This window comes from Hibiscus syriacus, unplaced genomic scaffold (genome assembly GCF_006381635.1).
Source record: "Hibiscus syriacus cultivar Baekdansim isolate YM2019G1 unplaced genomic scaffold, ASM638163v2 tig00110317_pilon, whole genome shotgun sequence".
Lineage (NCBI taxonomy): Eukaryota > Viridiplantae > Streptophyta > Magnoliopsida > Malvales > Malvaceae > Hibiscus > Hibiscus syriacus.
Window position 1 is genome coordinate 191,136 of NW_024062676.1, and position 72,089 is coordinate 263,224.

Below are 72,089 nucleotides of genomic sequence, written 5' to 3' on the forward strand. Positions count from 1 at the left end.
ATCTCTTCCATACAAATTAAGAATGTTTTATATGTGAATGAATTAAAGCATAATCTATTGAGTATTAGTCAATTATGTGATAAGGGATTCAATGTCATGTTTGAATCTAATAGTTGTAAAGTTATTGACATTGTATCTAATCGGATTATGCTTATTGGTCATAGAATAAGAAACATATACATGGTGCATTTAGACTCTATTGATATGACTAATTTATGCCTAGTTGCTAAGGATGAACATGATAGTTGGTTATGGCATAGGAGACTATGACATGCTAGTATGAGTGTTTTGCAACGGTTAATTCAAGGAGATTTAGTAAGAGGGTTGCCTAAACTAAAATTTGATAATGATAAAATATGTGATGCTTGTGCTAAAGGAAAACAAAAGCGAGTTTCTTTTAAATCCATTAATGATGTATCAACTAGTAGAGTATTACAATTGATCCATATAGATCTTTTTGGGCCAACTAGGACTACTAGCTTGGGTGGAAAAAATATGCATTTGTCTTGGTAGATGACTATTCTATATATACTTGGGTTTTATTTTTAAGTACTAAAGATGAAGCATTAGAACATTTTATCACATTTTCAAAAATAATCCAAAACGAAAAAGGTTACTCTATCACTAGTGTTAGAAGTGATCATGGCACTGAATTTGAAAATCTTGGATTTACTGAGTGTTGTAATTCTAATGGTATTAGCCACAATTTTTCAGCACCTAGAACCCCTCAACAAAATGGAGTTTTTGATAGGAAAAATCGAACTTTGGAGAATCATCATCAAAAGAAGAAACAAAAGATGAGAAAACTCACGATCCTCTCGATAATCCAACTATTGAAGAAAGGGAAGTATCTTATCCAAGATAGTACAACTATGTCAAGAATGGTGAAATTATAGGTGATCCATCCAAATGGGTAACTACTCGATCTTCTCTATGAAATATTTGTAATTATGTTGCATTTATTTCATGCATAGAGCCTAAGAACATCAAAGAAACATTAAAAGATGGACATTGGATTATGGCTATACAATAAGAGTTAAATCAATTTGAGAGAAGTAAAGTATGAACATTAGTTGAAATGCCTAGTAATAAATCTACTGTAGGTACTAGATGGGTATTTAGAAATAAGCTTGATGAAAGTGGTAATATAGTGAGAAACAAGGCTAGACTTGTTGCTCAAGGGTATGATCAAGAAGAAGGCATAGACTATGATGATACATACGCTCCCGTAGCTAGGATGGAAGTAATTAGAATGTTATTAACATTTACATGTTTTCATGAATTTAAATTATATCAAATGGATATTAAAAGTGCATTTTTAAATGGTTTTATAAAAGAAGAAGTGTATGTGGAACAACCTCCTGGTTTTGAAGATTCAAAATTTCCAAATCATGTTCTTAAATTGACAAAAGCTCTTTATGGTTTAAAACAAGCTCCTACAGCTTGGTATGGAAAATTGCCAAATTTTTTATTTGAAAAAGGTTTTTCAAAAGGAAAGGTTGGCACTACATTGTTTTTAAAGCATAAAGGTAAAGATTTATTAGTAGTTCAAATTTATGTTGATGATATAATTTTTGGTTCTACTAATGATGTTCTTTGCCAAGAATTTTCTAAGCTAATGCAAAGTGAATTCGAAATGAGAATGATGGGGGGGCTCTCATTTTTCTAGGGACTCCAAATCAAGCAAAGAAAAGATGGCATCTTCATCAATCAAGCTAAGTACATCAAAGATATGCTCAAGAAGTTTGGATTGGAAAATGGGAAACCTCATAACACTCCAATGAGCTCATCAACAAAGCTTGACATAGATGAAGGAGGTAAATGTGTGGATGTTAAATTATATAGGTCAATGATTGGCTCTTTGCTTTATCTAACTGCAAGTATACCGGACATTATGTTTAGTGTTTTCTTATGTGCTAGATTTCAATCATGTCCTAAGGAATCACATTTACTAGCTGTTAAGAGAATCTTTAGATACCTTAAGGACACTCCTAGTTTAGGACTTTGATATCCTAGAGACTCTAGCTTTTGCTTGCATACCTTCTCTGATGCGGATTATGGAGGTTGCAAATTAGATAGGAAAAGCACCTCCGGTACTTGCCAATTCCTTGGAAATATGTTGATTTCTTGGTTTTCAAAGAATCAAAATTGTGCTGCATTATCTACCACTGAAGCGGAATACATTTCAACCGGTAGTTGTTGTGCACATGTTTTATGGATGAAACAACAACTTTTGGATTATGGAATTGAAGTAGGTACCATTCCTATCAAGTGTGACATACTAGTGCTATTTGTCTCACTAAAAATCCCATCCAACACTCTAGAACTAAGCATATTGAAATTAGACATCACTTCATTAGAGACCATGTCGCTAAGGAAGATGTAGTTCTAGAATTTGTTGATACTTTGCACCAATTAGCGGACATCTTTACAAAACTTTTAGACAAAGAAAGATTTTGGAAACTTAGAAGAGAATTAGGTTTAACCGACCTATCTTCCCTTAGTGTTTAAATTAATTTTAGCACTTTTAAGAATAAATAAAAAATGCTTATATTAATAATAATTTTTATTGCATTCTTTGGTTTTAGTTAGAGGGAGTTTATAATTTTTAGTTAAAATTGATTATATGTTCAAATGAAGTTCAAGGATAAAATTAATTGATTGAACATGATTAATTTTCAATATATGAGTTACCAATACCACTAGAGCTAATTAATTTAGCATTTTGAGTATTTAAAACGTATTTTTGACATTTTTTGTGCTTAATGCATCGATACAATTAACAGTGCATCGATGCACCCCTTTGTATGTGCATCGATACATCATGAAGATGCACCGATGCACTCCTTGAATGTGCATCGATGCACAAAGCCATGCATCGATGCATCCGTCGGTTTTGGGTTTAAAGGCTTATTTTCTTATTTATTTCAAACCCTAAAACTAAACCCTCTCAAGTTGTTCACCTCTCTCCCTCTTTAAACTCTCATTTTGCTCAAAATCAACAAAAAAATAGTCGGAATCTTCGAGCTTTTCATCTCCATATCCTGCTAACATCATTAAATCGTGCAAAACAACTTCTCATTCTCATCAATCCGAAAATTTCAAGGTATTTTTCTAAAAAAACCTCTATTTTATCATATTTTGATTTTAGAACTAGTTTAGATTAGTTCTAGGATGAACATTATATCGGGCATTGATTGCTTGGTGATTAGAAACAAGACTTTACAACAAATTTTGTCAAAAACACACAATATTTCAAAATTTTCTTTGAAATTCGAAATAAAACAAAAAATCGAAAATCTTTTGATTTATTTAGATGTTTTTGACTCAATTATGTTGTTTTTCATGAAAACTATACATATTATGATTTTTCAAAAATTATTTTCAAATAGTTTTCAAAACCTTGCCCATTAGGATTTAGTTTAGAGAACCTTGAATTATTGCGGACTCAATTGAGTTTTGGGATTGATTTACATTCCTAATTCCGTTTCCTAAATCATATGAAACCCAAAACGCCCTAGGTTCTCTTCGAGTTGTTCTAACCGACCCCCTAATCCTATTCCTCCTCAACCTCAAAATCCAAACCTGAATGACCAAAACATTATAAGTTCATGTTTTAATATACCTTTGTTCAAGCCATGGTATATATCAACTTTCAATATCTACCGACTCTCAAGTCCTGGAAGTTTGATAAACTATTTCACCTTAAACCAACTGTCTATCATCAATTAGTCCGTATTTTCTACTCTAATGCGGTATGTATTCAAAACGAAACTCAATGTGGAACTATAGGAATTAGATCCTACCTTATAGGACAATATATTCATATTAACTCTGAGTCTATCGCTAGGAAATTTGGGCTAGATGAAAATGGTCTATACAATGAAAAAGAAACTGTGGCATATCCCTATATTCCTAATGCTAGTGTTAGTACCTTATGTACACATCACGATCGATTTCTCTATTTGATGATCTCTTGGTGGTTTAGATCATCTGGAGGTAGGTACTCCACTCTTCGTATTAGGGATTTATGGTGGATGTATTGTATCCAACATAATAGAAAAATCAATTTACCACAAATCATTTTCAGTGAACTAGTAGATACCATAAATGTTGTCCCTTCTAAACATGTCGAAACTTTAGTTTATGGGTGTCTACTTAGTAATCTTTTTATCAAACTCAGTCTTAACGTCTCTCTTGACAATCCCATTCCTCTTCAAAACCAAATCAATCTCACCTCCTTAAAGAAAGTTGATTGGAAACAGGATGAGAAAACTGGTCAATGGGTTTATCGACCCTCTAAGCAAACTCCGGGTGTGAGTTCTTCACGAGCACCTCCAGCTCCTAGCTCCTCTCGTACTCAACCTCCACCGGCACCGGCTGCAGACGATGATCCCAAGCTTCAAGGGCTATTTCAAGATATTGACGATCCTGACAATGCGCCAGCACAACAAGAGGATCAAGTGCCTCCATACTTTCGTTCATTTTTGGAGACATTTTATCTACGGTTTGCTTCCATCGAATCCCATTTAACTGCAAACAACGAAGCGGTGAATCATCGCTTAAACACTTTGGAAGCTCAACAAATGGAGTTTCAAAGAGAGATGCTTGCACGCATGAATGCTCTTTCTCTTGAGATGCAAGCACGAGTTCCTCCTCCTCCCGATCCTTCTATGGACGAGTAGACATTGCTTTGTTAAAACATTTTGAATGCTTTGGAATTGTTTTACTTTGATTGTTGGATGTTTGAATTTATTTGGAATTATATTTTGGTTAATTTGGATATTAGATCTTAATATATATATATGTTTGGTTTAAATTTTCTTTTTGATATTAATACTTATTTTTACATCATTAGACATATATGACCAATTATCCATTACATGTTTATGAATATTGATTATGAAAACTAATGGCTAATCTCTCTTTTGTTTATAATCTTAGCAGCTTAAGCTTTAATTTTATAAAGAACAATTGGCTTATTTCTTTTTAGAGTCTTTTTAATTTAACAAAAAGGGGGAGAATATAGTAAGGGGAGTAAAGTAAATTAAATTTTCAAAATCATTTCCAAAAATTATTTTCAAAGAAAATCTTAAAATTACTCAAATGTTTTGTTATATCAAAAAGAGGGAGATTGTTGAAAACATTTTGATGTTTCGATATAACAAATTAAGTATAAATGAATTTTAAGATTTTACAAATGATTTTCTAAAGTATATTCGATTTAATTACTCGAATATCAAAATATTACTCCAAGTCTTTCAAATATCAATTTCAATCCTTACTAAAGTGTAAAATTGTGTTATAATCTTAAAACATTTTTGAAACAATTTTCACAAAGTATTTCGAACAAAAAACGAGCCTAAAATCAATTTTTCAAAAGAGTGTACCGCTGCACCAATCCATGCATCGATGAACTCAGGTTTTTATGAAAACATCGAATGCATTTGATGCATCGATGCACAAGACATGCATCGATGCACTATGGATTGTTTAAAACATCGAATGCATTTCATGCATCGATGCACTCTTAGTGCAACGATGCACTGAGGGTCCAACGATCAAAATATTTGAATTTTACACATAGTGTACCGATGAACTAGCCTTATGCATCGATGTACCAGACGCTCCCAACTGTTTTATTAATTGTTTTCACACTTAAACGGCTCTATTGACTTCACTAATCACCCCCAACGTTCAGAATCAATTGAAAGAGTATTTAAACAAGCTTAGAAGCCATTGATCAATAACAATAAACAATACGAATCAAGAATTAAGAGAGAATCAAAGAGAAAGCATCAAACCTCAAGTTTGAGCATTTCAAGCCTATTTTTCATTCAATATTCATTTTGCTTTCAAGAACACTTATTGTGCTCAATTGTATTCATTCTTAAGTGTTCTTTTCTTTATTCTAGAATTGTGCAAACAATCTACCTTGTGAGGATTTCCTTGTAAGTTTACAAATTTATATTGTTCTCTTTGAGAGAGAGTGTTCTCAAGAATTTGGGGTATAATTCTTGAGGGTTTGTAAGGTTACTCTTTTCCTCAAAAGAAAGACAAATTAGTGAATTTGTGGAAAATCCTTAGTGTGGATAGCTAAGGTAGTAGACGTAGACTTTGGTTGAGAAAGTCGAACCACTCTAAATCGCTGTGCAATTTTTTTCAATTTTCTGCAAAAGCTTCCACCAAAATTTTTATTGCCAATTCACCCCCTCTTGTCCGATTCCGTCAATCGATTAACTCAACAAATTGGCAATTAAAATTTTAGTGGAAGCTTTTGCAGAAAATTGAAAGTAATTGCACAGCGATTTAGAGTGGTTCGACTTTCTCAATCAAAGTCTACGTCCACTACCTTAGCTATCCACACTAAGGATTTTCCAACAAATTCAATAATTTGTTCTTTCTTTTGAGGCCAAAGAGATAACCTTACAACTCCCTCAAGAATATACCCTAATTCTTGAGAACACTCTTTCTGAAAGAGAATATTACAAATTTGCAAACTTACAATGAAATCCTCACAATCTAGATTATTTGCACAATTCTAGAACAAAGAAAAGAACACTAAAAAATGAATACAATTGAGTACAAGTAGTTTTCTTGAAAGAAAAATGAATATTGAATGAAAAATAGGCTTGAAATGCTCAAACTTGAGGTTTGATGTTTTTTCTTTGATTCTCTTGTTGTTGATCAATGGCTTCTAAGCTTGCTTAAATACACCTTGAATCACTTCTGAACGTTGGGGATCATTAATGAAGATAATATAGCTGTTTTAGTGTGAAATCAATTAATAAAACAGTTTGGAGCGTGGGAGGAATCGGTACCCCCTTAAGGGGAATCAGTTCCCTAAGTGTAAAATTCAAATATTTCGACCGTTAAACAGGGGGGAATCGGTACCCCCTGGGGGGGAATCGGTTCCCTCCGAGCATACTGGAATTCTCGGAGCCAAACCATTCAGGGGGGAATCGGTTCCCTCTGAGCAATCTGGAATTTTTGGCTTTGAGATGGTTCGAAATATTTTCTAAAATCGTTTTGAAATTATTTTAAGATTAAAACTTAATTTTACACTTGAGTAAGGATTAAAAATGACATTTGAAAGATTTGGAGTATTATTTTGATATTCGAATAATTATATCGAATATACTTAGGAAATCTTTTTGGAAAATCTTAAAATTCATTTAACTTAATTTGTTATATCAAAATATCAAAATGTTTTCAACAATCTCCCCTTTTTTGATATAACAAAATATTTTAGTAATTTTAAGATTTTGAAATCAAGTTTTGAAATTACTCCCCCTTACTTTAACACTTCTCCCATTTAAAACACTTAACACTTCTCCCCTTTTTTGTTAAATCAAAAAGACAATTTAAAATAATTTAAACAAGGTTATCAAATTATTTAGCCAATTATATATAGTTTAAGCTGCTAAGATCACAAGCAAGAGAAACGTTAGCCATTAGTTTCATAATCAATATTCATAATTAATGTGACATGGCAAAATTGGTCATATATCTAACATGATGTAAATAATGCAATAATGAATAAATTTAACCACACAATATATAAGTTCAAACATCCAAACAAATCCAAAGTCTAACAATCCACAAAATCAAACATTCCAAAATATTCAAAATGTTGAAACAATAATCTTTTAGTTCAAAGTTCTAAAGCTAAACGCAGAATCAAACATCCGGATCGGGAGGAGGAAAACGAGCTCGCATAGCAGCCATCTCATGTGAGAGTGCATCAATACGTTCATTCATCGAAGCGTTGTTTGTGCGCATCTCTCAGAGAATTTATAATTGTTGAGCTCCCATTGTGGATAAATGGGACTCTATAGAAGTAAAGCGCGAGTCCATGGTAGCATATCGGAAATCGAATGTCTCCATAAAAGATTAAAAATATGGAGGTATTTGATGCGTTTGTTGTGCTTGCTCCTCGGGCTGCTCAGGCTCATCTTTGGCTTCATCGATGTCTCGTATTAATTGTTGAAGCTCGGGATCATCGTCACCATCTGGTGGAGCTCGTGAAGAACTAGCTCCCAGAGTATTTTTAGACGATCGAACCCATTCACTGGTTTCCTTATCCTTTATCCATCCCGCTCTCGTTAAGGAAAGAAGATTAATTTGTTTCTTTAGAGGAAATGAGGCATCTAGACCAACTCTAAGCCCGGCTTTAGTAAAAAGATTACTCAAAATACAACCGTAAACTAGAGATGAACAGAGTTTCTTGTTAGGAACAAGATTTACGGTTTCAACAATTTCAGCAAAAATGATTTGAGCTAGGTTTATTTTAATATTGTTTTCGAAACAATGTAACCACCAAAGATCCAAGGCTCTAAGAGTAGAATAATGACTTCCGGATGGTCGAAACCACCAAGAAATCATTAGGTGAAGAAAACGTTCATGAAGGTCTAAGACACTCGCACTATCCCTTCTTTTATAACGAGAACCTAAAATTTGTTTTTCATTTGAAATACCATCGTTATCTAATCCTAATGCCTTGTCTATGTAAGCCGAGTTAATATGTAAGAATTGTCCTAGGAGGTAGGAACGAACTTCTATGGTCTCAGTTTGAGCTCGGTTTTTGACACAAACGGCATTAGAATAAAAGATTCGAACAAGTTGATGGTAAACAATAGGTTCAAGGTCACAAAGTTTATCGAATTTCCACTCTTTTAAAAGAGGAAGATATTTAAAATTAATATCTAACATAGCTTGACGAGAAGAGATACGTTCTTCTCTAATTTTGTAAGAGTCGAAATATTGATAATACCAAAAACGATGATTTATGGGACCAGGATGATTGAAGCATGAATTTTGGATAGTTAAATTAGGATCAACTGGATTAGGATTAGGAATTGGAATTTCAGGAATAGGAGGAGTATTTGGAGGTGGATTTGGTTGACGGTGTGAGAGACTAGATGATGACCTAGCACGTTTAGGATTGGACATGATTTAGGAAATCAAAATTGAATGCATAACCTGCAATTTAGAAAACACATGTATGCAATTCAATCAATCCCAAAACTCAATTGAGTCCTCAATATTTCAAGGTTCACTAAATCAATCCTAATGGGCAAAGTTTTTAAAAAACTATTGAAAAATAAGATTTTGAAAAACAATATATGTATAGTTTTCATAACAACAACATAATTCAATTAAAACACAATAATTTGAAGAAAAAAATTATTTCGAAAATTTCTAAATTTTTGGAAAATTCTTGTGTTTTTGAAGAAATTAGTTGTAATATCTAGTTTCTAATCACTAACCAATCAATGCTCGATCACTATTTCTATCTAGAACTAATTAGAACTATTTCTATGTTCAAAATCAATGAAATAGAGAGTTCAGAAAAATTTACCTTGAAAGATGAGATTGAGTGGATTTTGATGTTGTTTGCACGATTTTAATGATGCTAGCATATTTAAAAGATGATATTTGAAGTGAATTTCGATTAAAAATGTTGATTTGTGGCAAAATGGAGATTTGAGAGAGTAGAGGGGAAGAACGGCGGAAGAGAATAGAGGTTTTGAGCCAAAACCAAGGGTTCTGCCCGATAAAACCAAAACCCAAGGGGGTATCGATTCCTCTGTGGGGGGAATTGGTTCCCCTTCAAAGGGGGAATCGGTTCCCTCATTGGGGTATCGATTCCCTCTTCACCAAAATGCTAAAATCCGATTTTAAACACACAAAATGCTAAATTAATTTTCTCTAGTGGTATTGACAACTCATATATTGAAAATTAATCACGTTCAAACAATCAAATTAATCTTTAAACTATATTTGAACATAAAATTAATTTTCATCAAGAATCATAAACTCCCCCTAACTAATAGCAATGAATGCAATAAAAAATTAAGCATTTTTCATTTAGTCTTAAAAGTGCTAAAATTATTTTAAACACTAAGTAAAGATCAAAATCTTTCCTTGTCTAAAGGTTTTGTAAAGATATCCGCTAATTGGTGCAAAGTATTAACAAATTCTAGAACTACATCTTCTTAGTGACATGGTCTCTAATGAAGTGATGTCTTATTTCGATGTGCTTAGTTCTAGAGTGTTGGATGGGATTTTTAGTGAGACAAATAGCACTAGTATTGTCACACTTGATAGGAATGGTACCTACTTCAATTCCATAATCAAAAAGTTGTTGTTTCATCCATAAAACTTGTGCACAACAACTACCAGCTGAAATGTATTCGGCTTCAGTGGTAGATAATGCAACACAATTTTGTTTCTTTGAAAACCAAGAAATTATCATATTTCCAAGGAATTGGCAAGTACCGGAGGTGCTTTTCCTATCTAATTTGCATCCTCCATAATCCGCATCAGAAAATGCATGCAAGCTAAAGCTAGAGTCTCTAGGATACCAAAGTCCTAAACTAGGAGTGTCCTTAAGGTATCTAAAGATTCTCTTAACAGCTAGTAAATGTGATTCCTTAGGACATAAATTTGTCAATCTTTCATACCAAGCTCTAGGAGCTTGTTTTAAACCATAAAGAGCTTTTGTCAATTTAAGAACATGATCCGAAAATTTTGAATCTTCAAAACCTGGAGGTTGTTCCACATACACTTCTTCCTTTATAAAACCATTTAAAAATGCACTTTTAACATCCATTTGACATAATTTAAATTCATGAAAACATACAAATGCTAATAACATTCTAATTGCTTCCATCCTAGCTACGGGAGCATATGTTTCATCATAGTCTATGCCCTTTTCTTGAGTATACCCTTGAGCAACAAGTCTAGCCTTGTTTCTCACTATATTACCACTCTCATCAAGCTTATTCCTAAATACCCATCTAGTACCTACAGTAGATTTATTACTAGGCCTTTCAACTAATGTCCATACTTTACTTCTCTCAAATTGATTTAATTCTTCTTGCATAGCCATAATCCAATGTTCATCTTTTAATGCTTCTTTAATATTCTTAGGCTCTATGTATGAAATAAATGCAACATAATTACAAATATTTCTAATAGAAGATCGAGTTGTTACCCCTTTGGATGGATCACCTATTATATCTCACCATCCTTGACATAGTTGTACTCTCTTGGATAAGATACTTCCCTTTCTTCAATGGTTGGATTCTCGAGGGGATCATGAGTTTCCTCATCTTTCGTTTCTTCCTTTGATGATGATTCTCCAACGTCATGTCTAACGTCATTTATATTTATAATCCCTACATCATCATTAACACAAGAATCCTTCCTCGGAAGGGGATTATCATCAAAAACAACATGTATAAACTCTTCTACAATTAAAGTTCTTTTATTAAATACTCGATAAGCTTTAGAATTTAAGGAATAACCCAGAAAAATTCCTTCATCACTTTTAGCATCAAATTTGCCAAGGTTTTCTTTACCATTGTTCAAAACAAAACATTTACATCCAAAAGGATGAAAATAGCTAATGTTAGGCTTTTTATTTTTGAAAATTTCATATGGAGTTTTCTTTAAAATTGGCCTAATCATTACTCGATTTACAACATAACAAGCGGTATTTGTGGCTTCCGCCCAAAAATATTTTGGCAATTTATTTTCACAAAGCATGGTTCTAGCCATTTCTTCTAAAGTTCGATTTTTCCTCTCAACAACTCCATTTTGTTGAGGGGTTCTAGGTGCTGAAAAATTGTGACTAATACCATTAGAATTACAAAACTCAGTAAATCCAAGATTTTCAAATTCAGTGCCATGATCACTCCTAACACTAATTATAGAGTAACCTTTATCGTTTTGGATTACTTTTGAAAATGTGATGAATTTTTCTAATGCTTCATCTTTAGTACTTAAGAATAGAACCCAAGTATATCTAGAATAATCATCTACCAAGATAAATGCATATTGTTTTCCACCCAAGCTAGTAGTCCTAGTTGGCACAAAAAGATCTATATGGATCAATTGTAATACTCTACTAGTTGATACGTCATTAATGGATTTAAAAGAAACTCGCTTTTGTTTTCCTTTAGCACAAGCATCACAGATTTTATCATTATCAAATTTAAGCTTAGGCAACCCTCGAACTAAATCACCTTGAATTAGCCGTTGCAAAACACTCATACTAGCATGTCCTAGTCTCCTATGCCATAACCAACTATCATGTTCATCCTTAGCAACTAGGCACAAATTAGTCATATCAATAGAATCTAAGTGCACCATGTATATGTTTCCTATTCTATGACCAACAAGCATAATCTGATTAGATGCAATGTCAATGACTTTACAACCATTAATATCAAATATGACATTGAATCCTTTATCACAAAATTGACTAATACTCAATAGATTATGCTTTAATCCATTCACATATAAAACATTCTTAATTTATATGGAAGAGGTATTACAATAGTACCAATACCTTCAATGTGACATTTTGAATCATCACCAAAAGTCACTTCTCCTCCATTTTTGGCGTTAAGCTCAATGAACCGGTTTTTGTCTCCGGTCATGTGTCTGAGCATCCACTATCAAGGTACCATGAATTTGGATTTGTTTCTCGTGCCTTGTAGCAATGCTCCTTTTCCTACAAACATAGATTAATTTCTAATTTTTGGTGCTCAAATTCTTTTGGGTCCATATTCATTAGTTTCCAAAATCCTAGTCCCCTTAGGTATCCATTTGTGTAGGATATCCTTATCTTTAGTAGTAATGAGCTCTTTAGGAACCCATATACTTCTAACGATTTTTCTATTATAGGTTCTTTGGGGACCTCTATGATTATAGTTTTTAAAACTTTTTCTAACAAAGTTGGATTTTGAATTTTCTCCATTTTCAAAACGTTTTGTTCCAACTTTATCAAAAGAAGTTTTAAGATCATCAATTTTCTTTTGATGATCATCATTGACCTTTGAAAGTAAATTTTGTAAATCCAAATTTTCTTTTCAAACTCTTCTAGTTTGATTTGCAAATCTTTGATTTTACTTTCAAGATCGTTGTTGGTTTTGGATATGAGTTTATTTTCATTTTTCAATTTTGAAACATTATTTTTATATTTTTAAAACAATTTCTCATAATCCGTAGGCAACCCATTATATTCCTCTAATAACTCATCATACGATAAATCATCAAAATCAGATGAGTTAGAGGTTACCTTAGAATCTTCCCCGAATGCCATCAAGCACAAGTTTGTTACTTCTTGTTCCTCTTCATCGGAACCTTCTTCATCGCTCCATGTAGCCACATGAGCCTTGTGCTTATTCTTTGATTGACCATTTCTCTTCAGTTGTGGGCAATCATATTTGACATGCCTCGACTTTTTGCATTCATAGCAAATGATCGGGTCCTTCTCTTTTGGTTCATTTTTTAGGCCTTCATTTCGTTTGAATTTTCTTCCTCGGTAAGGTCTTATCATTTTTCTGAACCGTTTGGCAAACAATGCCATTTCCTCGTCATCGTCATCTTCATCCGAATCACTCTCATTTTTTGTGGATTTGAGAGCAACTCCAATGTTTTTCTTCTTCTCATTCTCCTTTGGCGTCTCTTAAATCTTATCAAGGTCCACCTCATCTTCAAGCATCATTTCATGAGTGAGGAGTGAACCGATTAGCTCTTCAAGAGTTAAGGATGTTAGATCCTTAGACTCGGTGATTGTCGTCTTCTTTGATTGCCATGATTTTGGGAGGGAGTAGACTAACTTCCTCACAAGCTTTTCATTTGAAATGATCTATCCATATGATTTGAGACCATTGACAATCGTTGAGAATCTATCCGTCATAACTTTGATATCTTCATTTGGTTTCATCCTGAAATTTTCATAGCTATGTGTTATAATACTAATTTTAGATTTCTTTACCTCATCGGTACCTTCATGAGTGACTTGAAGTTTGTCCCATATTTCTTTGGCGGTTGTACAAGATGAAACTCTTCTATATTCATCTGGTCCAATAGCACAAAATATGATATGGATGGCTTTGGAGTTGAGTTGGAACATTTTTGTCTCTCCTTCACTCCATAATCTTGGATGAGTGAGAGGCTTAAAGTATCCTTCTTATACGACATTCCATGCTCCCATGTCACTTGCTTGAATGAAGTACATCATCCTATTTTTTCAATAGGCATAATTAGCCCCATTGAAGAAAGGAGGCTTGTTGACGGGCATCGAATCGAGACCGGACTCGAAGTTTGAAGTAGAGGCCATTGATGACTTTGATTATCGATATAACTCTTCCCGAATCGACTCAAGAGGCGATTAAACCTTCAAATGAGTTAGGCTCTGATACCAATTGTTGAGTTAATCGATTGAGGGAATTGGCCAAGAGGGGGTGAATTGGCAATAAAAAATTTGGTGGAAGCTTTTGCAGAAAATTGAAAGAAATTGCACAGCGATTTAGAGTGGTTCGACTTTCTCAACCAAAGTCTACGTCCATTACCTTAGCTATCCACACTAAGGATTTTCCACAAATTCACTAATTTGTCTTTCTTTTGAGGACAAAGAGTAACCTTACAAACCCTCAAGAATTATACCCCAAATTCTTGAGAACACTCTCTCCCAAAGAGAACAATACAAATTTGCAAACATACAAGGAAATCCTCACAAGGTAGATTGTTTGCACAATTCTAGAACAAATAAAAGAACACTCAAGAATGAATACAATTGAGCACAATAAGTGTTCTTGAAAGCAAAATGAATATTGAATGAAAAATAGGCTTGAAATGCTCAAACTTGAGGTTTGATGCTTTTTCTTTGATTCTCTCTTGATTCTAGTTGTTTGATGTTTCTTGTTGTTGATCAATGGCTTATAAGCTTGCTTAAATACACCTTGAATCACTTATGAACGTTGGGGATCATTAATGAAGATAATATAGCCGTTTTAGTGTGAAATCAATTAATAAAACAGTTTAGAGCGTGGGGGGAATCGGTACCCCTTAAGGTGAATCGGTTCCCTCCGAGTATACTGGAATTCTTGGAGCCAAACCATTCGGGGGGAATCGGTTCCCTCTGAGCAATCTAGAATTTTTGGCTTTGAGATGGTTCGAAATATTTTGTAAAATCGTTTTGAAATTATTTTAAGATTAAAACTTAATTTTACACTTGAGTAAGGATTAAAAATGACATTTGAAAGATTTGGAGTATTATTTTGATATTCGAATAATTATATCGAATATACTTAGAAAATCTTTTTGGAAAATCTTAAAATTCATTTAACTTAATTTGTTATATCGAAATATCAAAATGTTTTCAACACAATTCACCCCCTCTTGGTCGATTCCATCGATCGATTAACTCAACAGGTACAAATTGGACTACAAGGCAATAACATAGATCCGAAATCCCTTCGATGCTACATATCATAACTGATATTATTGCTAAACCACCATTCAAAATTTTAACATACCTAAAGTCTACTCCACAACTAAAGGTCACACAAGAACTATGAAAACAAAAGTTCATTGTCAAAGTGTATTTTCTACTTATTAATGGGTTCTTCTTGGAAAACCCATTACTTCCGCTATTACACTCTTTTTCAGAAATTGCATAGAAACCTTTGTTTTGTTTTCTGGCAAATTCTATTATATTTTTCTCTTTACTAATGCTCATATACTTTCGATTGTTACCTTTATCTTCCCATCTATTTCTAGAAAGAAGTATGATATTTTCAGGAGTTTTAGATGTGAAGATACCCGCAATAACTTTACATATCAACTATTAAGCCAAATAAAATAGAGAAAGAGATGAAAACAGACCTGTAAACTTCAGATTGCACTATAATATAACTTGTTTTGAAGCTTTCAATGGTCGTTTTCACTCTCCAGTGAATATTAGGGTTTGGGGAAAAGTGGGAAAATGAATACAGGTGCGAGGTGCCTCATGGGTTAACATATTGGATTTAATTTCAAATAAAATTGGGTTAATTATGGAGTTGGTCATCAGAATATCATATTAATTAATATTTTTAAGATACTTACAAATTGGTCACCAAAATTGATTTAAGAAGATTGAGTTAAACATAAATGAATGAACATAAACGAACATAACCGAACGAACATAAACGAACGAACATAAACGAACATAACCGAACGAACATAAACGAACATAACGAACGTTCACGAACCTAGATAAACGAACGAGACCTATGTTCATGTTTGTTCATTTAATAAATAAACGCACATAAACGAACTTCCCGCTACACGGTTCATGAACGGTTCGCTGAACGTTTAGTTCATTTACAGGCGTACTAAAAAGACCTAAAAAGCAATTGAGCCTAAAAAATTTAGAGGAGCCAAGGCTTAGTTTATCTAACTTTAAAACTACAAGGGACCAAAGAAGAAATTGAACCTGAAATAATAGCCCCTGCCACCATACATGCGTTTCCGTTCCTGCTTATTGGGACAAGGTTTTATTTAGATATTTCATCTTATTTATTAAAATTTATGCTCCTCCAAATACACAAATGAATGCTATAAAATGTAGAAAACCATTAATATTATAAACTAATTAATCAATAATTTGTCTAGTATTTTGACACGAGTTTTCTTGTAAATAATATTATCTAGTATATACAAAATGACACTTTAATCAGGTTATTATTGAAATTTCACAGTACATATGTGCATATTATGCCTTCACCAGTCAACACCATTTTAAGCCTTTTAAAGTGGCAAAATGGTCGGATGTCCCCAGAAGGGACAGAGTGAAGTTGAATGTCGAAGCGAAATGGCAGCGGTGCATGGAATGTGCAACTTTAGAGGCTCCTCAATATATAATATATATGTAATAATATAAATATAAGTATATTGTAAATTTTGAGATTAGTATAGCTTAATTAATTATACTTTATACAAGTATATATGTTATTTTAAATTAGATATAAATCAATTCATCATAAGCATTAGATTTTGTTATATCTAGAATATAAAAATAAAGTTTTTTTATTAGATTTTATTAATTAAATAAATTATGATAGAAAATAGTAAAAAAGTATCTATTCCATATTAGATTCTTAAATAATTGTTTTTAACCTGTTATCATACCAACTGTGAAAAGATTATTAATATTCTTAATATTATGCTTAACTAAGCAGCCATTCGAGAAGGCAAAGTAGAGGAAAAAGCGTCTTTTGCAGTCTCAAAAGATCAAAATTTTCTTTCTAAACCCCAACTCCCTTCCTTTAAATCCTAATTCAAGAGAAGACAAGTGAAAAGAAAATCAAAGCAAAGATCTCCCTGATTTGGCTCTCCTCTGAAAGCTTTTTCTTTCATTTCTACTTCATGGCTCATTCTACTGTATCCCAGGTCTTTCTTTTTCAGTTTTCCTGTTCTGTTTGATTCATGGGATAAAGTAAAAATATATAAAGGATAACCCAAGAAATTATTAAGGGATGAAGTTATTGTTGTCGTTTCATTAGCTGTTCTCGAATTTATCGAAATGGGTTTTTTTTTTGGCAAGACTGATTTTTTGGGTTTATCTTCCAGGTTTCTGTAGCTGTTCCTACTGGAAACGACATTTCTATAAGGAGATCTGTATTTAAGGTACTCACTAATTATTACTCTTGATTTTTTGCTATAAGGTCGGCGCTGTTTGGTTTAGTTTTATCAATGGGTGTTTAGATCATTGAAAAGTTGAAAGACTAGAGTTAGAACATAGTATATGATATGCTACATGTTTAAATTCCTACCCGAAATGTTGATAAACTCTTTTGAATATTGAATCTAGATTGCACTGTTGGAGTCAGAATAATGTATGATCGTTTAGTTTCTATGAAGTTTATGTTTCTGGGTGGGTTATGGTGACGAGGGTGCTGGACTTCATTTGGCAGCGCAAATTTTCTCTTGCTTAATTTACATTGAAGAGTGTTCATTTTTTAGAAAGATGTGCTTGTGTGCGTGCATCTTTGAATGTTGATAATTGCGAAAGTGTGTATGCTTGTCAGATGCAGCATTGTGTTCATTGATTTGCCCTCATGGTAGACGACATTATTCGGCAGTTTTCTTATGGAGCTGTTTCTTATTAATATTTCATGTGCAAGAACTGAACTATAATTGCAGTATTTTCCAGAATGAAGTTTCAGGCCTATTTTTCTTTGCACTGTAAGTTAATCAGTTCGTGATACTGAATCACTTGGCTTTTATTGCAGAGGAACATTATAAACTTTGGTAAAAAGTCATGGGCTTCCAACTTATCTTTCAATCTGAAATCAAGAAATGCACAGAAGAGCAATCAGTACATAGTATGCATGTCAGTGCAACAAGCCAGCAAATCCAAGGTTGGAGTTCTACCTTCAGAGTTGGAAACTGCTAAAGAGCCTCCACTAAATTTATTCAAGCCCAAGGAACCTTACACAGCTACCATTGTTTCTGTTGAGAGACTTGTCGGTCCAAAAGCTCCCGGTGAGACTTGCCATATTGTGATTGACCATGGTGGTAATGTTCCATACTGGGAAGGACAGAGCTATGGTGTTATCCCTCCTGTAAGTTTGTCACCTCTATAAGTTGCTGTTATCTAATTTTTATTGTTTTCAGATAGTTTGGTGCAGTAGAATATTTGAACTTTTGAATGACCTATCATGTTTGGAGCGTAGGAACAATGGTTTTGGCTTTTGAATATGAGGATTACAATGCTTATCGTGGCTAATTGTCATGTTGTATACTTTAATGCCTGTCATTCTCATAGAATGAAGTCATATGTATTTTTAGAACTTGTTTTATTCTTTCCTTCATTGATTTCTCATCTAAAGTTTCCCATTTACTCTGTTCCAGTTCTCATTTTTTCTTGTATCATAGGGTGAAAATCCAAAGAAACCAGGTTCTCCCCACAATGTTCGCCTGTATTCCATTGCGTCAACCAGGTATGGAGATTCTTTTGATGGCAAAACAGCCAGTTTGTGTGTCCGCCGTGCTGTCTATTATGACCCTGAGACTGGAAAGGAGGATCCTTCAAAAAGTGGTATTTGTAGCAATTTCCTATGCAACTCCAAGCCCGGAGATAAAGTTCAGATCACTGGTATGATCCTTCAATAAAGTGGAACATCTGTACCTCTTGTTAATGTTAATCTTTACTGTAGAGCCATGGCTGACGGCTAGATATCCCACCATGCATTTGTCAGCTAGAACTCACTACTCGTATTAATTGGAATGAATGAAATTGCATTAGAGAAAGCTATTCTTCAGAAAACAAAAAGACTGTTTCTGCTCTACCGCTAGCTGTTACTGTCCTGATAGCTTTGTAAGCTGTATCTTAACATCCAACCAGATGATTACTGAAGTGCTTATGTTCCAGCCAATTTTGCATTATTCACTTCATTTGTTTCAACTAAGGTTGTTTTCCCATTGTCTTATCAAATACTGATTCTTATTTTAGTAATTTTTCTTAGTTAAGATTATTTATGTTTTTTTTTTCTTTCTTTTTCACTTGTTGGCACTGGTTAATTATAGATTTTACAGGTTATTTGGTGGTTGGATCATACTAATTATTTAATATTAACTTAAGTAGAATATTGTGGCAGGCCCCTCTGGCAAGGTAATGCTTTTGCCTGAAGATAACCCAAATGCCAACCACATAATGATAGCCACTGGAACTGGTGTAGCTCCCTTTAGAGGCTACCTCCGCCGCATGTTCATGGAAGATGTCACGCTCAAGTTCCGAGGCCTTGCATGGCTTTTCCTTGGGGTTGCCAACAGTGACAGTCTCCTCTATGATGATGAGTTTACCAAATACCTAGGGGAGTACCCTGATCAGTTCCGATATGATCGAGCTCTTAGCAGGGAGCAGAAGAACAAGAGTGGAGGCAAGATGTATGTTCAGGACAAGATCGAGGAATACAGTGATGAAATTTTCAAGCTCTTGGATGAGGGAGCCCATATATATTTCTGCGGGCTCAGGGGAATGATGCCTGGGATCCAAGAGACGCTGAAGAGAGTTGCGGAGCAGAGAGGAGAGAATTGGGATGAGAAGCTTTCACAGCTGAAGAAGAACAAACAATGGCATGTGGAAGTTTATTAGCTTTGCTTCGCATGATTTTAACCCAAACTAATGCCCTGTTTAAAGACAAATATTTATTTATGGGGTTCACATGGAAACCTTGGTTTAGCTGTCTGCATACCTTTCGGGGATTGAATAATTGAGAGCTAGGCTTCATATTTAGTGCAGTAAACTTGAAAACCTTTCCGGACAAAGGCTTGTCTTCTTTCGATATTTCCATTTGATTTAAATTCAATCGAATTTGCCCAATTGTTCACAGTTCTAACAAAGGACTAGGTTTTTCTTTTCAAAAAAAAATAATAATAACAATAACAAAGCTTTAGGTTTTTCTTTATGATATAACATTACACAATAACATATATCATATTTTTATTTATGATCGACTAATATGTAAAAAACAACATTAATTCATGAAAACCAAAATTTAAAATTCATATTTATTTTATTTATTTGGTCAAAGGTAGGAAACTTGAATCAAAGTTTTGATCATACCCCTCCCCACTCCCATTATAAGCTTTTGTTTTTAACAAAAAATCATAACCTACAAAAGAAAAATTTATTACCTAAAATCCCTAGAGTTTATACTTCTCTCTCTTACCCAAATCTGACTGTGTTCTCCTTGGATTTTCAATTTCAATTAAGTGGTAAGTTCCCAAACTCCTCTTTCAGATCTTGCATTTCATTCTCTATTGTTTCATTGGCTTCTGTCAATGATCCACGAACTTCTCTATCTCATATTATATATTTTTTAACACATTCAAAAGTCTACATCCTTTACCTGATTTATTCGAAATTAATAATTGGGTTATATCTGTTTCTGGGAAAATGAATATAATTTGCAATTTTCTTTTTCTAAAAAAAAACTTTTATTGGTTTCTATCTATCCCCCACTTGTAGTTTTAGTATTAGTTTAGTTTATCTATTTATTCTTTAAACTTTTATGTCTGACAATAATTTTTATTTTATGGTTATTATATTACTCTGGCATTTCCTTCAATGAAGAATGCAGTAATTGATTTTGAGGCCGTGAAGGGAAAAAATAAGTTAGATATTTTTCTCTTCAGTTTTCAAGCTTCCTTGTTGGATGATTGTGGGTTGGTAGCAAAGAAATGAGTGGAGTAAAAAGGGCTACCTCAGGTATGCTAATATTGCTTCAATCCGTGATGCTCATATTCAATCAATTCAATTGAATGATTTCGAATATAGATTATATTCATGTTCTTCCTGAAAATAGTAAGGGTCGAAGGGATCAGATAGCTTTGGAAGTTTTGAGTAAATGTTAATAATTTTTGGTTAAGCTTCCCTTCAAAAACTTGCTAATGACATTTTTGCGAATGTACAATCATATGCAGAATTTTTAATTAGTAGGTATGCATCATATATGGGACATATGCGTGCACATTTCTCAAAGTTATTGCTTGAGGTCTTACTGTCTTGGTCAAAATATTTTATGCTTGGCCTGTGCATCCCGAGTCAAATAAAATAAGGTGAAACTAATGTAATGCTTGTCTTAAAGAGAAGCTATCTTTTGGCTTTGTAGAATTCAGTTGTCAACTTGTTTAATTCACTGCAAAGGGTAAAACTTGTTTTTTATGAAGTTCTAAGAATTGCAATCATGTTCAAGAATAAAGGGATAAATTACTATCCTTGATGCCACTCATTTCTTTTGTTTTCTACCTTGAAGAAATTGGATTTGCCACAAAAGGTGAACACTTATAACCTGGTTTTGTGCTGTCAAACACTAAAAACTTAATGGTTCACTTTTGGATTTACATCGAGTATAAGAGGCCAGATAATCTCCATTTTTGTAAATTGAACCTTTATAAGTAAAATCACGTTTCTTTTTAATATTGATGTATCTTTGGTATCCCTTGCATTTTACTGAATTTCGTGGAAAATGCATTTCCTCTGCAGCTAAAGTAAGATTGAGGAGCTTATTGAATCAAACTGATAACCGCACTTGTGCTGATTGTGGTGCTTCAGATCCAAAGTGGGCGTAAGTTTTGATTTTAAAGCATATTTAGAATTTGCCTATTCATTTCTTATCCTATGAATACGAGATAAGAGCACCTGATGAATACATGTCTCTTTGGAAAATTGACGCATGCGTATGTGCATATGTTTGTTTGTAGCACAAGAAAGGATTAAGAAAATCCCTTGGAAATTGTATTTTCAGATCAGCAAATATTGGAGTCTTTTTATGCTTGAAATGTTGCGGTGTGCACAGAAGCCTTGGTACACACATCTCCAAGGTATTAATATGTTTGCATGTAATGTAATATTTTTTTCTCATGAAATGATCCCTGATTGGGAAACATATGAGGATTTTTTGTTAGCTATTTATTGTATACATCGTTAATTGGTTGCCTAATTGCTGATAGGCAATTTATTATCTGAGGTTTAGCATTGAATGTGCAATAAATTTGATAAATCAGTAAAAGTAGATGATTCGAGTATGTAGTAATAGGTGTGTGCCTTGATAATAGAACCAGCAGCATGCCTGTGAATTTTATACAGTTGATAGATAAAATGTTTTAGGATATAAATGGGGGAAAAACAAATCTAATAATTAAAATGCTAACTAATTAGTCTACCGCTAGCCTATTTGAGATAACTGCTTTGTTATTTCACATACTTGTATTTCTTGAAAGCATTCCTGGGCTTAGTCTGGTTGATTATTGGAAGAACATTCATGAACCAATATGAAAATTAATTATCTTGAGGATTAATCATTTCAGCTGAGGTTTGTGTGTGACAGTTTATTTTCATATGTTTAACTGAAGTGTTTCACATGTTTATGTTATCTTTGTAGAATCTTTTAACAGTGGGATATCGTGACAAAAGTTTCAATTAAGGTCTTAACTTAGGACATTATACTTGTAGAATCTATTTACTGTGGTAAATCGGGATGAAATTTCCCATTTTTTGGCTTAACTTAGAGTACTATGTTTTTCTTTTTTCTTTTAATGTTATATCATCGTTATGACCTCATTGATGTCTATATATCATGCTTACGGTTCATCTTACATCATAATATGTGATACTTCAAACTTTATTTTAGTGTCTTTTGGTTTGCTTAGAGTTTCATTTGTATATTTGTAGTGCTTTTTTTTCTACTTTCCAACGATTTCAGGTTCTATCTGTGGCATTGGATGAATGGTCTGATGAAGAAATTGAGGCCATGATTGAAGTTGGAGGAAATTCTGCTGCTAATTCAATCTACGAGGCTCATATAACTGAAGGTTATACAAAGCCTGGTCCAAATGCTAGTAATGATGAACGGAGGAGATTCATTAGGTTATATTTCAGACAATTTACAATCTCACAATTTGAGTATTTCTTTCTCACTTATAGCCGGTGATGTATGTGTTCAAAAACTACTTTTCATGTACCCGCCTTTTGTGGGCACCACTTTACTTGGTTAAGATAGAAAGCCAGTGTCATAAACTGCAGTGACCTTATCATGGCCTACCGTTTAACCTAGTTTCCATTATAGCAGATTTGATAGATTATCATCACTTAAATGTTACTAGTAATTACTTATTTCAAATTTTTCTGCAGGGCCAAGTATGAACAACAAGAATTTGTGAAAGCTAGCTTGCGGATCACATCAGGGAGGGATTCTTCTTCTTCTTCTAATCAATTGAACCTTTCTGGAAAGATTCTCGATACTATCCTGTCAAATTCATCACAGAATTCGGTAAATTCTTTTGTTCTTTGTTTCTTCCAATCTGGTCTTGGGAGCAAGGAAGATCATGTTGCTACTGATTTTAAGAGATAATACAGTCACTTGTTGAGTAGCATGAGCTGAACATTTACATGGGATTCTTTTATATCATCATGTTTGTAGGAGACCTGCACTCAATTTATTTGTCTAGGTCTATAATTATTTTATAAAAATCTACCAGTAAAACGTGGCAAAGGCTCGTGTGAAATGTTGCCAGTTGAGACTATATTTTTGTGAGAGAAGTCAAGTCAGTATTAACACCAATAATTTGAATACCACAAGATGTACTTAACATGGTGCCGCACTTCATAATTTCAATCCGTTTGACCTGAAAGTGATAACAGGGAGGGGTTGAACTTATTGGGATACTAAAGGTCACAGTCGAAAAAGGCACAAATTTAGCCATCCGGGATATGATGACAAGTGATCCTTATGTTCTCCTAACTCTTGGGCAGCAGGTTAGTTGCTTCCTTTCGTTTTTTTATTCTCATGAAGTTTGTCAGGGCTATACATTGTGTTCTTGCTTTCTTTTGTCAATCTCAATCTGTGGATCCCTTTATAAATTATGTCGTTTCTTTTGTCTCTCTTCTCGTGGATCTCCTTAATTTTTTATTTTATATATTAAAATTATTTATATATTTCTACAAATCTAATGATATCCGTATTTCATATTTTTATATGATTTGTTTTTTATATCATTAATTTTCTTTTATAATTATTTTTTGAACTCATAAAACTCTAATAGCTTATTTTTAAAAAATAATTATCTATCCAAATAAAACATCATAAATGATAGCATTTTAAAAATCTCCAAAATTTAAATTTTTTTCATTCAGACACACCCTAAAGGTGTATTTAGATCACGAAATATAAGATTACCTCTGAGAATAGTATTCTTGGAATGTTATATTACCTAATATATTACTGGGAAAGTTACATTACCTTATTTGATTTATTTGGCAATAATATAAGATTGCAATGTTTGGTTGTGTGAATATAAGATTACCTGAAATCAAAATTTACCAATTCGTCATTGTGATTTCGTTGCACTATTTAAATTTTACCAAAAAGATAATATATTATTAATAAATTAGTAAATTAAGCAATGTTTAAAAAATTAAATGAGAAAATATTTTGTATTTAGTTTTATAATAGTATATAATTGAACTTTAAGTTGATTTTTTAGTGATAAAAAATAATTGTTTAAGTTATTAAAAAATATTTTAGAGCTGGAAACTCACCCTTAGATGATGATCAAGCTTTCTAGCTCTTGCCAATAACAATATTGTTTTTCTAGTTCTTAAAGAACCCAAAAGTGTGGCAATCCCGAAATTTTGAGTTTTAACACATTCATTATCGAACCAAATTCGAGTGACTTTGATTAATTTATGACAGCTTCATTGTCATGAGCTTGCAAACCAAATTCTCATATAAAAAAATAAAGTTCAAATTCGAATCAGGTTTACATTATCTCATTCTAATTTACATTATGAACTAGATATTTAGTTCATATGTTTAAAAAATAATTTTAGATACATCTTAAACACAATATTCTTTGATAAAAAACTACACAATATTAATAAAAATACATTATATTTTAAAACATTATTTAAATATGTGTAACGCTATTTAAATGTGTAATGCTATTTAAATATTAAACTAATATGAAATACAAATGGACCAATATAAAGAAAACTTGGTTTTTTGGAGGATTTTTTTTGTCTAAAATGGTAGGAATTGACAAATACCTAAGGAATGTGTGAGAATGACATTCCCACCACGTTGCTAAAAAAACGCTACTCTTGGTAATATTCTTTTCCCTCCTAATGGGGACAAACCAAATATGGGAATAAGATTTCAGCAAAGATCATTTGTGGATTTGTGGTTCAAATCACAAAATTATTGGCCAACTTTTAGTACCACTTGGTAGTATTGTGGTTTTGTGGTTCAAATCAGACCTCTATTAAAGCTTTTGCTGTACTGCATATATTTGTCCTCTTAATTGCTACTTATGTTACCTGAACTTCCTGTATTTGATATGGGTGGGTATGCGTCCATCATGGTTATGTTAAAAAAAAAAATCCAAGTTTTTTCATGTATTTGGTTGGAGCAATATTTGAAAGGTTATATTTCTATGCTTATTTCCAGTTACATATCAGACACAAGTACTTAAAGAAAAATAAAGAAAGAGTCGTAGATTGGTACTGCATACATGTACCTTTTGAGATGCTTTACATGTCTAATGTCTTCTTATGTTTTTGTTTTCCTACCAAAATTAGATTCATTTGCTTTGAATGGTTCCTTTTTTTTAGCTCATGGTAATAATGGGTGACTTCTGATCTTATTAGACTGTTCGGACGACTGTAAAATCAAGCAACCTGAATCCTGTTTGGAATGAGGAACTCATGCTATCCGTTCCTACCAACTACAGGCCTGTGAAGTTGGTAAGTGTAGTTCTTTTCCTATTAATCTCAGTTATTCAGAAACTATGTAGCTCGTTTACTTAATAAAAGAAATTTTGTAGTGAAAAAAGTACTATTTTTTAGCACTACTATTACACTCTTTATGTATTAAATATGATGGTTGTGGTTCTACCTAGTCATGTAGATCTGTTCGTGGTGATTAGGCTGATTGAGTTGGATTTAGGTCAAGTCATACGAGTTCTATTATTTGGCTCTGTTAAGGATTTCTTGGGTTTGGGGTTTTTTTGGCTACATGTTGGCTGGGTTTTTGTCTTCCAGGTTTTGGATTGTTCCAATTCAAAGATATTTAGATAAAATGGCAGTCGTAAGAGCCTACAGTAGAACAGGCCGGTGTTATTATTATACTAGTTTAATCATTTTGTTATTTACGATGACAAGATATGTGATTGATCTGCCGATGCTTGCATTATTCATTCATTCATCCAAGATTTCCTGTCATCTTAAGCATAGTTACGATTGAGTTTCTCTAATCTTTTGAGCTTCTAATGTAGCAAGTATATGACCACGACACGTTCTCAGCTGATGATATAATGGGAGAAGCAGAGATCGATATCCAGCCCTTGATAACGTCTGCAATGTCGTATGGTGACCCGCAAATGTTCGGGGATATGCAGATCGGAAAATGGCTGAAGTCAAATGATAATGCCCTTATTGAGGATAGCATCATCAACATTGTCGATGGGAGGGTGAAACAAGAAGTATCACTCCGGCTCCAAAAAGTTGAATCTGGAGAAATTGATGTAGAACTAGAGTGGCTGCCTCTCGATCAGTAAGCATGTGTAGTGTAATTGTATTGGCTTCAATTTGCTCTGTTGGTGTTAATTTTGAATATAGGCAATAATTTTTTCTGAAGTGCACATTTTATTTGGAGTCGAGGACTGGATCTCATTAAATTAAACTATTGATTCAAGTCGTGTTTGAATAAATTAAGGAATGTTTCATGACACGTACAGGGGCATAATGATTTGATGTTGCCTTATATTGTCTTTTTCCATCCTTGATTTCTTTTTAAGCTGCTAATCACTTGGGCTAAACCTTGTTAATGTGTATCTTAAGCCTAATCACATGTAAAACCATAATTAAAGATATTACATGGAGAAATACTTGTATAATCGTTTCTCTATTTTGAATTTAGATGAGATAACAAATGCAGGATATATATATATCAAATGGTAATATTAAATTATCAATTAAAGAAATTAATAATTTATTATGTAGATATAGCTTTATGACATTATTTTTTTTAATTATACTAATCATTTAATAGTCAAGCCAAACGACAGAAATGCAACATTCGGATTGATAAGTGGCAGTCGTTGATGTCCAATGAAAAGAGCCTGTGAAATGCCAAACCATCACAGCAGGCGTAGAGGGAACCGTTCATTTTCTTCAATTTTCATAAGATAAGCAGGGTTTTCAACCTCTCGTTGTTCATTATCATTCAAATCTCGCAAACAGCTTTCGTTATTTTTCAGCAAAGTGTGGTCTCTACTCTCTAGTCATGGGAATTTTCTCGGAGGCCCATGTTTGCCAGTGCTTAACCCGCTTGGCCACCCAAAAACGTAACTCTCTCGTTACTATCAGCAGCGGCCGCCAGAAAACCGGCCAGCAGTTCGTCGAGAGCGTCCTGAGTCTGGCTCGTGGCCTGCTCCAACTTGGCCTCCGAAACGGCGATGTTGTTGCAATCTCTGCTTTCAACAGGTTCTTACCGGAAAATTTCAGTTTCAAACTCCAATTGCATTTTTCAATAACATAAACTGTCCGGCAATTTTTTTCCTTCTTGCCAAACGCAGTTTGCTTTATCTTTTGTTGACCGTGTTTGGGTGTGAGATGCTATTTTTTTTTCATGACGAAGGCATTCATTGACATTAGCTTAAGAATTAAATTATAATGCGTTAACCTATGACGACATTACACGCATTGTTTCTCACTGACTCATTTAATTAATTGATATTGTTCGAAATTTATAAATTAAATATCGTTTATCAGGTTTAAGCATGCAAATTATTCTATGCGAGGGCGATGGTTTTGTTTTTTTTTTTATATTATTAATTTGTTATATAAATATTTATAAAACTTGAATTAAATAAAAGTCTCAAACTTAGAATTTCAGACCGTTACTTAAACATAATTTATGTATTACATGATGTAGACATCATTTTCTTATCGTGTAGCAAGTAAAACAAATAATAATATTTTAATTCGTGGATGCAAGAATAAACATTGGTTATTCAAATAGCTAATAGAATAATTCTTCTAATCATTAATTTTACTAGATAATCTCTTTGTACTCAAAAATCAAAACCAATGAAAAGATTTACTACTATTCTAATATTTATCATATGTAATCTTTCAGTTGGGAGCTCATCATGCAAGCAAATCTGTTTAGCGGCAACAATCTATTTGTGTTTCCATAACAGTATGTGTCATTTTTTTGTTTGGATAAATTCGTGCACACAATACAAATAATATTACTCAAACTCTAATCATCTAATGGAATACGTTACTTTTTGTCACTGAAATAACTTCTTGAGTTACTGAATTGCTATTTGTAAATTTATTTGACTAAATAATTATAATTTTTGGCAAAATTCAAACCTGAAAATCGCTTGAAGTCACTTTTTTTTTCAAACTTTTATTTATATTGAAGACATTATAAAAACTATAGTTTGACTGGGTTAAGAGCACAGTGAAGTCGAGGCATGGTGCATATGCGTGTTATTTATTTTGTTTTAATTTTTTCTTCTGATATTAAATTCATGTTGTTCCAGTGATTGGTATTTAGAGTGGATACTAGCTGTTGCGTTTATTGGAGGCATAGTTGCTCCTTTGAATTATCGATGGGTTAGCATCTCAGTTTCTCTTAACAGTCGCTCTAACTGTTTCCTATTTCAAGTATTTAGAGTTTGTTTAATTTGTTTGAGCAAGAGAATAAAAGGATTTTTTATTAACTCTAGTTTCTTTGGGATCTTAAATATTCCTATGTTGAATAGATTCTTAACTATTTGATTGGAATTTCTGCCACATTTCAAATTTCTCTTGGAATTGGGATTATTGAGGTTTGTTTGTTTCATATAAATTTTTGAATAATTATGTTTTTATATGTGAAATAGGGTAATGTTTCATAAACTAGTCGACATAAATTTGTATCTTGTTATGGTCGGAGAGGAAGAAGAACGACGAAGAGAGGAGGATCCGAGAAAGGACGAGCGAAGAGAGGAATTGGGAATAAACGAGCACGGGTTAGGGATTGGAGACAGTAATTTGGGAATTAAAGCACGAGAGAGTTATTTGATTAATTTACCTGATGAGATGGAGCAGACAAATGGATCCAAGGAAGGCTGGAGTGGCCCAAAACCAGATGGCCCAATACCTGCTTAAGAAAGGAAAAGACAACAATTTTGTTAGCAGTTTGTTATGCCAGCTGGCATTCTTAGATTCTCCTTGTAACTAATAATACCTGTTGAGAGAACAATTTTTCCTTATGCAATGAATGATGAATTCCTCTTCTAAAATCTTTCTTCTCTAAATTCTTATCTTGTATCTATACCTTTTCTCTTAATCCATAAAAATTGGTAATCAGAGCCACAACTCCTGGCAAAGCAATGGTTGAATCCTCTGCTCTTTCTACAATTCAAAACCAGATTGACGACTTATCAAAGCTGCTGAAACAAGATCAGCAGTACCTGGAGACAAGGATTGCAAATAATAAGGGTTATTTTGAACAGATCCTAAGAGTATTGACAGGAAAGACGGTGGAGCAAGACCAAAACAACCCTGAAACGGAGTCGTTACCTGTGGCAATCGAAGGCACAAATGATGTGTGTCAAGTGTTTGATAAAATGTCATCCATCACTAATACCCAACACTTGGAAATTGGTTCCAATCGTGAGTGGTCTGAAGAACAAAAGCTGTTTGGTTTTGATCTTCCTATAACAGAAGAAAATGGTGATGTTTTGGATACAATCAGTATTATGGCAGAGTTTCCGGCAAACAACTTTGGAGCATGCGCCATTTCAATTGCAACTGCCTCTTCTGATGTTCTTGAGCTCCTGTAGCGTGAATGCCATGGGAAACCATTAAGAGTTGTTCCACGGTTTGAGAAGCCAGGTTTGCCTACATCAGTTCGAATTGCTACTTTTACACCCTTCATAGTTGATTTTTCTGTGGGTAATTCAAATAATTTCAACTATCCAGTTCCATCCACGTTTAGAGAAATTTGTTCTAAGATGTTTAGGGATATTAATGAACATGTTGAAACTTTTGATCCTTTTGTGTTTCGGCTTTTGTTGATGGGAAAGAGTATAATTTATTTGGCTAAGAATTTGAGTGTGAATCAAAGGTTGCACCTTTTTCTTTCTATTCTATTGAAGTTGGGTATATGGAGCAATCTCAGTGTTTATGATATGGACAACATCGACCTACCTTTTTGTAGTCCACAGCAGATTTGCTACTATGGTCTTATCTATAGCAACTGGACTCCTGTTCCTCGAGCTATGAAAGATTACATAGCAACATCAAAACCTAATGGCTATCAAAGTCTTCATACAACAATAATTTTATTTTTGTATGAAAGCATGTTTTGTCTGGAATTTCATATTAGAACTGACGAGATGGATTTGATAGTTGAAAGAGGGATTGCTGCTCATTATAGTGGGGGAGTCTTTGTTACTGGTCTAGTTGAGCATGCAGAGCTAAATACTCGAAGTACAAGAGGGAAGGCACTTTGCCTTAACATGCAAACGTAGCACTCAGGGTTGGGTGGCTCAATGTAATTAGAGAATGGCTAGAGGATATTGTTGGCAACACGAGTTCTAGGGAATTTGTGGATACCATCACCAGAGATCTCTTAGGTAGTCGTGACTTTGTATTTACCCCAAGGGGAGAGATTAAAAATCTGCCTAGAGGGGCTACTGTAATTGATTATGCCTACATGATACACATTGATCTTGGAAACAAAATGGTAGCTGCAATGGACATTGGTAATCTTGTTTCTCCAACACATGTACTCACCAATGTCGAAGCTGTGGAGATTATCACGTATAACGTGCTCTCAAGCAAATCAGCTTTTCAAAGGCATAAACATTGGCTGCAACATGCTAAAACACGTAGTGCCAAACAAAAAATTATGGCATTCTTAAGGGAGAAAGCTACACCATCTGTTGTGGAATTAAAAAAAGAGAGTAAATAACTTCATTTCTTAATCTGAAGAGGAGAGAGAATCGGAAGAGTTTTCACAGCAGGTTTTAGTTAGACATGGGAATAAAGTTAGTTTCGATGAGCCAAATCTGTTTGACAATGAAGGCGACGAAGTGGCTTCTGTTACTTATAGGTATAGAAGGTGGAAGCTTGATAATGATATGCAGTTAGTTGCTCAGTGTGAGGGTCAGAGTGTTGTTGATGTTAATAACCAGAAGTCCTTCCTTACTTTGAATGCACTTAATGAGTTTGATCCCAAGTACTTTGGTGTTGATTGGAGGCAGAAGTTGGAGACTCAAAGGGGTGCGGTTTTGGTTACTGAGTTGAAGAATAGTGAAAATAAGTTGGCTAAATTGATTGCACAAGCGATTTTAGCCAATGCTAATTTGATGAAATTGGGATATGTTTCGAGGGTGCATCCTAGGGATCATTTTAACCATGTGATATTGGGTGTTGTTGGTTACAAATCGAGAGATTGTGCTGCTCAAATTAATCTCAATACTGCGAAAATGTGGGGGATTGTGAAGTCTATTGTTGACTTGTGTATGAAGTTAAATGAGGGGAAATATGTACTTGTGAAGGATCATTCCAAGCCTAAAATGAGGATTTATGAGATTCCAGTTGATGCTTTCGAGAATGATTATGTGGAAGAACTACAGTATACGTTTTCAAGACAGAATTTTGAATGAAGCATCTTAAAGAAGAAATTAAAACACATGTTATGAATAAGCTAGACTCAGAACAGAGGAAAACAGAGCTGTTTGAGGTTAGATTTGGTTTGGAAAAGATCATTGTCGTCTTGGGAGGTAAAGAGTGGTGGTACAATACCACTTATCACACTGTTCTTAAGGTTACTCCTTTTCAAGCTTTATATGGATACAAACCACCTATTATGGTTTGGCCTACAGAGACTCCATTACAAACAGTACAGGATATTATGAATAGCAGAGAACAAATCAGACAATTAGTAAAGCATCAACTAGAATTGTCTAGTAACCGTATGAAACAGCAGGCATATAAAAATAGGTCAGAAAGGGTTTTTAATGTGGGAGATAGGGTTTATCGGAAGTTGCAGCCATATAGACAAACTTCGATTGCTATGCGTAAAAACCTCAAGTTAATAGCCAGATACTATGGACCCTATAAAATTCTGGAAAAAATAGGAGAGGTGGCCTATCAATTAGACTTACCAGATTCATCGAAACTCCACCGAGTCTTCCACGTGAGCCTCTTGAAGAAGTTCATCGGGGATTCTTCTGCTGCTGCCACAGAAACTCCTGCAGTCGATGAAGAAGGACAATTCAGAATTAACCATTTGAACATTATGGGAAGACATATAGTGAATCGAAACAATAAACTAGTGACTTAGCTTTTGGTTCGATGGGAAAATATGGATGAATCGAATGATACATGGGAAGACTATTCGGTTCTCAGAGGGCAGTTTCCTAATTGCGATCCTTGGGGACAAGGCTCGTCTCGTGAGGCGGGTATTGTTATGGTCGGAGAGGAAGAAGAACGATGAAGAGAGGAGGATCGGAGAAAGGACGAGCGAAGAGAGGAATTGGGAATAAACGAGCAAGGGTTAGGGATTGGAGACAGTAATTTGGGAATTGAAGCACGAGAGAGTTATTTGATTAATTTACCTGATGAGATGGAGCAGACAAATGGATCCAAGGAAGGCTGGAGTGGCCCAAAACTAGATGGCCCAGTACCTGCTTAAGAAAGGAAAAGACAGACAATTCTGTTAACAGTTTGTTATGCCAACTGGCATTCTTAGATTCTCCTTGTAACTAAATAATACCTGTTGAGAGAACAATTTTTCCTTATGTAATGAATGATGAATTCCTCTTCTAAAATCTCTCTTCTCTAAATTCTTCTCTCGTATCTATTCCTTTTCTCTTAATCCATAACATATCTTTGAATGGTTGTTGTTTTAACCTTTTCTTTCATGAATTTCTTCACAAGAGAGGAATGTAAAATATAATATAGAATCTCCTTACTAGGGTTGAATGGGTTTGTCATAAGTTTTCTGTAGAGTAAGAGATGTTGTCTGCTATGAAATATTGTCTGATTTCTTGCACTGCAATGTCTTTCCTAAATATAGAGCTTTGAAGAGGCTAGAATGGCTATGGTAACCACAAGACCAAAAATGTTGGTGACAGATGAGAGCTGTTACCACTGGCATTCTGCACCCCAGGGTGATGCTATACCGTCTTTAACGTGGCATGTCTCATTAAGCTCCCCTTCCTCGGATGTTATAAACAAATGTAACAGTATGTATTTTGTCTTGACATCTAAATGTAGTAGAAAATGAAGTCACATTTGGGATATATGATGAATCAATAACCATAATAGCTTTGGCCTCATAATTCCAGTATTAACTGCGGAAATGCTTGTGGGGCAATCTGTAAGATTTGGATCTATGAATTACTCATTTGCACCAGAGGGTGGTGTTGTAATATGCTTCACGTCAGGTATGTATTTTGAATATTAAGTACTCTTTAAGTTTTCCTTATTTGGAATATTAATATGTTGTCTTGAATTGAGATCTCTACTATAGCTTCTAAGCAATATTAAGTACTTTTAAGTTTTCCCCTTTCACTATTTTTCTCTGCATTTATTTTGTCATAAAGTAAAGAAAATAAGGGGGAAAATGAGTCTTAACTAACAATATAAGTGTAGCTTTTGCTTTTTGTTTCGTCATACACAAATGTGCAAAAATATCTTAGTGCTTGGTATTCGTTTTCCTTGGCTATTTATAGGAACTACTGGGAGGCCAAAGGGAGTTGTGATAAGCCATACAGCTTTAATTGTACAATCCCTCGCAAAAGTGGCAGTTGTTGGTTACAGTGAGGATGATGTACGCCTTTCTTCTAGAAATATGTATTTTCATTTTGACTGTATCTAAAGGATATGATTGTAGACAAAGAAGAGGTAAAATACTTCAAACATGGTTGTTCCGAAGTGGATTTACCTGATTAATATGGATGGAATCATACCTATGCTTTCCAGACTCGGTGTGTGTCAGATATATGTGTCCTATTCGTGTATAACCAGATTTTCTAAGGTTTTTAATATATGTGGTGTCTTTGGAGGTTATCTCTATGCCTGTGTCAGACAAGAGAGTAACGTCTGTTTCCTTTAGTCCCACTAACTTCTTAATTATTTATTGTCTGGTTACTTCCAGGTTTATTTACATACTACTCCCTTGTGCCACATTGGTGGTTTGTCCTCAGCCATGGCCATGCTAATGGTAGGAGCTTGCCATATCTTCATACCCAAGTTTGAAGCTACATTAGCCCTCGTAGCCATAGAACAACACCGTGTGACTTCTCTAATTACTGTCCCAGCAATGATAGCTGATCTAATCTCGTCAACCGGGCTGAATCAAAGTTGGAAGGGAAGTGACAGTGTGAAGAAGATATTAAATGGAGGAGGAGGCTTATCAGACAACATTATTAAAGATGCAATCAAATTATTCCCAAGAGCAAAACTTCTTTCAGCTTATGGGATGACAGAGGCATGTTCTTCTCTGGCCTTCATGACCCTCTTTGAGTCAACGCTCGAGGCAACTGGTACATCACTGCAGATGTTTGCCGAAACTAATTCAAGTCCTGTCAAAACACGAGGTGTTTGTGTCGGCAAGCCTGCTCCACATGTTGAAATAAAGATATGCAATGATGGCTCTTCTAATGTTGGAAAGATTCTCACCAGAGGTCCACACGTAATGCTAAGGTACTGGGATCAAGTTCCAGACAAGGCATCAAATTCTATCGAAGAAACTTGGCTAGATACGGGTGACATTGGGTTCGTTGATGACCAGGGTAACTTGTGGCTTGTTGGACGAACCAATGGTCGAATCAAGAGTGGAGGAGAAAATATACCCTGAAGAGGTAAGCACTAAGTATCAATACAGTTCCTATCAGTTACTGATACGCCACTTAAATTTGATTCTAGATTTACTTTCTAATGCTAATCTGTTTGATCATATAGGTAGAAGCAGTGCTAATACAACATCCCGGAGTTCTCTCCTCCATTGTTGTAGGAATCCCTGATCCTCGCCTAGCAGAGGTGGTTGTCGCTTGCATTCGATTAAGAGAGAATTGGCAGTGGTCTGATGACAGTTCAGTTCAAAGCAACGAGCTATTCATGTCTAGTACAATCCTTGGACGTTATTGTAGAGAAAAGAATTTAACCAGGTACGCTCTGTTAAACTTTTATTCCAAAAGACATTTATTTTAAAACGCCAAAGACATTTATTTCCTACTCTTATCAGGTTTAAAATACCAAAGATCTTTATTTTATGGAGGACCCAATTTCCACTAACAACAACCGGAAAGATAAGAAGAGACCAAGTTAGAAGAGAAGTTATGTCCCATCTCCTTTCTTCTAGCAATCTTTGACAATTTAGTTCAGTTCACCTGCGGTACCCGCAACGGGATGGTGTTAAATTATCTAGATTCGTAAAATTGAATCACTGTTAAATATCCATTTTTTTCTTTCCATCTCTATTTTTTAAACTATGTTATTTTTATATAATATTTAAATTGTATTGATTTTTTAATCATAGACATATTTATTATACATCTCATTTTCATATTTATGATTTAAAATTACTTAACATATAACAAAAAAAGAAACTTGTAGAAGACTTAAATCTTTGAATATTAAAACTCTCAGAATCCTTTTAAATGAGTTTTTTTTTTTTCATCTTCTAGAATGGAAATGAGGGAAATGTTGAAGTTTGGTTGGTAATATTTCAGCTTCTGGTAATGCTGTGTTTCACCGGCTCGAGGGGATGGTTAATCTCTTTAGTTGGAGAGAGAGGGAGACATTTCATCTTTAATCAATAATTTAGATTTTGACATTTTAGTACACTTCCGATGTGGGTTTTCCTTTTTCTATATAATAATTACTCACCAACCAAAAACAAAAGCAAGCCCCTCTTTTACATCTTCAGATGTAGTTTGGTTTGGTAGGAAATGGTAAGCAAGCCCCATTACGACATTGCACTGTCCAAGAGAACCAGGAAGCCACTGAATGATCCCCAACAACCTGAGTCTAATGACAAGGAATTTGAAACCGAGGATCATAAAAGCTTGAAGCAACTCATCAATGGCGATGAAACGGGCGGTAACACAACTTCACTGGGCCGGCACTTCTCGGAAGAGGAGCAACATCTGCAGCTGGTGAAGAAAAACCAACAGTATAACAATGGGGAAAAGCTCAAAGGAATGATGAGTCGCTATGCCAAAGTTTTGAGCCATTTGGTCAAAGTTAAACGGGAGCCCGGTTTGGGGTCCAAGAAAAAACATCTTCTCCGGCTAACCAACATAGTCTAATCTATTATTATTTGACTACCTTCGGTTCATTAATTTTTCACGTCTCATCATCATGTCTCATGCATGCATGCAAGACACACATATATTATACGTACAATATGTTTGCATATGTTATATATATATATATGAATGTAGATTTAAGATCCTGAGATTATGCCTGGTTTTGTATATATATATATATATATATATATATATAATCTTTAAGATTAAGCTTATATGAATAACTTTGTTAAATTTAGATAAATAGTATTATTTATTTATTTAAATATTAACTAAAAATACATATCATTTTTAATCCGTTTATAAAATTAAACATCTTCTGCTCAATGCTTTAAATAATTATCCTTCCAAACATTATAAACTGATGCGAGTAAGACGGCATTTCATTATTTATATTATTGATCCTGATTTTATCACAGAGCCGCCATAGACGTCTATCTCTCTTCTTAAAATTCTTTTTAGTGAGTTTTGAGTTGCAAATTGAACTCCTTCCCCACAGGCAGCATCAGTCTTGTGATTTCCACAACCTGGAATTGGGCATCCTTGTCTAATTTTGCCTTCAAAACTGGATTTCCGTTCATATTTGTTGAGTTCGCAGTGCCCAATTCAAACCCCTTCACCCTCCGAGATTTTTCCAACCCCACGAATGTCACTGTATTTATGATCCATTCTTGACGCAAAGCATATTCCCCATTCTCAACCTCTGATCTAACAAAGATATCATCACCAGCATCTGCACCATGAAATCTCACCATACTCCAATTTCCCCCATCTTCCCCCATCTTCACCGCCTCTCCGTCGTCCAAGAACAGGTCCCCCGTGAAATTCTCGGATTTGCTGACGGCCACCAAGAGTTGGAACGGTGTTTTCCTAGCAGCTTTCGTCGTCATTGCCTCTCCTTGCATGGCTATGATGTTGCTTTCTCGGACATACACGTTTATATGATCAGGTGGCGCGGCAAGTGTGAAGTATTTCCCGGATGTTGAACTCACTGAATTGGAGTAATTGAAGAGGTCAAACCAGTTTCCACTTGGGAAGTATGCATCGACTGAAACCACTCCAGGACTCAATGCAGGTGACACCATTATGCCTTTGCCTACGAGAAACTGCGAATTGATTTCGTAGGTATGAACATCTTGTGGGAATGTGAGAAACAGAGGCCTTGCGATGGGAGTCCCTTTCGTGTGTGCCTCGTACATTAGAGTGTAAAAGTATGGCAACAGGCGATACCGAAGACCCAGAACTTTCCTAGCGGTGGCAGCGACGGAGTCCCATAGATACAGCTCTTGGCGGATTGAATTAATTTCTGAGTGATCTCTAGCAAAAGGGTAAAAAGCCCCCAGCTGCATTTACAACAAGAATCGGAATCAATTGTGCATATACGCAATGTGATACGAACAACCGAGTTCGAGTAACATATATAGGGACTTACTTGGATCCATCGTCTGCAGAGCTCTTCAGTGGTATTCCCTGAAAGCCACATATATCGGCACCGACCATTGGAATACCAAAGAGTCCAAAGTTTAAAATGGATGGAATTGTGTAAGCCAAATCCTCCCAGGTGGCTGCATTGTCTCCAGTCCAGTGTGCTGTATACTTCCCAGAGCTTATAAAAGTCGATCTGCTAAGTATAAATGGCCTTTTTCCTGTCAGATTGGATAATGCCGCACGAGTTGCTTTGCATTCCAGTAAACCGTACAAATTATGAACATTGTACTCTGTCAGATTTCCAAAATGCAAAGCTGTTGCAGGAACTGTTTTATTATTAATGGGCCGTTGGATCCCTTGGTTGTTGATCTTGTAAGGAGGATCATCAATGGCGGAATTTGGCTTTGGAGAGGATGTAATAAAGTTGGATAACTCGTTCATATCAAGCCAAAGACCATCAACAGGGAGAATATCTCGAAACAATTTGATCTCACCACCCCAATAAGTTTGTGTTCGAGGATTTAAAAAATCTGGGAAGTTAACTGGACCAGGCCAAACTTCGCCCAAGTAAGGGATGCCATCTCTTTTTATGAATATGTCAGCTTCCATCCCTCTGATATAGCTTCCATAAGTACTGTTTACACTGATACCTGTCAACGTTGGAATCATAGTTCGTGTGTGTTAAGATCGTTAATTATACAGTTTCGGTTATATCTATCACTACCAATATGCTTGCATTGTAAATTACCAGGATCTACGATGACGACGTATTTCTGATCATTCCGATGAAGTTTATAGACAAGTTGTTTCATCTGATCCTCAGGGAAGTTGATGGGGTCAAGAGTGAAGTCCTTGAATCCATCCATGTAATCAATGTCTGTCCACATAACTTCAAGGGGAATGTTGGCTTTTGCATAGCCGGCAACCACATCCTCGACGTCGGAAACATTTTTGTAGCCCCACCGGCACTGATGAAATCCTTTGAACAAACAATACCGAATTGAGTGATGATGAATGCATTAATCAATCAAATACATAAACCAACTCCAACAATTATCAACATGTTATAATAGTTTGTTTCTTGTTGATTTCAGCATCAATTATGTTGAATAGACATCCTTTTCTTTTAAGAAAAATAATGGAGGTGAACGGAAAAGAGTGGTGTTGTAGAAAAACTTTTAAGAAGAACTGTATACTCACCAAAGGACCAATAAGGCATGGGAGCAGGGCGGCCAATAAGCTCAGTATACTGCTGAATGACAGTGTGAGGCAATGGTCCACCAAAAACATACAAATCTATAACACCTCCGGTAATCTTGTAAGTTATCCTGTTTCCTCCATAAACTATGTCCATCCCATTGCTATTAAGCAATAAGACTCCATGGCTAGTCCCTGCTGCTACTCTGCCATCTTCAGATGCTGATCTTACGTCTATGTAGAAGGGATGCGATCCATAGAGATTAACATCGAGATCAGCACTCGCTAAATCCGCATTCCACAACGTCAAAGTCTCATCATGTTGTAACTTGAACGATCTCTTTGTGTGCTCCCCCAGTCCGTAAAGAGACGACTTGTTTACAGGCAGCGCGGAGGAGAGTTGAATATACTGGTCCTTGAACACCAAGAAAGTGCTTGGATCCGATGGGTTCGGAGATGCGTCGAAAAGGGTGTCGCCGGAGGAGAGACGTGTCACCGAGAACCCCAATGGAGTGGTGTTTCGGAGGGTGAAAATGAGGTCCGATGTTGGGTCTGACAACGAGTGGGTTTCCTTTAGCTTCCGCGTTGGGTGGTTCACTGATGAACTGAGGGGGAAATTATCTTGAGATTGGCGAGGAATGATTTCTTGTGGGATTTCCCATCTTTGATGCACCGAGTCTTTAACTCTGATTCTCAAACGATTGCTTGTCTCGAAGCTTGATACAGAAAAGTTTAAATCGTTACGACTTGACCCTGGAAATCTGAAGTTTAGAAACAAGATCACGACAGCTGATAAAAAAATTACCTGGCGAAAAGATTGAGATTTTGTATATCAGGTCCATAAACAGAGGAGTTGCGGATAAGAGCAAGATCAGCGGTCAACCACTTATTGTTCGCGTCAACGGAAACAGATTTTAGTTTGTAGCCATAACCAACAGCTTCATTAACACCATGAATTACTGAGCAAGAAGAAATGATTATCAGAAACAATAAAAGATTACGCGACAAGTTATTTTGTTGAGTCGTACTCATGTTTTTTTTTAGGGGGGGCTGTTTCAGACCGGCCTGTCTGCAGTGCTATTCTCTTGTACACACACAAGTATATATATACACGTACATATATAAACAGCTAGGTTTTTTTATCTTTGAAGGTAATACCAAAGATTTTCATTGGCAGTTTATAGCATCGTTGAAACAATCTGTCGGATACGGGTTGGGCAATCCAGTACCCAATAATTACAAGCCTGATCAGAGGACTTGGTTGAGCTAATTCATGAGCAGCTCCACCGCAATCTCTTTGCAAAGGAAACAAATCAAGGAGGGATTTGGCTTTGGTTTTATTAGTTGTTCTTGTCCACGTATATTTTAGTTGTTTGAGGTAGTAACAGCATTTAGATATTAATTCAAGTTTGGTGATTTTGTCTACATTTATTTTGTTTTAGATTTAAATATATTTTGAATTTCAATTCAATGGAACATTATAACATTTAAATAATTATCCTTTCAAACACTAAACTGGTGCAAGTAAGAGCTGGCAATTCATTATTTATTTTATTGATCCTGATTTATCACAGGGCCACCATAGAGGTCACTTTCTTCTTAAAATCCTAACTTCAGTGAGTTTTGAGTTGTAAATTGAAATCCTTTCCCACAGGTAGCATCAGTCTTGTGATTTCCACAACCTGGAATTGGGCATCCTTGTCTAATTTTGCCTTAAAAACAGGATTTCCATTCAAATCTGGTGTGTTTGCTGTGCTTAATTCAAACCCCTTCACCCTCCGAGATTTTTCCAACCCCACGAATGTCACTGTATTTATGATCCATTCTTGACTCAAAGCATATTCCCCATTCTCAACCTCTGATCTAACAAAGATATCATCAACAGCATCTGCACCATGAAATCTCACCATACTCCAATTTCCCCCATCTCCACCGCCTCTCCGCCATCCAAGAACAGTTCCCCCGTGATATTCTCGGATTTGCTGACGGCCACCAAGAGTTGAAACTGTGTTTTCCTAGAAGCTGTCGTCGTCATTGCCTCTCCTTGCATGGCTATGATGTTGCCTTCTCGGACATGCACGTTTATATGATCAGGTGGTGCGGCAAGTGTGAAGTATTTCCCGGATGATGAATTCACTGAATTGGAGTAATTGAAGAGATCGAACCAGTTTCCACTTGGGAAGTATGCATCGACTGAAACCACTCCAGGACTCAATGCAGGTGATACCATTATGCCTTTGCCTACGAGAAACTGCGAATTGATTTCGTAGGTATGAACATCTTGTGGGAATGTGAGAAACAGAGGCCTTGCGATGGGAGTCCCTTTCGTGTGTGCCTCGTACATTAGAGTGTAAAAGTATGGCAACAGGCGATACCGAAGACCCAGAACTTTCCTAGCGGTGGCAGCGACGGAGTCCCATAGATACAGCTCTTGGCGAATTGAATTAATTTCTGAGTGATCTCTAGCTAAAGGGTAAAAAGCCCCCAGCTGCATTTACAACAAGAATCGGAATCAATTGTGCATATACGCAATGTGATAGAACAACCGAGTTCAAGTAACATATACAGGGACTTACTTGGATCCATCGTCTGCAGAGCTCTTCAGTTGTATTCCCTGAAAAGCCACATATATCGGCACCAACCATTGGAATACCAAAGAGTCCGAAGTTTAAAATGGATGGAATTGTGTAAGCCAAATCCTCCCAAGTGGCTGCATTGTCTCCAGTCCAGTGTGCCGTATACTTTCCAGAGCTTACAAAAGTCGATCTGCTAAGTATAAATGGCCATTTTCCGGTCAGATTGGATAATGCCGCACGAGTTGCTTTGCATTCCAGTAAACCGTACAAATTATGAACATTGTACTCTGTCAGATTTCCAAAATGCAAAGCTGTTGCGGAACTGTTTTATTATTAATGGGCCGTTGGATCCCTTGGTTGTTGATCTTGTAAGGAGGATCATCAATGGCGGAATTTGGCTTTGGAGAGGATGTAATAAAGTTGGATAACTCGTTCATATCAAGCCAAAGACCATCAACAGGGAGAATATCTCGAAACAATTTGATCTCACCACCCCCAATAAGTTTGTGTTTGAGGATTTAAAAAAGAGAAAATAACTTCAGCGACAAAAAATATCTTATAATATACGATTTTAACTAATTTTTTTTGGATTTGCCAAAATGACCAACTAAATCGCAATGCGATCGATAATTCGCAACGCGATCTCCGGTATCGCAAATCAGTTTCCAGATTCGCAACGCGATTCTGACTATCGCATTGCGATTTCCTAAATTCGCGTTGCGATTTTCCTAATTCGCAATGCGTATACGTAAATCGCAACGCGAATTTGGAAAATCGCAACGCGAATACGTAAATCGCAATGCGAATACGTAAATCGCAATGCGAATCTGACTATCGCAATGCGATTTACATAGCGCCATTAGTATTAACATGTATTTTTTTTTCAAATTCTAAACACGAATATATTAATATATCAGAACACTGAACCGTCCACAGTATATCCCGTAATCGCAACTCATAGCCTAAAACACTAAATCACAACTCAGTCTCATCTACATCTCTCACTCTCTAAGGCGACATCCGTCCCCATCTCCGACGAAATCAGTCCCCACGACGATATCAGTCTCCATCTCCGGCGAAATCAATCACGGTCAGAAATGGAAAATCAACCAAATCAACCACCGAGAGTTAGTTTTTTTAATTATTTTTATTTTGAAATTTTTGCATTATTATTAGGTTTTTCATATTAAAATTGATGATAAGTTTACTGGTGTTTTCAATAATAGATTAACCATTTCACTTAGATTGCTTATTATATTCATTCGATTGCTGCCAATATTGCTAAATTGTTTAGTCTTTAACCCTGTGAAGTTAGTATTTGTCTTTGTTTTGTCTTTTGGTTGAAGTAATGCAATCCATTCAAGTTTCTTTCAATTTTAGTATTTGAAACCGAGAATGACTATCGCAATGCGATTATGTCGTTGCGATTTTCATTTCGCGTTGCGATTCTTGCGTTGTGATAGTCAAATTCGCCTTGCGATAGTCATTTTCGTGTTGCGATTTTTATTTTCGTGTTGCGATTTAAAGTTTCAGAAACTATTCTTCTTCTGCAAATTGAAACTTGAATGAATTGCATTACTTCAACCAAAAAACAAATACTAAATTCACAGTGTTGCAAATTTAAGTTTGAAGAATAAACTGCTACTCTTTATGTTTATTGTTCATATCTTCACAGTGTAGTTTTTGGTATATCTAAATTGATATTTTTATTGTTTTTGCAGAACTTTTATTCGACTCAATTGACCTTAAGAAATAAAGTAAGCCTGGCCAAAACAATTGCGTCGAAGCTTTCACCTGCACAAAGAAAAATATTTGAGGATACTTGCTTCGGGCCATGGCTGAAAGTACAACATCTGGGTGGAGATGCTATGTTGACCCATCTGTTTCTTCAAACCATGACTAGCGATCTACCAGAGACTATACAACGTCGTGATGAAGAGATATGGTTTGATTTTCCACCGGCGTATACGTGTTTTGGGCGGGAGGAGTTTTGCTTAATCACCGGTCTACGCTTCGGACACGATGATGTAGATCGGTACACTAGACATATTACCCGCCTATCATGGTTTTCCTGGGTTTTTCCTGAGCTGTCAACAGAGAAGTCGAATTTACACGTGGAAGACTTGACGAGATTATTGAATAAGAAAGATGGTTTTACTCAGATGGATGATGTCGATGGTGTCCGAGTATGCCTTCTAATACTTTTGCAAGCCGGCTTTTTAGGCAGAGAGGCCCGACAACCTATTCCTAATGATCTAATTAAATTGGTAGAGGACCTAAATGCATGGAACCTTTTTCCGTGGGGTTCTTATCTATGGAGAGCTACATGGAATAAGTTGTCGGTTGCCTTTAATGATCGGAAAAGTTTGCGTGGCGATGGTTCCAAATACACTTTGTCAGGCTTTATTTGGGCCTTTAAGGTAATAATTTTTATATAATGTTTCCAAAATTATAATTAATTCTTTAACAATTACTAATGTTTGTTATTATATTGTTTGTAGATTTGGATATTTGAGGCCTTTCCCGCCATGCAGACATATGCATTAAAAACTTCTAATGATATTCCTAGGGCTATTTCCTGGAAGAGGAAACGGTCCTTGCAGTAATGGGAAGATTTACTACCGTATACTACAATAAATAATGTAAGTTAACACAAATACTACCATATGTTTATAAACAAGTTATTACTAGTACACGTTTAACTTTGTTTGAGCTTTTATATTGTTAGGAGGCCAACACTCCATTACAGAGGCTGACACCCACGGAAGATGAGCTTGCCACTGATTGGTGGCAAGCTAGTAAGCTTTTTTTTATGGCACGGATGATGAGCAACCACCACTTCGAGAGCCATCACCTCACCCAGAGCCATCACCTGATCGACCCTAATATACACCTCCACAACGAGAGTCATCACCTATTATGTCACATCATCGAGCCTCTTCTCCACCATCTCCTCATGATAGGCGACCGGCAAAGATGCCACGACGTTTATCTCCCTGTTCTCCACGGGATGAGTTAGGGGAGTTACGTAATGAGGTCAATGCCTTGCGTGAGGAGGTTGATACTTTACGCTATGACAATGGTGCGATTTTCATTTTCGCATTGCGATTCACTCGTTGCGATTTTCATTTCGCATTACGATTCTCTCGTTGCGATAGTCATTTTCGCGTTACGATAGTCAATTCCGCGTTGCGATAGTCATATTCGCGTTGCGATTTCCGCGTTGCGATAATCAAATGAATGTCTAATAAGTAATAACAACTGAACATATCATAGCAATGTTCAAACTCAAGTTATTAATACATGCCTAACTGAAAATGTTAAAAGTTCACACATAATATACACATAATACAACGTTTGCATTTAAAAATCACCTAAGTTAACAGTCCCAAAAGGTGAAGCCGGTTGTGATTGGGATTTTGATGAGGATCCATATTTTGGTAGAGGAAAAGATGATTGTGATGGCACTAGTGATCCACATGTCAACCTTGTATGACCACTTTCCTTGCACCGACTACATGTCGATCTCTTATTCTCTTCACCCTTAGACGGTATACGATCGTGACTTTTTGGTCGGCCAGGTAGCCTTCTGTCCATGGCTGGTGGCAAAACTGTTTGTAAGTCATCTGGTATGTCCCACTTAGAAGGATGTGGAATAGGGTAGACAATCTCGCCATAAGTCTGTCGATATACTTCTGTAGTGTAGCAATCCATAGCGTATGCGCTTGAATCATCTTGGTTTAGATGAAGAGAAACTTTTATAACATGGCCACACGGATAACCAGATGTTTGCCATTTCATACAACTACACGTCTTTGCATTTAGATCGACAAGCCCATTTAAGTTATTATCCAGTACTTCAAACAAAGTGTTTGAACATGGTTCAACTCTCCATGACGTTGACTTCACAACACGTTTCGTTATCTTTTTTTCTGTCCATGGTGTAACACGATGTTCCAATGTTCCTGTAAATTTAAATAAATAATACTTAATAAAGTATATGATAAGTTACGAATTTAAAGAAATAATACCTGCATGGTTTCTTTTCTTGTAGTACCACTGTTGAATAGAGGCTCGAAAAAACTCCATTAACATAGTAATGGGTAGTTTCTGGGAATGAAGACTTAGAGCGTTGATTGATTCTGCACTATTAGACGTCATGAAACCATATCTCGCTCCAAGTTGATGTACTCTTGACCATCTTTCAAACCCGACATCTTCTAGTGTTTGAGTACACTGAGGCAAAACACGTCATAAACAGTTTATATGCTTATTAAAATCCACTTCCCGATAAGCTTTTACAGCCTTCCAGTATGTCCATTTGTGATTTTTTATACCAGCAGACCTTGATTTTAGATTTCTATACAAATGAACACCACAAAGTCCATGAAAAGCATCTGGGAAACACCTTCTAACAGCGTTGTCAATTGAGTTTGCCCTATCAGATATGATTGTCAGATTGCTAATAGGACCTATGCAATCCCTAAGATGACCCATAAACCATGTCCATGAATCAGAGGTTTCAGATTTGCCAACCCCGTAAGCTATTGGCAGTAACCCATTGTTAGCATCCATGGCTACTGCTAATAAGTTTACTCCAAGGTATCGACCTTTTAAATGTGCTCCGTCAATTATAATAATTGGGCGTATGCAATTAATAAACGAACGAATCTAAAAAATCATATACACAAGAAATATAATCATTTAAATGTAAAATGCATGTAACTAACAAAAATGAGTCAACAAAATTATATTGATTTACTAACCGCAGCACCAATGGAGATAAACAGCAACTCAAAGCGTGTAACACCCCAACCCGTACTCGACCCGGATACGAGTCTGAGGTGTCACATTGACTTTTCCAACTTTGACTCTTGATAAAATTCAAAGAATTTTTAAAACATTTCATTAAAGTAAAAGAGGTTTAGTTACATAAACTGACCACAATAACAAAAATCAATCAGAGCATATTTAATTCAACCAATTAGTACATGCCAACTATACTCAAATAACCAAAAACATTTAAATCCTCTATTTTCTGATCTGAAATTTTGTAAGGGATGTGCTGACCTGTCTTACTCTTCTTCTCTTCTCTTCTTGCTTCTGTACCCTACGTGTGAAACAATCACACACTAAGTCGAAGACTTAGTGAGGCATAAAAACTTATAATGCACTTTATAACATATATCAATACATGCATGTTATGTTCTATCATGTTATACCAAATTACATGATTTCCTCGTATCATATAAAATCATATCAGATTAATTACAGTAAATACATACATACACATAACTCATCATTAACAGTTTATCATGTAATCACATACTTTTTTGCTTAACATTTTCAATCAAACACTATACACACACAACATCATATCATTTCTATAACATTTATCATATCACTAACATATATTTGTTTATATCTCTTGATTAGCCCATGTACATATGTGAGAACTATAGATATGTGAGTTTATGGAGGTTGTGCACTAATGCTGTCACCACAGCTCATATAAATGCACCGAAGTGCCACATAGAATTGCACCGTAGTGCCGCGTAGAATTGCACCGTAGTGCCATATAATAATGTCCATAAGGACCACATATCATTCCTTAAGAATCATATACATATACTAGGGATCAAGTATGTGTCTCACCAGACTTCACACATGTTCCAAAGAATATATATATGTCCTGAAGAACCACATATCATTCCTTAAGAATCATATACATATACTAGGGATCAAGTATGTGTCTCACCAGAATTCACACATGTTCCAAAGAATACATATATGTCCCGAAGGACCACATATCATTCCTTAAGAATCATATACATATACTAGGGATCAAGTATGTGTCTCACCAGACTTCACACATGTTCCAAAGAATACATATATGTCCCGAAGGACCACATAGACCCTCGACTCTTGGCATGCCAACTATACCCCTAGCTCTCATGACACATAACATGGGCATTTTCATTTATATCATTTCATATTCACACATGCATATTAATTATCTTTTATCACATGTCTGATCTCTTATAATCATGTAATCACATAGCTCATGTAATTTCTTGTAATATCACATATATCATGTAATACATATAACTTATACACTTTCTCATATGTTTACATGGTTCACATCACATGGATCATATCTTTTCATATAGTTTATGATTTATTCTCTTATATTCCCATACATGTAATACATATCAAGCATGGTTACACAACTCCTTTCGATATAACTTGCATGTACCTATATTCTTTTTCATATACTCACATAGTCATATAGTATAATATTTCATATAACCTCATGAAACAACTCACATGGATACATACTAAAATACTCATAGTTACATATCACTTAAATTATTCATATTTACCTAATCCATGGTCATATATCTTTTATCACCAAGTCACTTATCTAATCTCTTATTCTCATTTGTTCATATTTATCATATAACACATAAGTTTTATTGCATATTTATATCTCATTCCTACATCACTAATTCATAATATAATTTACATAATTTCATCTACCTTATTCTATATTTCTTAGTATACACTTACATTACCTAACCTACATTATACTTATAAACCTGAATATATTACTTCTATTATTTCTTTTATGTACAATTTAATCTATTTACTTAATTCAATTCCGTACAACTCCTATAATCATTTCATATAACTCCATAGCTTTTATTATACAACTAATGTATCATAATTTTATTTAAGCATATGAATCTTTCTCCTCTATCTTATCTTATATGCTCATAGTATCACTGAAGTTCATGTCTCCTAGTTAATATATTATTTATGTAACCTTTGCTTACTTAGCTCATATCCTTTCTTATAAACTCACTTTTACCATATTCTCATATTATTACTTAAATTATCTCATAACATGTATTCACGTAGTAATATTTCATTTATATATATATATATATATATCAAAGATCCTATCACATAACTTATCTTTTATATTCATATAATTTATTATCATATCATATGGTTTATATCATCATAACATATCACATATTCACATCAACCATATAATACATATATACAATAACATGTCAACACATATAAATCATACACATATATACTTCTATTTATGAATTCATGCATTTTATTATGGAAATAGACTTGTCGCAAGTCTTATTTCCATTTAACATCATATAATACTAATATGCACTCACCTGGCCTCACTAGTCCATTCCAATCTCTTATCTTCCCTTTTTATCGATCTTACTTGTCAATGATTCCGGAACTCGTTTAGGCTCTGAATCTACATAATTATACATTTTAAGAGAATTATTAGATACCTACACCTTGTAATTTGATACTAGCAACTTAAACGAACTTATTAAAGCAATATTTACAATTTTCCTTTAGGGGGTATCGATTCCCTACTGGGGGTATCGATACCCTCATGACATTCTGGAATTCTGTCGTTTGAGAGGGTATCGATTCCCCTTGAATGGGTATCGATTCCCCTAGCCCAGAAATCCTATTTTGAGCTCGAAATTCACTTCATTTCAGGTTAAACCTTCATATTTTACTTCCTTTAATATTCCTAACTTCCATACACATATTTAAACTCATTTCTATTCCATAATCACTTCTTTAAACCCAAAATTCCATCATTTACATGGCATTCAAGAATCACACTAAATTTTCAATGTGTTCTAATTCCAATTCTAACACTTCATACTTCTTAATTAGATTGATGACAAGTCAAATTCATCCATAAAACTTCAACAACCATACCATATCAAAATTCCATCTTAAAACTCATATTACAAATTCCTTCTTAATTCCTTTATTTTATTGTTTAAATCCCATATAAGCTTTCATTAAGCTTATTTAATACCCAAAGAATCAAAATCCACTTAATATTTACAGTAATTAACTATAAAAACCCAACTTACCTATTGTAGCTAAGCCCCACGTGAAGAAGAGAAAGCAAGAAGAAGAAAGCTTCCAGATAGCTCTCTTCCCACGTTTTTTCCACTCTTATAAAAGGGAAAAAATATCTTTTAAAGGAAAAAGACCATAATACCCTTAATTTCCTTTAATAATTACTAAATAACATTCATCATATATTTCCAATAATCATTGAATTATTTCATTCTTCTACTTTAGTCACCAAATTCTGAAACTTTTCAATTTAGTCACTAACCCGGTATTGCGGATGTTACAAATCTCCCTTTTTTTTAAAGAAAATTCGCCCTCGAATTTTCACTGAACATTTTGATAAAACATATCTTCTAATGTTCTCATGTTGCATCATTTACTTACTCTTTCTTGTCATCATCAGGAAACGTACTTTTCAATCCTTTAACTTTTCAATTACCTTTTTCCTTTCTACATTCATATTATGTCACTTATCACTTAAACAACAACCAGTAACTTCAATCCACTTTCATCAATCAACATCATAAATCCATCTTTAACTACCATATAATAATAACCAAATTCATTTTCCATCATCATTTAACCAAGAACACGACCTTAAATCTTCTTTAAATATGATTCAACATACACTTTATAAAATCTTTTCACCTCACCAATCCCTCTTTTCTCACTTGTATATCCAAAATTATCACCTACACTTCCATATAACCTTTATCGTGTCTAATCCTTTAACTCAATCCCATTTCATTTCTTTATTCCATTCTTCCTTTATTTATTCTTTATACACAAATCATATCTTTCCTTTCATGTTCACATACTCTTGTCTTATCACCTATATTCATCGCTATATACCAATCTTCATTGCATCCTCATAACTTTGATAACCTATTTCTTATAAAGAACTTTGTTCTTTATTATTTCTTATACTTGTATTTTCATTTCTTAAAATTCCATGCAAATACTTATCTCATTTTCTACATCATAGCTATCTGATCAGAATACCCAACTATATTCAGATTCACATCATAATTGATTAACTCAACTTTACCTTTTATTCCAATCTTATAACTCTATCACTTTTACTCTGACAGTTAATCAATAACATCTGTCTAATCTAGAACACAACCCTAATCAACCAATCACATACATCCTTTCCAATCGAAATTATCTCAAAATTCGTTTACTTAACTTGTCAATTTCACCTCTATTCTCATACATCCTATAATTTACGTTGTTCAACTGAACATTCTGACTTAATTTGTCTTATAAACTAATCATTGATATACCCATTCCTAAACTCTTCTTATCAATCCTCAGCTTTACTCAAATATACAAATCCTTATTCCCTTTACTATACCACAGTACTATGATCCAAATATACAATTGTATCCAGATCCATTTCATATTTGGTTGTCTTATCATGACAACATCTAAAAATATTAAATTCTATACCTTTTCCATCACATAATCTGGTTAGTCAACGCTAACTCTTTCCATCCAAAATACAAACCCTTATTCTATCCACATTCTTATTAATATACAGTATTATTCCTTTATTTCAAACTCATCAACTCTGACTGTATATATCTTATATGCTTTTCACTGATGCACTTATTCTCGAACTTTCCACAAATTCTAACCACATCCTTAGATCTTTTTAACAATCTTATAGTGACACTTTTTCACCATATTTTATCTTATCCATAAAATAACAAAACTATTCCATATCGTGTTTCCGATTCAAAACAATGAAAACTTTCTATCATTATTCAGATATGATTTCAGCTTTCTGAAATCAACTTTTGATCTTACTAGGCATTTTCTGAGGTGTCCGCTCTTCATCCTGCCTGGCCAGGGCAGGTGAATAGCTATCACAGTTAGGAATATCACCTTTCACTTACTTCAAAATTATCACGATCAGATTTCTACTGTATTAAATTATTCTTATTCTATTAGCAAGGCAACATACTCCTTACACTATCATATCAGAAATTTTTCACTCTATGTTGGCATGTACACATTTTATGACACTTTGGACTTCGGTTTATGCCGAGAATCGGCTAAACCTTAGCTCTGATACCATTAAATGTAACACCCCAACCTGTACCCGACCCGGATATGAGTCTGAGGTGTCACATTGACTTTTCCAACTTTGACTCTTGATAAAATTCAAAGAATTTTTAAAACATTTCATTAAAGTAAAAGAGGTTTAGTTACATAAACTGACCAAAATAACCAAAATCAATCAGAGCATATTTAATTCAACCAATTAGTACATGCTAACTATACTCAAATAACCAAAAACAATTTAAATCCTCTATTTTCTGATCTGAAATTTTGTAAGGGAGGTGCTGACCTGTCTTACTCTTCTTCTCTTCTCTTCTTGCTTTTGTACCCTACGTGTGAAATAATCACACGCTAAGTCGAAGACTTAGTGAGGCATAAAAACTTATAATGCACTTTATAACATATATCAATACATGCATGTTATGTTCTATCATGTTATACCAAATTACATGATTTCCTCGTATCATATAAAATCATATCAGATTAATTAAAGTAAATACATACATACACATAACTCATCATTAACAGTTTATCATGTAATCACATACTTTTATGCTTAACCTTTTCAATCAAACACTATACACACATAACATCATATCATTTCTATAACATTTATCATATCACTAACATATATTTGTTTATATCTCTTGATTAGCCCATGTACATATGTGAGAACTATAGATATGTGAGTTTATGGAGGTTGTGCACTAATGCACCGAAGTGTCACCACAGCTCCATAAGGACCACATATCATTCCTTAAGAATCATATACATATACTAGGGATCAAGTATGTGTCTCATCAGACTTCACACATGTTTCAAAGAATACATATATGTCCCGAAGGACCACATATCATTCCTTAAGAATCATATACATATACTATGGATCAAGTATGTGTCTCACCAGACTTCACACATGTTCCAAAGAATACATATATGTCCCGAAGGACCACATATCATTCCTTAAGAATTATATACATATACTAGGGATCAAGTATGTGTCTCACCAGACTTCACACATGTTCCAAAGAATACATATATGTCCCGAATGACCACATAGACCCTCGACTCTTGGCATGCCAACTATACCCCTAGCTCTCATGACACATAACATGGGCATTTTCATTTATATCATTTCATATTCACACATGCATATTAATTATCTTTTATCACATGTCTGATCTCTTATAATCATGTAATCACATAGCTCATGTCATTTCTTGTAAAATCACATATATCATGTAATACATATAACTTATACACTTTCTCATATGTTCACATGGTTCTTATCACATGAATAATATCTTTTCATATAGTTTATGCTTTATTATCTTATATTCCCATACATGTAATACATATCAAGCATGGTTACACAACTCATTTCGATATAACTTGCATGTACCTATATTCTTTTTCATATACTCACATAGTCATATAGTATAATATTTCATATAACCTCATGAAACAACTCACATGGATACATACTCAAATACTCATAGTTACATATCACTTAAATTATTCATATTTACCTAATCCATAGTCTTATAGCTTTTATCACTAAGTCATTTATCTAATCTCTTATTCTCATATGTTCATATTTATCATATAACACATAAGTTTTATTGCATATTTATATCTCATTCCTACATCACTAATTCATAATATAATTTATATCATATCATCTACCTTATTCTGTATTTCTTAGTATACACTTACTTTACCTAACCTACATTATACTTATAAACCTGAATATATTACTTCTATTATTTCTTTTATGTACAGTTTAATCTATTTACTTAATTCAATTCCGTACAACTCTTATAATCATTTCATATCACTCCATAGCTTTTATTATACAACTAATGTATCATAATTTTATTTAAGCATATGAATCTTTCTCCTCTATCTTATCTTATATGCTCATAGTATCACTGAAGTTCAAGTCTCCTAGTTAATATATTATTTATGTAACCTTTGCTTACTTAGTTCATATCCTTTCTCATAAACTCACGTTTACCATATTCTCATATTATTACTTAAATTATCTCATAACATGTATTCACGTAGTAATATTTCATTTATATATATATATATATCAAAGATCCTATCACATAACTTATCTTTTATATTCATATAATTTATTATCGTATCATATGGTTTATATCATCATAACATATCACATATTCACATCAACCATATAATACATATATACAATAACATGTCAACACATATAAATCATACACATATATACTTCTATTTATGAATTCATGCATTTTATTATGGAAATAGACTTGTCGCAAGTCTTATTTCCATTTAACATCATATAATACTAATATGCACTCACCTGGCCTTACTAGTCCATTTCAATCTCTTATCTTCTCTTTTTATCGATCTTACTTGTCAATGATTCCGGAACTCGTTTAGGCTCTGAATCTACATAATTATACATTTTAAGACAATTATTAGATGCCTACACCTTGTAATTTGATACTAGCAACTTAAATGAACTTATTAAACCAATATTTACAATTTTCCTTTAGGGGGTATCGATTCCCTACTGGGGGTATCTATACCCTCATAACATTCTGGAATTCTATCGTTTGAGAGGGTATCGATTCCCCTTGAATGGGTATCGATTCCCCTAGCCCAGAAATCCTATTTTGAGCTCGAAATTCACTTCATTTCAGGTTAAACCTTCATATTTTAATTCCTTTAATATTCCTAACTTCCATACACATATTTAAACTCATTTCTATTCCATAATCACTTCTTTAAACCCAAAATTCCATCATTTACATGGCATTCAAGAATCAAACTAAATTTTCAATGTGTTCTAATTCCAATTCTAACACTTCATACTTCTTAATTAGATTGATGACAAGTCAAATTCATCCATAAAACTTCAACAACCATACCATATCAAAATTCCATCTTAAAACTCATATTACAAATTCCTTCTTAATTCCTTTATCTTATTGTTTAAATCCCATATAAGCTTTCCTTAAGCTTATTTAATACCCAAAGAATCAAAATCCACTTAATATTTACAGTAATTAACTATAAAAACCCAACTTACCTATTTTAGCTAAGCCCCACGTGAAGAAGAGAAAGCAAGAAGAAGAAAGCTTCCAGATAGCTCTCTTCCCACGTTTTTTCCACTCTTATAAAAGGGAAAAAATATCTTTTAAAGGAAAAAGACTATAATACCCTTAATTTCCTTTAATAATTACTAAATAACCTTCATCATATATTTCTAATAATCATTGAATTATTTCATTCTTCTACTTTAGTCACCAAATTCTGAAACTTTTCAATTTAGTCACTAACCCGGTATTGTTGATGTTACAAAGCGTCCATCTCTATCTGTTTTGATATGAGTTACTGACCCAGGATTTTTCAGCTTTAAATTGTGACAATAAGCCGGCAGTTGGGCAAACGATGCTTCTGGCGACCCCCTTAACAATTCCAAGGCATAACATTTGTCTCTCCAAGCTTGAGAATATGAGATACTAATCTTGAACCGAGCATTCATGTCAGTCATAATTTCATGTCCCCGATATACCCTGCCATTCAAAAACATTAACTCAGCCAGAAAACCACCCAACACCTTTTTGTTTGTCTGTCTATGGTGAGGAAAAACTTGGGTTCTTGAACATGTATGTTTATCAATAAAAGTCCTAACTTGAAACATTTCGCAATCTTTTATCCTCTTTGCAATCATACGCCACGTACAGTTTTTGTCAATCATACACCTTGTTTCGAAATGATCTTTGTTTGATTTGTTAACTTTTAGTTGATAGCCATCTTCCACACATTTCGTATACAAAGCTATCTTCAAGTCTTCCTTTGTATCAAAACAATCATCTTTCTTGATACGAATAATTTTTGTGTAACAATCAACTGCTATCTTTACCAACTCTTCTTCCGGTATCTGAAGTATATCTGCCATATTCCAGTTATACTCCCGTGGCATTTTCTTCGGGGACTTTTCTTTGGGGATTTCTTCTTCTTCTTTTTCTTCTTCAGTGTTATATGAATTACAGAATAGATGTTCAACATGTTCATTTACAGTCGTAACTTCTTCCTTATTATCATCAACAACATCTTCCTAGGCAACGGCTATTTCATCATCAAAATTTGGGTATTGACCAATATCAAAATCATTACACGCAGGGTCTGTTTCTTCTTCTAAAAAATCATCAAAATCCGAGTATTAACCAAGATCAAAGTCCGGGTATTGACCAAGATCAAATTTCAAATACTGACTAGTACTCACAATTTTTTCTGTTGGCTCATCATCGTCTAACTGGTCAATACGAAAACTGGAATTTGGTGCTGAAAGTTGATTGGGATTTGGATTAGGGAAAGGTTGTGGGTTTTGAGATTGTGTTTGGTATTGGAAATGTGGTGAAACAATATTTACTTGGTGATGAAATTGTGGTGGAACCATTAAATTTTGAGCACCATAAACTGGGGTTGAAAAACTTAGTTGATTACTACCCGCTACTGACCCAACTTCACTACTTCTAGGTTCAACAACATACAATGTAACATCATCACTTGAAACACTAATGTAAGCAATGAATCGTTCAACATCTTCATTGTTGGTTAACAAATAAACTTTACCATTTCTCTGATAAGATAGCCTAAATCCACTTAGGGGCTCTAAATTCAATTTATTTGCAACACGTAACATTAGAGTTTCATAAGTTAACTTTTTTAATGACAATTTTAGTTGAAGATTCATGGGTAAATGCATATATTGTAAAACACCATGAACATTCTCCTATGACCCTCCAAAACACAAATCTATCCAAACATGATCAACATTAGATGATTTCATTATTGTAAATTAATTTACTAAACAAACGAGCTGCGAAACTAAAACCTGTTGCCGGATGGGGAATGATGTCATTGGATATAGGAACGAATGTCGCCGGAGAGAGTGATAGATGGAGATGGAATGAGTTACGATTTAGGGATTTAGGTTATGAGTTGTTGCTGCTGCGTAGTTATATACCCAAAACATTTGTGTTGCAAAACTAAAACCTGTTGCGAATTCAGAAATCGAGTTGCGAATTTGAAATTCAGTATTGCGATAGTCAGAATCTCGTTGTGATTTACAGATTCGCATTGCGATTTACGTATTCGCATTGCGATAGTCAGATTCGCATTGCGATTTATGTATTCGCATTGCGAATCTGGAAACTGATTTGCGATACCGGAGATCGCGTTGCGAATTATCGATCGCATTGCGATTTAGTTGGTCATTTTGGCAAATCCAAAAAAAGTTGGTTAAAATCGTATATTATAAGATATTTTTGGTCACTGAAGTTATTTTCTCTTTAAAAAATCTGGGAAGTTAACCGGACCAGGCCAAACTTGACCCAAGTAAGGGATGCCATCTCTTTTTATGAATACATCAGCTTCCATCCCTCTGATGTAGCTTCCGTATGTACTCTTTACACCGACACCTGTCAACATTGAAATCATAAAGTATGCGACGCTAAGATCATTATTTTACGGTTCAGGTTCCTTCCGTCACCACCAATATGCATGCATCATATAAAGTTACCAGGATCTACGATGACGACGTATTTCTGATTATTCCGATGAAGCTTATCAACAAATTGCTTCATCCGGTCCTCAGGGAAGTTTATGGGGTCAAGAGTGAAGTCCTTGAATCTGTCCATGTAATCGATGTCCGTCCACATAACTTCGAGAGGGATCATGGCTTTTGCATAGGCAGCAACCACACCCTCAACATCAGAAACATTTTTGTAGCCATATCGGCACTGATGGAATCCTTTAACAAACAATACGGAATTGAGTGATGATTAATGCATTAATAAATCAATGGTATCTAAGTTGAAAAAAAGAAAGTTGCATACTTACCAAAGGACCAATAAGGCATGGGAGCAGGGCGGCCAATAAGCTCAGTATACTGCTGAATCACAGTGTGTGGCAATGGTCCACCAAAAACATACAAATCTATAACACCTCCAATAATCTTGTAAGTTATCCTGTTTCCTCCATAGACTATGTCCATCCCATTGCTATTAAGCAATAAGACTCCATGGCTAGTCCCTGCTGCTACTCTGCCATCTTCAGATGCTGATCTTACATTAACATCGAGATTAGCACTCGCCAAATCCGCATTCCACAACGTCAACGTCTCATCGCGTTGTAACTTGAACGATCTCTTTGTGTGCTCCCCGAGTCCGTAAAGAGACGACCTGTTTGCAGGAAGCGCGGAGGAGAGTTGAATGTATTGTTCCTTGAACACCAAGAAAGTGCTTGGATCCGATGGATCCGGAGATGCGTCGAAAAGGGTGTCGCCGGAGGAGCGACGTGTCAACCAGAAACCGAATGGAGTGGTGTTTCGGAGGGTGAAAATGAGGTCTGATGTTGGGTCCGACACCGAGTGGGTTTCCTTTTGCTTCCGCGTTGGGTGGTTTACTGATGAACTGAGGTGGAAATGATCTTGTGATTGGCGAGGAATGATTTCTTTTGGGATTTCCCATCTTTGATGCGCCGAGTCTGTAACCCTGATTCTCAAACGATTGCTTGTCTCGGAGCTTCACACAGTAAAATTTAAACCGTTTTGATCTGGAAAATTTGAAGTTTAAAAAACAAGAACATGGCAGCTGGTAGAAAAGATTACCTGACGAAAAGATTGAGATTTTGTATATCAGGTCCATAAACAGAGCAGTTGCGGATAAGAGCAAGACCAGCGGTCAACCACTTGTTGTTCGGGTCAACGGAAACAGATTTCAGTTTGTAGCCATAACCAACAGCTTCATTAACTCCGTGAATCACTGAACAAGAAGAAGAGGAAGAAGAAATGATTATAAAAAACAATAAGAGATTATTTAACAAGTATGTCTTTTGCGTTTTATTCATGGTTTTGTTTTTGTTTTTCCTCTTCAGACCGGCTTCTCCTTCTGCTATTTGTATTCCATTACTGGAGTATCAAAAAGATAAGCTGTCGTTTTCTTTCTACTGTATAATTTTATTCGATGAATCCATTAAGCCACCTACTAGTTAAATGAAATATTGATTTCCTTCAAATTTTTTATTTCAAATAATTATATTTATAAAATACATGAATATCATTGATGATTAAGAATTTTCTTTTTATAAATATTATTTTACAATAATTTTAGATTAATAGAAAAGATACAACTTATAAATTATATACACAATGATGATATTTGTAATTTTTTATTGGGTTAAATACCCTATTCATACATGAACTATACTAAATTCTCAGTGTCATACATAATGTTTAAAAATTTTCGATTACATACATAATGTTTTCTGTCGTTAACGGATTCACCCACATTCGTTACGGAAAGTGATGTGAAACCCTACTACCACTAATAAAATGATATGTGACACTTTAAAAAACATGCTTTTAGTTTTTTAGATAAATTACATCATTCATCCCTCAACTATTCTCTCACTCTTATTTTAGTCACTAATTTTTTTTAATTTAATTATTAAATTATAAAATTACTCTTATTTTAATAATTCAAACTTATTTTATTAATATTTTTATGACGTGGCATAAATAAAATCCCTATCTTCTACTTTCTTTATTAGAGTCAAAACCCCTAACAATCTCTAGTTTCATTTTCTAATCTTCTACTTTCTTTATTTCATCTTCTTCCTCAGCCAGAAAACAAAAATCATAAACAAAAAAGGCATAAAAATGGCTAGAACCCCATCTTCGAAACTAAACCAAACCCATATGAGAATACCCTAATCTAAGCATAGTATAAACTTCATAGCCAAGGAAAACCCACCGAAGGAACACCTAGTTGAAGTCATCGGTCAGATAAGAAACTACCCCGGCGACGGTGGTGATAACCAAAAAGGCAAAATTCCCATCTCATTTCTCCATATCAATCCCGATAACAACACTCTCAGGGTCCAGGCCGATATTAGGTACTGGGACTTTTCCCTAGATAGGGTTTCTTCTTCCGAGGAAGAAGGTCTTGATGTGTTTTACAAGAAATTCATCGAGTCGAGAACCAATAGCGTGAAAATGGGTGCTAAGTGTACTATAATGATGTATGGACCAACTGGTTTAGGGAAGAGTCATACCATGTTTGGGTGTTCAAAGCAACCTGAGTTAGTTTATAGGTTACTAAAAGGTATATTGGGGGATCATGGAGATGATGAAGTTGGGACTTTTGTTCAATTTACTATTTTGGGGTGTTTATCCCGAAAAATCACCGGCGATCGGTATATTTACCGATTTAACACCGGTCATATTATATTTCCCGATCTAACACCCGTAGCAGTAAAGCGCGCCTCCTGAACCGCGCTATATGCTGATTTGGCACCACGTGGAGTATAGCGCGCCCCCTGTACCGCGCTATACGCTGACTGGGTTACACATAGGGTATAGCGTGCCCCCTGCTCCGTGCTATACGCCACGTAGGGGTATAGCGCGGATCAGGGGGCACACTATACGCCATACTAAAATTATATTTAACGCGGTCCCTGGTTCGCGCTATATAATAATTACATATATCGTGGTGCAGGTACCACGCCATATATGTCTATAAATACACTCCTCCGGTTCTCACATCTCCTCGCATCTCTCCTCTCTTATAAATTAATACAACAATTCCGTCAACGAGTAATAATTCTGGCAATCTTGTCATATTTGATTTAGAAGTTCGTGCGATTTTTCGTTATAAGGTAATTTTGTTATAATTTTTTAATTATACTTATTGTTTATTATCATTATTTGAAAAAATATTATACTAATTATTTTCAATTAATTTTTATGTTTGTAAAATTGAAAAGCGGGAGCATACGTCGAAATAGTTTTGCGGTGCAGGTAATAATATAAAATTATATTATTTAAATTATTTACGTTGATGTGTAAAAAAAATTTGTGTTATATTTTCGTTCATATATAATTTATTTAATCAGGTTTGTTTCAGTTATTTTTTTTACAGATATAATATTGCCGCACTTTTAAACTCAAAGAATGGCGCGACTTTCAGCTATTGTTTATTATGATGGTGAAATTCGAGAAAATGAAATCGGCGTTGTTTTCGTATCAAATGAGCGTGTTAAAATACCATTCAAGAGAAACATAACTCTTGAGGAGCTGGTAACGAAGATTTCGAGGAAGATTCATGTTGGAAGTAGTAGAAAAATGTCGTCGTTGCAGTACAAATTTCTAACATCATTGTTTCCATTAACTTATACAGCGTTCGAACTTTCGAACAATGACGATGTTCAAATGATGGTTGAAGCTCAAAGTAATTATTCCGACTACAGTAATGTGTAATGATTTTAATGCAATAATGGGGAGACATTCATCCGTAACTCCTTACGATATGTATCGATGTGGGTTCACGAATAATCCGTATGGTAACACCGCGTCCAGTTCAAGGGGAAGACATTCATCTGCAAATTTCTTTGACCTTAATATGGAGATGTCATCGACGCAACAATCTGTACAGTTTCCATTTGACACTATGGCTTCAAGCTCCAAGGAGAGGCATTCAACTGCGAGCTTTTTCGATCTGAATGTCGATATGCCTTCCAGTTCAAGGGGAATGCGTGCAAGTAGTAGGTTCTTCGACCTAAATATGGAGAGCATGGAGGAACCATCATCTCCACCAGAAGAACCGCTTCGTGAGCATGGTGCGGATGGTGCTGAGACTGGACTATTTATTCACCCAGAATCACCGCAATTCAACTTCGATGATGATGAAGTTTCAGGAAATGTGGCACAAACTGACCCTCCTGTACACATGTATAAAGCTGATTATGGTGCAATGTACGGGCCAGAATTTGCGGATATGCCTCATCTCGGTGACTATGGATATTACTCATCAATAAATAATGGTGATTTATCTTTAGGCATGGAGTTTTCAAGCAAAGAAGAAGCGATGATGGCTATCAAAAATTACAATATCCGTAATTCTGTTCAGTCCAGAGTCAACCGATCGACGACCAAAAAATATGTATGCTACTATGCTCGACGCAAAAACGGATGTAATTGGATGGTTCGCGTATCGAAAATAAAGAGGAAAAACAACATATGGGAACTAACAGTATACAACGGGTCCTCACACATGTTGTGCTGGAGGGGTCAACCAAGATCATCCCAACTTGGACTCTGAAGTGATATGCCAAGCCATCATGCCCATGGTAAAAGCAAGCTCTCATATAGCTGTTGCAGTGTTGATTTCAGCTATACAATCGCAGTATGGGTACATTGTCTCATATAAAAAAGCTGGTTGGCAAAACAAAATGCCATTGTCAAACTTCATGGCGAATGGGATGTATCTTACAACGAACTTCCAGGTTGGTTTAGGCTGGTGCGGACGTTGAATTCTGGGACAATTGTGGACTTTAAAACCTCCTATGAATACTATAATGATCGAGTTCTTCGCGATCGATGCCAATTCTACCGAGTTTTTTGGAGTTACCCACAGTACGTTAATGTTGCCAAATACTGCAAGCCTGTGGTCCAGATCGACAGGACTTTCTTGTATAGAAAATACAAGTAAGTTTTATTATTGGCAGTTGTCCAAGATGGCAATCACAACATTCTTCCAGTTGCTTTTGCTCTTGTCGAAGGAGAAGATACAGATTCTTGGGCTTTTTTCCTCCAAAATTTACGTTCACATGTTATCACGAGGGAAAAAATATGTGTCATTTCAGATCGCGGAGCTGGGATCAAAGCATCAATGGAGTCTTTGGGTCCAATGTGGCAATCACCCTTTGTCCAACATAGGTATTGTTTCCGACACATTGCTGCGAACTATCATGGAAGGTACAAGAAGAATGATGAGCGTCAATTAATTGTGTGCATGGGTAAGTGAAAGCAAGTTAGTAAGTTATACATTTTTTGATCATTTTAATTTTGAAAAGAAAACAAGTTTGTAAGTTATACATTTTTTGATCAGGTTACGAACTACTTCCTCGAACGTTTGAATCAATACTTCAAGATTTACGGGCGAATAACGAGGAAGGATACGATTACATCAGCCTCATCGATAAAGAAATGTGGACGAACACATATGATGGTGGATATTGATATGGACACATGACGACCAACTTGGCTAAGGCAATCAATTCAACCTGAAAGGGTGCACGTCACTTACCTATAGCGGCTTTGATAAAAACTACATATTTTCGTTTGGGGGCGCTTTTTGCGAAGCTCGGGGGACAAGCTCAAACCTGGATGCAAGGTAGTCATGTCAATCACCCTAGATTAGTTGCAGATCTACAGAAAAAAATTACTGCATCAAATGGAATGTCTGTAACAAGCTTCTCTAGAAGGCATGAAATGTTTCGTGTCACAGAGTTGCCGCGACCTCTTCAAGGGATTGAAGCTGTGTCGTTAAGAGTAAATATAAGGGACAGAACGTGCGACTGCAGGTTTTTTCAAGCTCTGAAGTATCCATGCTCTCATGTGATAGCAGCTTGCTTGCATATACGTCAAGACTATAACCATTTTGTGGATCCCGTATACCTACTATATGAAGTTTTTAAGGTATACGAACTTGAGTTTCCCCCCATAGGTAATGACAAAGACCCTGATGAGGTTCAAGATTGGCTTCCGATTATACCAAATCTGAGTTTATTGAGGGAGCGTGGTCATCCAAAATCCAATCGAATTCATTGCGATATGGATATTCGAGAAAGATTTAGACAAGACAGAAGATGTGGCCATTGTAGAAACCCAGGACACACTAGAAAAACATGTCCACTTATGTTGTCATCAAGTAACAATTGATGAGGAAATGATGTATTTGTTTATCAAATAATAATTCTTGTATTTTAATTTGTATTTACTTCAAGTTAATGTCATTCGATAATCGCTGATGAAGATTAAAAAAACGAACACAATCATTAAATTTTATCAAACTAATAACAATTTGGTATTTAAATACAACAAACATACAATAAGAATTAAATGGTAAATGATAACCAAATTACAATAACTGATATTAAATGGTACTAAACAAAATTAACTGAAATATATTAAAAAAAAGTCTAACAAATTTAACAAAATAAAGTTGTATTAAATGAGAAATAATAAAAAATTACAATTAAACAAAATAAAGTAAATACAAATATAATAAAAAAAATATCGATGCCTGCGTCGCGAATGTGTTCCGTAGAGCAGTGGCTGTCGGTCTCGAGAAGGATTTCTTCGTATCACTGGTTCTGACTCCTCGCTGTCATCATCGTCGTCGTCACCATCGTCATCCTCGTCGTCGTCCTGAGCAGGTACATTAGGTTGATGAGGAGCTGATGACGATGAAGCACCTCCATAGAATAAGAACCCTGGAGGTGTATGACTGACTATCCCACCGGCCTGCGAAAATTGGGAAAACTGGGAAAACCCATAAATCGCTGAGTGTGAAAAGTGTATAGGAGGTGTATGTGTTGCGGCCATGGGTGATGAGGCTGAACCCGCCAAATATCCAGCATATGAACCCCAAGTCGGATATGCAAATATAGACCCATAATAGCCTCCAAGAGGGGTCATCTATAATGGTGGCGGTGGCGGGGTCATAAAACCAGGTGAAGGCAGCGGCGATGGCATCTGGTAATGGAAAGGCGATGGCGACATCATATATGGCTACGGTGGCTGCTGGGAAGGTACTGCTGGTACAGCTGAGGATGAACCGGAAGCACCTGCTATCCGTTCACGAGTCGGGGGACGATGGTGTTGTGTCGGTGAATGTCTCTGTCGATTTCGTGGAAATGTCTACCCTCGTGCATCCTTGGGAAGTAGAAACAGTTTCCCGTTACTGTTGAACCACTCATAATAATCCTCAGCATACATCAAGAAGTCAGTAAAAATGGGCTCTCTACGTGGAAGGCACCGATGTCGATCCTCCCACAACACGACCCACTCATGATGCCTCACCAGCCAATCTGTATCTGTCTTGCCGCGTCTATCTAAGCTATACAACTCGTCCATATTACGATGTGCTTCTGGAATTGGTTGAAAACAACCAAACTGCCGGAGCACGCGATCAGTGGAGTGCCACTCGATGGTCGCATAACAGATCAGAGGGATCATCGCCATCCAAACATCTGATGGACCCCTCAACTCAGGTGGGATCACCGCCCTTACATCATAAGTAGAATATGGCACCCATTCAAACTAAAACAAATAATATATAATTTTTATCAAAATAATAATCTAATTATATAACTATAATCTAAAATTGATTTTTAAACATTAAAATTCATACCTGTATGCCAGCCTTCTAATCGATTAACACCCTAATTTTTTCTAAATCATCAGGTAGCTCCTGATGATTTTTCCTATCAGTAGACCACCTATTCAAGGAAAAAAATTTGTTATACGCTGTATAAAATTATTAATATACAAAATCAGTTTTATAATTAGCTCAGAAGTAGTGGAAATACGAATAGGTTCTTCACAACGGGACATAAAAAGGGCAATCGATACCATGCCCAAGACTGCAGCAGCAGGAGACATCCGTCGATAGCATTACGCTTGTAGTCAGTGGCTCCACACATCTCCCTGTACAGCAAAGCCAAAACTGCCGAGCCCCAACTGAATGATCTGACGAGATGAAAGTCGCTAAAATGTCGTAACCACATGCAGTGAACTAGGTTGCGCGATTTGTCCGGCATCAGCAACCCTCCTATCAGCTGCAGTATGCATGCCCGTGCATACATCTTAACCTCATCCTCAGAGGCGTCTACGCTCAACTCCCGAAAATTGGCATCTAACCAATTTAACGGTATCCTACCTCCGATAAAATTTTTCGGGACACGTCCTAGACTATCCCGACACAAACTAGTCCAAGAGCCGGAAATTATCCCCGATATCACATCTCCATTCACCGGAAGCCCCAGGTGCATAGAAACATCCTCAAGCGTGATCGTGCACTTTCCGCACGGAAGATGGAATGTTTGGGTCTCCGAACTCCACCACTCTACTAAGGCAGAAATCAGGTCTGGCTCTATCTTACAGTGACCCTGATATCTACCTATGTAACCGAATCCAGCCTCTACTAAATACGGCAAGACACGGCTGGGTATCACTAACTTAAGATTCATAATAAAAGGATCTAATACACGGTCATTCTCCTAAAAATAAATAATTACAAAAATTAAGTCTCAATCTAATAATCATGCATTAAATAAATCTAATTATTATTAATAATTTAAATTAAATTAAAACGTTAAAATGTTACCGTATCAGCAAAGTGTTGAGATATTTAATTCTTAATCTAATAATCATGCATTAAATAAATCAACTAATTATTACTAATAATTTAAATTAAATTAAAACGTTAAAATGTTACCGTATCAGCAAAGTGTCGAGATATTTAATTCTTAATCTAATAATCATGCATTAAATAAATCAACTAATAATTTAAATTAAATTAAAACGTTAAAATGTTACCGTATCAGCAAAGTGTCGAGATATTTAATTCTTAATCTAATGATCATGCATTAAATAAATCAACTAAATATTACTAATAATTTAAATTAAATTAAAACGTTAAAATGTTACCGTATCAACAAAGTGTAGATATATATGATTTCCATCCGAGCGAAGTAGATTGCCTTCCATTATATATCTGCAAAAGAATTATATTAGTAAAATATTAAATAAAGTAAAATACTTAAATAAATTAAATACATAATAGTAAAAATATTATAAAATATACCTTAAAAGAGAGAGTATTTGAGAGAAATTTAGAGAATTTGAGAGAATTTGGTGTGATAAAAGTGATTGAGGATGGGGGTATTTATAGGGAGGATTGGGAAGTGGAGGGGCGGGTATTTAGGGGTATATCGCGCCCCCTGCACCGCGCTATACCCCACGTGTCAGATACTCAGGTATGGCGCGGATCAGGGGGCGCGCTATACCCACGTGGCACCAAATCACCGTATATCGCAGGACAGGGGGCGCACTATACCCACGGGCGCCAAATCAGCGTATAGCGCGTTCAGGGGGCGCGCTTTACTGCTACGGGTGTTAGATCGGGAAATATAATCTGACCGGTATTAGATCGGTAAATATACCTATCACCGGTGATTTATTGGGAAAAACGTCCTATTTTGGAGATCTATAATGAGGAAATTTATGATCTTTTGTCAAGTAATGGAGGAGGGGGTGGGTTTGGATTCTGATGCCCTAAAAGTCAAAATGGATCTTGTAGACATTCATTTTCGTCCCATTATATATATATATATACATATATATAGTTTGAAAATATTTTTAAAAAAACATATATATAATATATAGTTTTGAAAACATGTTTGAAAACTTTTATATATTATATAGTTTTTAAAACATTTTGAAAATAAATATAATATATAGTTTTTAAAATATTTTTGAAAATATATATTATATAGTTTTTAAAATATTTCAAAAATAAATATAATATATAGTTTTTAAAATATTTTTGAAAATATATATTATATAGTTTTTAAAACAACAACAACAACAACAAAACCCAATTCCCATATGTATGGGGTAAGGGGGAGGTAGGGTAGTAGGCTGCCCCCAACGCCAGGTTGGGAGTAGCTTCCGTGAAAGACCTCCGACAGTCAGAAAATTAAAAATATAGATAAAATGCAATGCATGTATAAATAAATACATAGCTAAACAGTATTCATATGCAGTCATTAAAATCATATGTGCGTTTGTAATGGGAATTAATCCCTGTAAAATAATCCCTGCGAAAGAATCTCTGCATATTGACAGAAACATAAGACCCAGCTAAATTTAAAAGAGGAAACATGAAGAGAATGATAAACAAACGTCAACGATATCAAGCCCAGTTCCAATCCTTCATAAATACCAATAACAGAAACGTATAAAAAGTAGAAGTCATGGAAATTACTACAAAGGCATTAAAAGAAGACAGAGATGATATATATAGTTTTGAAAACATATATATATTATATAATTTTGAAATCATTTTTGAAAAATTATATAATATATAGTTTTAAAAACAATTTTGAAAACTATATAATTTTTGAAAACATAAAAATATATAATATATAATTTTAAAATACTTTTGAAAATATTTATTATATAGGTTTTTGGGAAAAATATATATAATAATATTATTATTATTTATTTTATTTTATTTTATTTTATTTTATCTTTTATTAATTTTATTTTCATTTTTATTGTCAGGTCCATTTTGAGTCCAATATAAGTCCAAAAAATTGGCGGCTGGACCAGTCCAGTAGGGGATTAGGGTTTCAAGTTTCATCCTGACGTCGCATTACAGGGGACTGTTAGATCAAGAGATGATCAACGGCCAGGAAGCTAGGGTTTTATCTAACCCTCATATTATCATCACGCCACAGCCACACGGGAGTCGTTGGATCTGGCTGTCTAATCCAACGGTCAGAATCCATTAAGAACAACCAAGTCAAATACCGATCGAAATCCTCGGCCAAATCACAGGAAAATCGGAACCAAGTCCAACTGTTCACGCACGACCACTAGAACTTAACCATCCCGGAAAATCGACGAGTACCCCACAATATCCGGAGCCACAACGGCCGATTACGGGGTTATAAAAGCCCCAAAGAGAGAACGAACAAGGGGGACAATCGGCCAGCAAATCGAACACAGAAAATCGAACCAGAGAACAACAGTACACGAAGCATCATCAAGAGCAAACCCACATCCACAGTGAGCCACAAAGAACAAAACTGTGTGAAAAACAAAACCCAAATACAACATTTAGCCTCAAACCCACCGCAAACACAAGATCAACGATAGTAAAGCAAGAATCATCATAACACAGTCGAAACCAAAAAAACAAAACCGAATAGAGAACCAAAAACGAAATAGTAAATCGTCGAACAACATAAGCAACAAAGCAACGGCCAAAGCCAGGAGACCCAGATCGTCGGAGTATCGGAAAAACGAAAGGTTTTTCACGAAAAAGTAAAAAGGTCGAAGCTTTTTCTCAGATCTACGTCGAGGGGGCCTGATTTTGGGTGATTGGGGTTCAGAACTAGATCTAGGGTGTAACGAGGAGTCTTGTGGGCGCAGAGGCCGGAGCGACGATGTCAAGGCAGGTTTAGGCCACCGGGCGATAGACGGCCTTCGGTGAAGGGAGAGGGCTAGAGAGAGTTCTCTCGTTTAAGGAGAAGGTTTTTTTAATGAAATGTGAGAATGAAGAGAAATGGGGCATTTTTGGATATTTATATACCAAGGACCAGTTTGTAAATACAAGATTCTTAAATTCACTCCGAAGTCCCTTGTATTTTGAATCATTTTTCATTTCGGTCACAATTTGTAATTTTGCCCCCGAATTTGCAATTTAATTAATTTGATCCTATTTATATTTTTATATCTTTGTGAATTGGTTCCTAACTTTTTACTCTCTTTTTTTTGCAGTCCATTTTAATGCCGATTTAACTCGTTAATTTCATTTTTTTTTCAATTTGGTCCCCTGAGTTTTATTTTATTTTATTTACTATTATTATTATTTTTCTTCATATTATTTTTTTACCTTTAAACTTTACCCTTTTTTACTATTCTATTATTTATTTATTTTTATTTTTTATCTTTTCCCTTTTTTTATCAATCATATTTTTTTCTCTTTGACTTATTCCTTTTATTGATTTTTTCCCACTTATTGATTTTTTTCCTTCTTTCTTTTGGCTTCTTATTATTATTTTATGTTTTTTGATTCATTTAATATTTTTTTTATTGTTTTTCATCTAACACTTTTGATTTTTATTTTAGAATAATTTCAACCAATCAAAGGTAAGCAATTCGAATTGAATATTTTAACTTTTAATTTAAATTCTAATTTTCGCAATTAAAGACAACCGACAAATTAATTGGTGCCAAAAGGGCGGTTCAAGGGTGTTAATCCTTCCTTGACTGTAACCGACTCCCGAACCCGACACATTTCTGGTAAAACGCAGATCAGGTAAGATGGTGTCTGACCCACCTAAATTCGTTTTAAAATGGTTGGTGGCGACTTCTAAGCATTTAATTCAAGTCGAAACTCAATTCCGGACCCCACCGAAAGACGGTTCCGACATATCTAAGGCAACTTTTATGTTTAGAACTGTATTTTTTGTTGAATTGTTGGGGTTATTGGTGTTTGATTCACTTTTTGTAGGGTATATTTTAGGGTTTGATACCATTCATCGCTCAAGCTTCTCAGGTCTATCACCCCCTCAACTTCTCTTTCTTCAACAATTGTTCAGTTAGGGTTTTTTCTCTGATTGAGGCGTGGCTCATATTATGACTTTCTAGAATTCAATCAAGATGAAACCAACACCGATAATACCGTAGGAGATTTGGGTTTATGGGTATACAATGGATAGTCTGCGGTTTAGGAGTGATCGATTGGTGTTTGGAATTGGGATTAGAATTTAATAAAATATTAATAAAAGAAAGAAGTTATTAATAGATGTCATGTTATAAAAAATATTAATAAAATAAATTTAAGTTATTAAAATAAAAGTAATTCTATAATTTAATAATTACAAAAATTTAGTGACTAAAATAAGAGTGAGAAGATAGTTGAGGGATGAATGGTGTAATTTACCCAAAAAATAAAAATATATGTTTTTAAAGTGTCATGTGTCGTAGTCGTAAGGTTTCACGTCACTTTCCGTGGTGACAGTGGGTGAATCCGTTAACGGCGGAAAATATCATATATAAAATTAAGAAATTTTAAACATTTTGTATGAAATTGAAAATTTGATATAGTTCATGTATGAACAGAGTATTTAACCCTTTTTTATTTTACCCATTGAACTATAACCTAAATATATCATTTTATCAAACATAATAAAATATGGTATTTAACCCATAGGTTGGACTATAAAAACCTTCTCTCAGTTACTTAAATTTGATCCATCACAATCATATTTTATAATTTTTCTAAAATTTTCACCCATAAAATAATGATATGTTAATTTATTAAAGATATTATATGTAGATAAATTATATCAACGGTTGTTAATCATTTAACGATTCAATAATGAAAATGAAAATTTTTATTAATAATAATGATTTTATTAAAATTTATCTATTTCGATAACTAAAATTAAAAGTGTATTAAGAAATTAAGGTAAATTACACAAAATGATTATTAATATTTAAGTAAGTTTTTCATTTTTCTACTAAAATTTTAAAAGTAACAAATTAATTTTATCGATTTATAATAAATAAATTATTAATATTATTGATTTATTACAAATAAGGAACCCCTAACATTACCATATGGTTGACCGTCTGACTCCTCTCGTTAAAATCCCCTCAATCCATAAAAAGTAAAAACTCTAGTTCACCCTTATCTTTTGCAACTCATCTCGACTTCGTCTTCCACGTGACAACAAAAGCAGAATAAACATTTATCAGTTCTTCACCAATTCTCGACTTAAACCAGAGAGAAGGGCTTTTCAGTGGGAAGGAGGCTACTTCTCGTGCCATGACACTAATTTTCGATTTAAACCAGGTTTTGGTAATCTATTTCTAACTATGACAAGTTATTTTCGTTAAAATCTCACACAGCCATTCACCGAATTTGACATCGGAATCATGGTGCTGGAAATCATAAAAAAGTAGTATGTGGATCTTCCTTCAGCCTCTTACTGGAGGTAATTGGATAACAACTACTGCTTTCTTAGTTTTCACTGGCTTTGTGGTTTGGCTGATTGAACGTCCCATCAACGACGAGTTCACAAATAGGAATGATCTTTTTGTACTCTTTCTCAACTCTAGTAATTGCTTACAGTAAGTTTTCTATCTATGTTTAACTTGAATTTATCTATTTAGTGCATTATGCATATATTGAGGTATGCGTACATTTTCACAATAATTCAAACCCAAACCCACGGCCTTCACTGCAACTTTGGCTTCCATGTTAACAGTTTAGCGGATTCAATCGAGCTCGAGAGATAACTATGTCGGTTATCAGTTTCTGGTTCCAAGAGCTATTATTAGTAGCGTAAAAATTGAAAATTTGAGGCAAGTAGAATGCCGATATCCAGAAGAATATGACGATGCACTAAGAAGGCGAAGTAAGAATGGTGGTGTGTTGGCCATTATTGATGATATATCAAACCTTAAATTATTCCTTGCCAAGTACCCTGCAGATTACACCATGATTAAATCCAAGGCTACTTCAGGCGGTTTTGCCTTTGTAAGATTCCTTTACAAACAGTCATGATTTTGATCCTTTGATTTGATACAGTAGG

The 72,089-nt window shown here is 34.9% G+C and overlaps 6 protein-coding genes, 1 long non-coding RNA gene and 1 pseudogene across 7 annotated transcripts in view; 5 read left to right on the forward strand and 3 right to left on the reverse strand.

Annotated features, from left to right (window-relative positions):
- The first annotated feature begins 17,149 nt into the window (after positions 1–17,149).
- On the forward strand, positions 17,150–20,158 carry LOC120116970 (ferredoxin--NADP reductase, root-type isozyme, chloroplastic-like). The gene is made up of 5 exons (XM_039137334.1): positions 17,150–17,232; positions 17,413–17,469; positions 18,075–18,407; positions 18,721–18,940; positions 19,443–20,158. The coding sequence occupies exons 1-5, from the start codon at positions 17,209–17,211 to the stop codon at positions 19,937–19,939; spliced, it is 1,131 nt and encodes a 376-aa protein (XP_038993265.1). The 5' UTR covers positions 17,150–17,208; the 3' UTR covers positions 19,940–20,158.
- Positions 20,159–20,398: 240 nt separating this feature from the next.
- Positions 20,399–27,022, forward strand: LOC120116971 (probable ADP-ribosylation factor GTPase-activating protein AGD13). Its single transcript, XM_039137335.1, has 9 exons — positions 20,399–20,562; positions 20,983–21,055; positions 21,833–21,914; positions 22,095–22,170; positions 23,052–23,215; positions 23,480–23,618; positions 23,990–24,103; positions 25,994–26,089; positions 26,620–27,022. Exons 2-9 carry the CDS (start codon positions 21,028–21,030, stop codon positions 26,899–26,901), a joined length of 981 nt encoding a protein of 326 aa, XP_038993266.1. The 5' UTR covers positions 20,399–20,562; positions 20,983–21,027; the 3' UTR covers positions 26,902–27,022.
- Positions 27,023–27,547: 525 nt separating this feature from the next.
- Positions 27,548–35,750, forward strand: LOC120116969 (2-succinylbenzoate--CoA ligase, chloroplastic/peroxisomal-like). The gene is given in 9 exon segments (XM_039137333.1): positions 27,548–27,829; positions 28,900–28,972; positions 33,432–33,600; positions 33,703–33,801; positions 34,090–34,187; positions 34,515–35,206; positions 35,208–35,220; positions 35,321–35,526; positions 35,604–35,750. Coding segments are annotated over 9 exon segments (1,677 nt in total). The 5' UTR covers positions 27,548–27,629; the 3' UTR covers positions 35,731–35,750.
- Positions 35,751–36,309: 559 nt separating this feature from the next.
- On the forward strand, positions 36,310–36,669 carry LOC120116990. The gene has a single exon (XM_039137349.1). It carries the CDS (start codon positions 36,310–36,312, stop codon positions 36,667–36,669), a length of 360 nt encoding a protein of 119 aa, XP_038993280.1.
- Positions 36,670–36,964: 295 nt separating this feature from the next.
- Positions 36,965–40,362, reverse strand: LOC120116972 (annotated as a pseudogene).
- A 984-nt stretch (positions 40,363–41,346) lies between these two features.
- Positions 41,347–42,187, reverse strand: LOC120116991 (alpha-glucosidase-like). The gene is made up of 3 exons (XM_039137350.1): positions 41,871–42,187; positions 41,432–41,782; positions 41,347–41,358 (listed from the first exon to the last, which is right to left on the reverse strand). Exons 1-3 carry the CDS (start codon positions 41,937–41,939, stop codon positions 41,347–41,349), a joined length of 432 nt encoding a protein of 143 aa, XP_038993281.1. The 5' UTR covers positions 41,940–42,187.
- Positions 42,188–57,191: 15,004 nt separating this feature from the next.
- On the reverse strand, positions 57,192–58,789 carry LOC120116992 (alpha-glucosidase-like). The gene is made up of 4 exons (XM_039137352.1): positions 58,522–58,789; positions 57,753–58,435; positions 57,433–57,663; positions 57,192–57,331 (listed from the first exon to the last, which is right to left on the reverse strand). Exons 1-4 carry the CDS (start codon positions 58,758–58,760, stop codon positions 57,192–57,194), a joined length of 1,293 nt encoding a protein of 430 aa, XP_038993283.1. The 5' UTR covers positions 58,761–58,789.
- A 12,398-nt stretch (positions 58,790–71,187) lies between these two features.
- The window catches only part of LOC120117000, a 1,419-nt gene continuing 517 nt past the window's right edge, over positions 71,188–72,089 (forward strand). The window contains exons 1-2 of the long non-coding RNA XR_005515595.1: positions 71,188–71,625; positions 71,763–72,034. This is a non-coding gene — a long non-coding RNA (uncharacterized LOC120117000). The remainder of the gene's footprint in view (positions 71,626–71,762; positions 72,035–72,089) is intronic.

Bases quoted from the DNA above. Each gene is read 5' to 3' on its own strand.
- LOC120116970 (XM_039137334.1), top strand. From the start codon at position 17,209: ATGGCTCATTCTACTGTATCCCAG. The intron at 17,233-17,412 runs GTCTTTCTTTTT...TTTATCTTCCAG, and splicing joins CTCATTCTACTGTATCCCAG to GTTTCTGTAGCTGTTCCTAC. The intron at 18,408-18,720 runs GTAAGTTTGTCA...CTTGTATCATAG, and splicing joins GCTATGGTGTTATCCCTCCT to GGTGAAAATCCAAAGAAACC.
- LOC120116971 (XM_039137335.1), top strand. From the start codon at position 21,028: ATGAGTGGAGTAAAAAGGGCTACCTCAG. The intron at 23,216-23,479 runs GTTATATTTCAG...ATTTTTCTGCAG, and splicing joins GAACGGAGGAGATTCATTAG to GGCCAAGTATGAACAACAAG. The intron at 26,090-26,619 runs GTAAGTGTAGTT...CTTCTAATGTAG, and splicing joins ACTACAGGCCTGTGAAGTTG to CAAGTATATGACCACGACAC.
- LOC120116990 (XM_039137349.1), top strand. From the start codon at position 36,310: ATGGTAAGCAAGCCCCATTACGACATTGCACTGTCCAAGAGAACCAGG.
- LOC120116991 (XM_039137350.1), bottom strand. From the start codon at position 41,939: ATGGTTGGTGCCGATATATGTGGCTTTTCAGGGAATACAACTGAAGAG. The intron at 41,783-41,870 runs GTAAGTCCCTGT...TTGTAAATGCAG, and splicing joins TCTGCAGACGATGGATCCAA to CTGGGGGCTTTTTACCCTTT.
- LOC120116992 (XM_039137352.1), bottom strand. From the start codon at position 58,760: ATGAATAAAACGCAAAAGACATACTTGTTAAATAATCTCTTATTGTTT. The intron at 58,436-58,521 runs GTAATCTTTTCT...TACTGTGTGAAG, and splicing joins AATCTCAATCTTTTCGTCAG to CTCCGAGACAAGCAATCGTT. The intron at 57,332-57,432 runs GTAACTTTATAT...CAATGTTGACAG, and splicing joins CGTCGTCATCGTAGATCCTG to GTGTCGGTGTAAAGAGTACA.